This window comes from Phoenix dactylifera, chromosome 3, assembly GCF_051530095.1.
Source record: "Phoenix dactylifera cultivar Ajwa chromosome 3, Ajwa_hap1_PhDact_Kaust_v1.1, whole genome shotgun sequence".
Classification (NCBI taxonomy): Eukaryota; Viridiplantae; Streptophyta; class Magnoliopsida; order Arecales; family Arecaceae; genus Phoenix; species Phoenix dactylifera.
In genome coordinates this window covers 43,394,273-43,465,043 of record NC_143192.1, presented here as the reverse complement: position 1 = coordinate 43,465,043, position 70,771 = coordinate 43,394,273, and the positions used below count along the sequence as shown (strand labels likewise).

The window sequence follows — 70,771 nt, the reverse complement described above, 5'->3', positions numbered from 1 at the left end:
GTCAGGTCAGGTTGCATTCAGCATTCAACCCCACTTATATCTAGATCAAATTTCTCCAACCTGACTCGACTGGTGGGCTGCAAATCTTGTCCATACCTGACCCAAATGGGAGGGGAAAGGAGAGGAGGAGGAAATGTGGATAATGGAGTAATCAGGGTGACTGAAAACAGCAAGGCTGGCGGTCTAGCTGGATGATCAACACAGCAGCAGAGCGAAGGGATTATGGATGACTTTGTTCTTACCATGTACATAAAATTATATTTTTCTAGGGAAGGTGATGCAAAGGATCAGTATACTCTGTTCGATCTTGAGCTAAGTCAAGCTCGACTGAGTCATACTTGACCCATGAAGATAATGGGTCAAGTCAGGCAGGTCAAGAATGGGTTAGGCCGGTTTGAGTGGATGGGGGGGATCGAGTAAAAATTGCCACCACTGCTTGAATTGGTATATAGTTTGGGAGCTCATCAGAAGGAGCGGAGTGTGGCGATCAGAAAGGAAGGGGTTAAGACCCCCACTCTACTGATACAGCGCCCAGGCTTGTTTTTGTTTCTTGAAAGCTCCCACCCTTCAGTCATCTTAAGATGAACTTCGATGGTAGTACTATCGGTGATGGAGACAAAGCAAATGTGAGTTTTGCCATCATGGGTTATGACTCACAGATGATTGCTGCGGGTAGGCAAAGCATCGATGGGTTGACATCTATAGGAGCGGAGCTCAAGGCAGCATGAAAATGTATCTCCTACGCAAGACAGAGGCTGAGGACAAAGGGCATTATCCTCGAGGAAGACTCAGACACGGTGATCGACTAGATACGAAAGAAGGAATGACGGAGGGATGAGAGTCATCTATTCTACGACATTCGTCGGATGATAAGAGACTACAACGCCTTTCAGGCAAAGCATGTATATCGAGAGACGAACAGGGCCGCAGACTGGGTCACTTCCTATGCTGCATAGCACTCCGGAGAGGTCCTCTGAACACACCAGGGGGTCCCTTTTTCACCGTTGTCCCAGATTATCGCTCTTGATTCTACTGGCTGCATCTACACTAGAGTAGGATGAGCTGCCGTTGTACCAAAAAAAAAAAAAAAATGCAAATATAGACTAAGATGTAAACCCTAGCTTGTATGGGAGGTTTGGTAGCTGAAGAAAGGAAGGGGTAAAAAGAAAATGGTATCTATTGAATGTGAGATTATGTTTTATTGCCTATAGTTTTACAATTTTTATCTTGTTTACAACACCCTAGAGTAGCACAATCGATCATTACTTGGCACGCTTGCTCCTGTTCCTTACTTTATGAGCATTATACAGAGTTTTATTACAAAATTAGAGCGGAAATTCTATCAGACTGTCAGTTAAATATTCAAGGTTAGTTTTCTTTGGGAAATGTGGTGGGAATGCCACCATCTTAGTTGGAACCCAGGATGTCTCCCCTGCCAAAGCACTGAGTGCTAGCCAACCGATCCAAATGTGAACCTTAGAAGTTAATATCTTGTGCTTTATGAACAAGTGTGGGAATTGAGTGGATACCTTTCGGTTAGAGCTTTGGAGCTAGAGGATGGGGACTTCAGTTTCACTCTTGTGTTCTTGAGCATAAGATTAAATACCTCGTCACATTTTCAACTTGCAAACGTGTTTGTTGACATTTAGATGTCCAATAACCCATGTTTTCTTGAATATAATGGCGCAGATACGAACCTTTCTTTGCTATAATATAGAAGATTTGAAAGATCAGCTCTAGTTAATGCTGTTTCTATTATACAAAAAAAATGTTGCACTATTGTGTCTATTCTTGAGTTGGGCCTACCCATTGGTTGCTTGACCCAGACCACATTGTAGATTAGTTTAAACAACCTGACCAGCATCAGTGCAGAGTGGGCTCAGAGCAGCCAGTTCTATGTTATGTAGTGAGGCCCAGCTAAAGCAGACTTCTTGTACATTGTATGTACTGCATGCTATGTGGGTGAACAATGGCTATTCCCATAGACATTAGTTTATTTGGTTGCTTAGGTCATTTTTCAAGATTAAAACTAATATTTGGCAATGAATACCATCCAGGTAACTAGCTGGGCAAAATTTAGGCACAAAATGGGATGAAAGCAATTAGCTGGACTTCTGAAATGCTTGTTGTTTGGGCAGCCTGCCAGCCAGGTCATTCTCCTCCTCCTCCTCTCCTGTTTTTTTTGTTTTTGTTTGATTCGTTTCCTCTTTTTTTGCCAGACTCTTTTCATCATATTTTTCAATAACTTAAACAAGGATGTTGTGCAGCTTCTGCTCCCTTTTGCCCCTCTCTGGTTCTTCACTTCTTCCAACCTATACGTCGATACCTCAAGGATCGATATTGTGCACCTGTCAAGCACTAGGCATGCACATCTCCATCCAAAAGCTTCATATGATTCTCTTTTCCTTGTAGGGGCTTCGACATTGGGCATGTGCCATGGCATGACTTATCTGAAGGAAAGAGGATTAGATGCATGCATGGATGTTCTCTTATATTATCAAGGACATCTTTTTCCCCTTCAGAGAAAGATTGCTTGAGCTGGCCATGGTAGCCCAACAGATTTAAAATGCTAGCATTAAGACAGTATACATACGATATTTTGACACAGAGAGAGATCTATCTTTTATTTTAATTATCTACTAGATCCAAATATTTGGAGATGCGCAGCTCAGGACTCCAGCCAAGAACATGAGATCATTAGGTGGAATTGTGTGACCATTAAGGTAGTGCATGCTCTACCAGACTACCAGTACATGCCCTACGTAATCAAAGACTTATGATGGAATGATGTTTAGTTCTCAGATTGCTAGTTGGCCAATCTCTTCTTAGCACCCGCATTGGGGAGAAGTTTGGTGTTTGACCCTGAGCTCCAAATACCTTTAGAGAAGTGGATTAGTTTTGGTTTTCTGTGACACAAACATTTCCATGCATGTCGGACGGATGTCCGAAGCAAACAATCTAGCTACGCTTAACAAGGGCGCCTGTTTTGTTTCTCTTTTCTTATAAAAAAAAAAAGTGGACTATGATCCGTACTTTGTTTCCAGCCCAAAAATCTACTTTTCTTTTTGATAACACGAGGGATCAAATTGTATTCGTTGGCCTCGCCAAGAAAGTCTTTTTTTTTTTTTTTTTTTTGATGATGATGAAGTGGGAGGTAAAAGCCACCCGGTTTTTATTAGAAAAGAAGAGTTTACATAAACTATTTATACAGGATTTGCAACCTCACCAAGGAAGTCAACGCTCTCAAGATTTATTCATCGTGGACAGCTAAGCGGATTCACAATTGCATTAAAATAAGTATTCTCCTAACGCTTGAACATATGGATTGTTGGATCTCTGTCCCTTAACAAACTTTTCTGAACACTGAGATCTCTCATTTGGCAAGCTATTATCCACCCAGATCTCTCTCTCTCTCTCTCTCTCTCTCTCTCTCTCTCTCTCTCTCTCTCTCTCTCTCTTCAGTTGTTAAATTCTCATTTGTTTATTTCCATGATCACCTACCTACATCTCTTCATCTGAAGATTTTCTAATAGGGAATCATAATCTTTGTATGAGTTTTAGGTGCAATAGAAAGTATTGAGATTGACCATTCTAGGGGAATCTTTGCTCAATTGGCTTTTGTATAATTGCTTTGGTACGTAGTGGGTCCATTGGGCCATCATGTTTGCTAATCATGCGCCTATTGAAGGACGGACATGTCTTGGACGCCAACCTTGGATGCAACACCCTCCCCCAGCTGAGGCATCATTCGCTAGCTGAGTTCTTGCCTGGCCAGGAGATGGTTCTTGTTTCTCAGCTTACTCGAGTTGACTCCAAAACTAAATCAGATCTTAGCAGATATGTTGAACTATAGATCCACTGAATGAGCCTTTTTTTGGATGCAAATGAATAAACATAATTAAAAAATACATGTGCGCAGAATTTGAACAAAACAAAAGCTTTAGATCAAATTTGTTAGCTAACTTAGCAAGTGAACCAATGCTCAGACCGAGCTATAGACATCTCAGTTTATACCTATTTGAGGCAATCAACTTAACAGTCGCAGCAACAAAAGAAAAAAAAGAAAGAAATTAAGGAAGGAAAAACTGAAGCAAAAGAACTTCAACAATTAATCGGGATGAGTCGGTTAGGTTTCGAGTTTGGAGTTGGTTCTCAGATACTGTATGATAATGTATCTACTAATTGATTTGTCCTGAAGTGTAATGGACCATGCTCATGGCCAGTAGAGCTTTCTGGATTATGATATGATATGGCAAAAAGTTATATGCCCACAAGCGTCCACAAGATGTGGACAAATGTTCTCAACCTCTCTAGATTGATAACCAAAAAATGTGAAAAACAAAGAGCTTTATGCATCCTCTCATATATTACTTTCAGTTGTAGGGGGAGTGTAAGGGTCCGTGCAGACGTGTGTTTAGTTCCATTTTGATTATTCGTCAAAGACATCTTGAGTACTTATACAGGATTAAAGAATCCAAAAAATACCTTCCGGTTAGCCATTTTGAGTGAGGTCTTAGCTAGCTAGGTTGTTATATATGGTATTTAGAGTGAATTTAGCCCATAGCCTACGTGGATTGGGAGATACTGCAGCACGAGTTTATGAAGGCTGACCACGGGCCAATCATAGTGCTTGTGATTAGATTTGAACCCTTAGCCTGATGAGAATGTCAGTGCTTGAAGGGAGGGAGTATGTGAGGACCGTGTAGGCATATGTTTAGTGTTATTCGCCGAAAGATCTTAGGTACTTATATAGGACTAAAGAATCAAAAAAATACCTTTCGGCTAGTCTTTTTAAATATTTTGGATTATTATGAAAAATAACCGAGAACAATAAGAAGAAAGGAGTGTAGGAAATATCCATCCATCAGCCACGAACCTCACTCCTTCCATGTGCTTCACTTACCCTCCTCAATTAGGATTAGGATATTCCAGTAGGGGCCTCATCATAGAAACCAAAGAAATGTCTTTCATGGTCTCTTTTTTTTTTCTTCTTTGAAAGACGACATGGAAGGTTACTCCATCATCAAACCGATTCATTGTGATGCCATTGTCATCATCTTGTGCATTGTTTGTTTTCTTTCAGATCTTAAATAAATAGATGTTGAGACATCTTTATACATTTCTCCAAACACTTGTCACGTTAAATATTATGTTAATGAAACCATTTGACTTTTTTTAAGCTGGCTAGAAATAAAAAAGAGGTTAGCTACGTTAGGTTGGAAAAAGCGCATCATCGCTGTGACTTTATGTGAGCCCTCCACCGTCCACATCAACGACGTGCATCAACTTGCTCTCAAGTTTAATGGCATCCGTTTCTGTAGGGTGCCCTCTCTTTCAGTGAAACGCTAGTCCTTTAAGTTGAACAAATCATAACTGGCTTAAAAGTTGGACAACTTATAAAAGAAGCAACGCTTGAAAGCTTCCATTGCTGCGGCTTACTAAACATCATTTTGCCTCGTAATCCTAATTAGCCATGATTAAAGTGTAGTCCTTATAGTTGAAACTTGAAAGAGCTTAACCACCTACATATCTATACTCGAATGGTTTAATTTATCTAATTTACCACGAAAAAAAAAGATACTTGCATAGAAAGGTTAAACTATTTTTATTCATTGCAAATACTTCTGATCCATCCTCATGATACCTGCTCACTTGGAGATCAGATGGCATCCCAAAATGACAAGAAAAGCGGGGGAAAAGGAGAGAGAAGAAAAAAAAGAGGACTTGGCAGGATCTCAGTTTATTCAGTTTGCAGTCACTAGGTGCTTCATTCAAGCTCAAGTACCTGTTCATAAAAAAAAAAAAAAAAAGAAGAAGATAAGTATGAGTGAAAGGAATGCATACAAGGGATACTACTAAGAAGACCTAATAGGAGATGAAGGGAGGTCATTACTGCAAGTGACTGGAGGGAGCTTGCAGCTGCTCGGCAAGCGAGAGATGATGTTCAGTGTGTTGCAGAGGCAGGTGTGGTCGAGTCCTCGAAGAGCAGCACAGCACTGGTCATCTGGAGAACCTTGGTTCGTACCAGGAAGGACATAGGGAGCGCAACTAGTGAGCTGAGCAAGCCCAGCCGAGCAGTTCTGAGACTCGGCCACTTGGGACTGGGCAGCCAGAGCCACAAGCAGGAGAACAAAGATAGCTCGAGCGGCGAGCGACATGGAAGGAAGGGAGATGAATGACTTAGCTGCTGCCATTGCTTTTAATTCTCGGTTGCAGGCATCCTCTGAGGCACCCATTCCCATTATGTAGACAGCGCATGAGGGAGCGAACATTGCATGACTCAACTGAACTTTAAGCCCCAGTTAAAGATTTCAGGTTTCATCGCTGATGCATGAATCACCAACGCTCCTTGTAAGAGCAACCTAACGGCCTCCAGAATTTGTAAAATAAAGCAATAAGTAGAACTTCTATAGAGAGAAAAATAAAGATATACGGACATAATGCAAGGCTGATGATGGCTGCGAAAAGAATGTGCATCTAATGAAACATCACCGTCTTGTGGGAAACCACTACAAGAGACTTAAGAAGATAATGGGGATTAAGGTTGACAAATTTAATTAGAAGGCTGGTAAAAAAGTTCTAGCTGTATATGGTGTTTGATCGAAGCAATATATCCTTCCTCGACACCAAAACCGGCTAGAATTTGTGGTATCCCAATAGGTGTCTTATAGCAGTTGATCGTTGATTCTTTGTTTCATCTCCCAATAGGTGTCTTATAGCAGTTGATCGTTGATTCTTTGTTTCATCTCCTCGCTAGGTGAACGGCCATTCAATGAGTTGTATTTTGATTATCTTTGACAATGTAATTAGTTAATCACTAAGCATTGTTATCAAAATTTTCTTTTGGTAATAGTTATTCACTTCTTGATCTGTAAGCAGGGAATCCAATATAAATTAAAAAAAGAACGAACATAAAACAGTCGGGTGGATGAACAGCAATAGATTGTCACTTCTGAATGGTTTGTTACAAAATCTTTGCAGTCGATATCTCATAACGGAGCCACCCCGCAAAACAAATCCAAACAATCGTTTGGGACCACAGACTGATCCGAATTTGCTTCCTCTATGCTCCCCCCCCCCCCCCCCCCCCCCCACCTTTTTTTTTTTATCTTTTCCACTTTATCAGAGCAATGAGAGAGCAAGGAAGCACCAATGAATTGTGACTGAATAAACCATAGAAATTAAAATGAAACCAGACAATACGATAGCCGAATCCAACGCTTCTAAAGCACCTTCTGCTATGCAGCTCCATTTTGCTGCTCTTGTTTTTGGTCGGACGCCGTCCAATAATCCTTGACTGCCAATAGAATCTTCTCCCTTCGGAGGGGGCCATCTTCATGGTCAGCAATCTGGCTTTTCCATCTCATTCCATCCGTAATGCTCTTGATCTTCACCAAAACATCCACGTCGTCTCTAAATATCACCGTGCTCTCAGGCCTCAGGATTCTATCCATCTCCAACAGAATGTCTTCCATTTCACATCTGAAATCATTGATGGCATCATCTCAAACTGGATCCATACATGGAGCTAAGGAGGCAGAAAGAGGAGAAAGGAATTCCATACTACCTGTCCTTGTAAAGAGTGAAAACCGAATCGGCATGAATGAGGTCGTAAGTCCTCGGGTATGTAGACATTGCCTCGCACCTGCAGCGAAAGAAATCAGTGTTAGAAATCGAAGGAAAGAGCTACAGGCAACCAGGGTGCCCGTTATTTCTGAACTTAGAACTCACTCACCAGTCCTGATAGGTTCCAATCAAGCCACGCTCATAGATGACACCAAGCGTGTTCGCATTCGCCGCCGTCGGCACCACATTCATGACCCAGACGGATTCATCAGCCAAGGCAGCTGCGAATCCACCGAACCGAGCGTTCATGTCGAGCAGGTTGCGGTATCTGCCCTTCTGTCCTAAGTTGACCAATTTCTTGTAGTGCTCCACCCTCTTCTTCCATAGCTCGCTGTCCTGCAAGAACATCTCACTGGTAACCCCATCAAGGCTTCCACTAGCAATCCTTGGTGGCACCGCCATCAGTCTCCCGGGCCATTTCTTCAATTCCCCGCCGGCAACGTCTCGAATTGAATCCGCTTCAGGCAGGGGAGTGATGCAAGCCTCCATCTCTGTATACCTACGTTAGCAATTCAAGGAGGTTGTTGGCAAGAGTATTCATTCAATCCAAGAACTCAAGAACTAAAAGCTTTTAGTGCAGGATTTTTACCAAGCAGCATCGGGATTTCGAGCTGCGCAGAACTGCGGAGACCGGATGATTTTCCGACTAGCTTTGCAGTGAATGTGGTTGGTTGGCTTCTGCCAGATTGCGATGTCTCCTACCTCCTTTAGTTTCTTCCAGCAGAGGCTCTTCGCGACGGCTTCGATGGCCGACTGCTCTGCACTTAGATCCTCCCGTGTTCTCTGCCACCCTTTCCAGTGGCGCTTCCAGTTGATTGGAGGACCCGACAGGATCCAGTACCCACCCGGTCTCAGGATGCGGTCGATCTCGATCAAGTAGAGCCCATCTGTTCGTAGAAATGAGCACAATTAGGCGGTCAAGAATAGCAAGATTCGCCATCTCGGCATCGGATTCCATATCAGTATATCCTTTTATAGTATAAGAAACTGCGTATTCGTTTGATATTAGTATAGCACGGTATGCTTGGTATGGTATGGTACCGATTAGTACGGCAAATCTAGAAGCATAGGTAATGAAAGGATAGAAGAATTACCGTTCTGATGCCAAGGAATGAGGCAACGAGAGCAGTGGGCCATGTCGAAGGCCCTTGATGGATACGGCAAGCGCTTGGAGGCGAGGATTCCGATCATGGCCGGCACACCTCGCTCGAGCGCAAATTGGACCTGCGCCTCATGTGAGTCCCTCGGTGCAATCGACATTGTTAGGATGTCCCGTGAGAGAAGGTAACTTCCCCAGCTTGCCACCTACAATCACCATTGTTGAATCCAGTATTAATCAGGATGAACTAAATGAACTCGGTGGTCTAGAAGAAGATTAACGAGGCTATTCGCTATTCTCCACTTGGAGCGAACCGAGTAACTCGGTTGACTCCGTGAACTGGCTTTCCTGATATTGACCGTCGACTTTGACCGTATCAAGTCATGTGCTGAACGATATTTATCCGATTTACAAAAAAAAAAAAGGAAAAATGATAAGTAAATCTAATTTACTCCAATGTTCTGACACTAACCCGGAATATATAGAAAGAAAATCCCGACTATAACGCGTTGCAATATAGCTTAATTAAGCAACACTAAATTGCCTAATTAACCACAAAAACTGAAAAGATAATTTAATCCGATTCCCTGGCAATGAGTTACTAACCCAAAACCACATATACAGTTGTTTTCTTTTTTTTAAAAAAAAAATCTTCTTGGTGATTTCTTTCTTCTGTGAATAAGATACTGAATTCTAAGTATATAGATTGATCGTTAATTATCAAATTTACACCTGTAATAATATTGGGCGAAAGACAACCTGTGCTTCCAAAAATAAATTATAGAATCCTAAGCGAAGCTACCAAGATCCCAAAGTCCGATCTTGTCGCCGGAACCGGGCAACTTCGCCGGCGAACCGGCCGAAACGCCGCCACAAAGACAAGAACAGAGGAGAGAGAGAATAACTCACCCCACAACCGGTGTCGATGGCGGTCCGGATGGACCCATCGTGGAGGTTGATGAGCCGGCCGATGTCGTCGATATAGGCGTCGGCGCCGTTGGGGAACATGGTCCCGCCACCGGGGAACCGGAACTTGTCGCCGTCGACCCGAATCCAGTTCTGGACCGCCTTCTCCACCGTGAGCTCCTTGTGGGGCACGTTGGCGAACCAGGCCACCTCGCGGCTCGCCGGCCACGGGAACGGGTTCCGGTAACCCGCCGGCGCCGGGATCAAGCACCGGAGCTCCTCCCCCTTCCCCGGGCAGTGCCGCTCCCGGAAGATGAGCCGGTCCCGGGGGAACTTGAGGGACCGCTTCACGTCCTCGCACGGCGTGTACTCCGAGTACTTAGCGTCGCACGCCGGGAATCCCCGCCGCGCCGGGAGGGCGTCGACGGCGGAGACGTCGGCGGCGTGGTGGGTGTCGAAGTCGAGAGTCGTGACGGCGGTCGATGAGGGGGAGTTGTTGCTATGGTTGCAGGAGACGGTGGCGACGATGGTGGAGGAGGAGGCGAGAGAGGTGGCACCGCCGCCGCCATGCTGCCACATGCCGAGAAGGTAGGAGGCGGAGCAGAGGAGGGCGATGACGGCGATGGAAATGAGATTGAGCTGCTTCCAATAAGGCTTCCAGAGCTTCAATATACCGGAATACGGCGTTGAACCGCCGGCCATACCGTTAGAATCGTATCACGCCACCCGGCCTCTGCTTAGAGATTTAGAAACAGAGGAGAAAGCGAAGAGAAGAGGGAGGGCGATGGGGTAATATATAGCTCGGCAGCGTGTTATAAATATCTTTCTTTATTCTTCTTTTTTCGTAAAAGCCTAAGAGGAAAGCCTCGCGCAGCCGGACTCAGCCCTCGCATGGCCAGGGTTCCCGCTTCGCCTCAAGCCTACCCCCAAAACGCCTTTGCCATGGTCTTGTTTTCCGATATGCGCTGACTCTATTTGAGGTGGAAGTTTGTAATTTTTTTTTTTCTCATACGCATCTCAAGAGTTAAATATAGTTGTGTGGATAGTACGTAAGATATAATTGTGTTATGGGGAATAGGTGACAGAGGTGGGCTTGGATGCATGTGGGGAAGGGGATTAGAAGAAGGATGAGGATATTATTATATTAAGGTGGTGTCATCCTTTGGGAATGCATTCGAGTGGGATTTAGTGAAGGAGTGATCGTTACGCTGTCTTAATTATTTCGGTAATATTTTGTGAAATAAAGGTTTGGATGGTGCGAGGAGGATATTTCACCGATGGGACGCCACCGGCAGGGGTCTAAAAAATGGTGTCTTGCCGCGCGGCTTCGGTTTGGGTTGGGCCTGACTCGGCTAAGGACACATGTAAGCATGCATGCTGCCTTTGGAGTTTGGATGGAAGCCACGCTGCCCGCTTTTGGATGGATTTTTGGCCAGGTTTTGATTTCTTGTGCAGAGAACTGAGAAAAGGAAGGTTCTATTTTGTACTACCAGCCTGCATCAACTCATCCCACAAAAAAAAAAAAAAGGAAGTTCAAAATGAGGGTGGTCATTTGTGTACACTAACAATGCTGTTCTGCACATGAATACATGTGATCCAAGAGAAGGAAAAAATTGATTTAGTAAGCACGTTTTTTTTTTCAACAAGAATGTATAAAGTAAAGGTTTCATCTAGGTCAATTTATTTTTTTTTAAAGAAATATAGGGAAGAAAACTATCCACATTATGATCATCCAAGTCTAGATATTTTGAAGACACAAAATCTAAATTCCTTAGTTGCTAAGGCCAAGATCATAGTTTTTGTAGAGGATGTGGGATGCCAATTTATATTTGCATTAGGCTCTAATTGTTAATGTATCAATTATTTCAATGAATATGAATCGATAAATCCACGATATAGATCAATAAAATATCAATATTAAATATATCAATATTTCCAATCTTCTACTTGCTCATTTGAATAGATGGCTTAACCAATAAAAATCAAAACTAATGCCTCAAAACAATTATTAGTTTTGTATTTATTATATCGGTCGATATTTTGATATCTTGCCTCAAAATATAAGTCAAGATCTCAAAAGACCTCGACATTTCAAAATTTCCAACATTCCACCTCAACCAAAAAATAAAAAAAAGATCACTATTAATCCAGGCATTGCTCATCTTGGGAGATGGTCGGACTTTTAACTTTTAATAATTTTCACTTTGAAAGATGTATTTGTTAGAATAAAGATGTAAATCTCAGCAAGATTGAAAGGAATGCACACATCCGATCCGACCGTAACTATTTTATGGGGACTTAATACTGGCACTGCATGCAAGTGGGTAAGAAAAGATAGGCAATAGATATGTATGAGCTCCATTCTTGTAGCCTGTAAATGAGTTGATGTTAAATCTGCTCGTGATAGCTTATGATTATGTAACAATTGACCCATGCTTTTACTTAAGAGTCTGGCCCGGCACAAGTCTAGTTGATAAGCATCCTAAGCTTGAGCAGTTGACTAGAATGATCTTGATTTTAATTGATATCACATGGCATCCATTAAGTGACCTTTCCCGTATGCCATAGCTTTAGGAAAGAAAAGAAGCACAATACTTGATTAGGTATACTTGTTTTGATGTAATTGACTTGGTCTCTTATAGGAGACAACTAGTTATGTTTGTTTGATGAAAAATCTTGATGTATACAGAAGAATTTCCTTGATTATTGCTTGGTTATATATTAGATTTGATTTATTAATAACAATAATTTCAAATTTTAAGCTTTACATACTAGATTTTTTTTTTTTAGTAGATGCTCGTAACCAGTTGGCTACACGATGTGGATAGCCCTCTCCCAATTACCTCTAATTCAATAAAACTTGATGAAAGTGGAATTTGAACTTAAGTCATTTAGTACAACATCCAAACAATTTATTTGTTTATAATCACAAAAATATTCCAATATAATAAAACCAGTTCTCACCCAACATAACAAAACAAAAATTCTAGTTGATCATTTTTCAAAGTCTGGTCATATTTAATATACAAATACTATGTGTTTAATCAATATCAATAAGATTGTGTTATCTCATTAGCTGAGTTAGGCCTAGATTGGTCTGCACCTTCTCCTTGAGTGGCATTCGATCATTTTAATTGTATGCATAAAATAAGAATATATTAAGATTTAAATCATATACGGGTCCATGATAGATGTGATCTTCCTTACAAATGCATCACATCTAGTTTGGATTTTATGGTTTTTATACATAACTGGTGTCACCAAAAAGGATTATGAAGTCTGCTTCTTGTTTCGCGTTTTTGTTCTATATATATAAAAAAAAAAAGAGTTCAAATACCATCATTTTTTCCTTTACAATATTAGTAGAACAAATTAAGCTATACACATCTCTCTCTATGCGTCTGCATGCCAAAGAACTCTTCAATATACTGTAACATGTAATTTTGCAGTGGAAAGATTGATAGTCCATGCATAGCTATTGCTGTGGAAATAATAAAACTTGCTCTAACACTATCATTACTTAAAAAAAGAAAAAAGATTTTCAACTCTATTAATTCTACTGAAGCTGTCGGCTGCTGTTTAGCAATATCATGAATAATTTATTCATCAATCAATTACCATGTCAAACCTCCTTTTGAAAACTTGAATGTCCCAAAGTTCCAACCTACCCGGCTTTCATATATATAGCAACAAGCCTGGTTAGATATATTGACAAAGACTTCGAAATCTAGAAAGTAATTAAAGAAACAAAGTAGAAGTTCTAACCTTTTGGTATAACTCTTCACCATGATAAGATCATAAGAGCATCCATGGTTTCGAGTTCTAGAAGAACGGCTGCTGCAGGTCCCGCACGAAATCCGTGAGGCGGCGGTGCCGCCGGGGCCGCTACTTGGCTCGAATCCCAACACCACCGTCTTCGTCAATGCTTCGGCATTCTAAAGAATCTTGGTAACTCGGTGAATCAATCGCCGTATTCCTAGAAAATAAATGTAAGAAATTGGATCATCAGCGTAACGATGCCACTTGTTATTACTTTTATCTTTTAGCCTCGCAGGGAGACAGATCCGACCCAGATATCACCGCGCTCCTCTCTATTGGTCAACGGTCAGACGCTTGCTCACCGCTCGCCACTTGATGGATTCGGACGGTCCCCCATGTTGGACCTAGGTCCAGATCCATTATTGCTAATAATTTAAATTAAATTAATACATGGTCGATGAAGAGCGTAGTGAGCCCCTAATGCTACAATGCTCGTGCGTGCACATGGTTTTGTGACTCTGGTCTGGTTCATGAGAAGCATCCATTTAATTTAGCAGCAACCACCCAGTTTTGGCTTAGGGTTTAGTACTGTATATGTTTAGTGCTGATCTCACCACCCACCAATCATATAGTAGCTTAGGGTAGCATCATGCAACTAAATACATGTAGTTAAAGAGACCAATCAAATTTTGTCCAAAATAAAGAAGAGGAGACCAACCAAAGCCCACCATGTGCCTGGCTAATGCCTGTAGTTAATTTATTCCCCTCCCCACCACCCATCAAATCCAAAACCTTTTTGTCTACTTCCTTGCTATTTTATAAATCGTTTTACTTGGGTGGCATACGCCATATGATAGCAATTGTGATGAGAATGAAATTAGCACTCCAGGCTTAAAGATAGAAAATGATAAAAATTCTTCTTTTAAAAAACTGTTTGCTGGATTCAAATTGATACCCTTCGGAGAGGATGTTAAAATGAAGCAAAATGAGATTACAATGGAAGCATTCATGTGGCTTAAAGTGGAGCTGAGATGACAGGTAGTTCCTAATTAAGAAATATACTTTGCAAAGATTTAATAGCTGTTATTTAGTGGGTTCCATGTGGATATGATGAAGCTTTTATCTAAAAAGAAGAAGAAGAAGAAAAAAAGAATAGCTTTAGGAGTAGATCGAAAATAAGCAATGCTTTTAAAACTAAAGTAAATAGGGAACTGGCAAGCCGTCCAGTTTCTAGATCAACTAGTTTGACTGGTCTGACTAGTGGTCTGGTCGACTTTTGAACGCAAGTCTGAAGTGAAAGTGCATCGTGGAGGATAAGTATGTCTTCAAAGTTGAGCCCCTTTCTCGTGACCATGTGCTTGATGAGCTCGACATCAGAAGAGTCGAGCGCGTAGTGCCTGTGGCAGATCTTGTGGTGGTGGTCCTCGAACTCGGCGGTGGACGAGGAGAGGCCGATGCCAGTGGTGGTGATGCTGAAAGGGCGGTGGTGGGCCATGGAGGAGGAAAGGCGAAACATGGAGGATTTGAGATGGAGTGTGAGTGGAGGAGATCTTACTGGTGCTAGCGTTCTAAGAGTGTGTAGAGCAATGAATTTGAGTCATTAATCTTTGTCATCTTCTTCTCCTCTCCTTTTAGTTCCTGTCCTGCAGCCAGAGCTTGGGATTAGGGTTTGCCTTCTCTAACAGCGAGCCGAGAGATAGAGGATTGGAATTAAGGATTAGGGATTGGGTCGAGATAAACAGGTCTAGGTTAGGGATTGGTTTCAAAAAGTACAATTTGATGAAAAATAGAAAGAAATCAATGAATACTAGTTAATATTGTTCAAAGGAAGCAATGGAACAGTAGGAAAGAAAGGTTTTGATTGAATTTTGATTATTTTTAAATTATCCTATGAACTGAACTGAGTAGACGACCGGTTTCCAGTTAAATCGATCAAACCGATCAATCCAATCTGGTTTTAAAAGTATTGAAAAAGGAGTTCAAAAGAAGGTAGATGGAACTATACAGAAACAAGATAAGCGCATAGATTGGGTGGAGTTAAAAGATACAGGTGGAGATCTGTGGATCCCATCACCAATAGCTGGCATCATATATAATGATGAATTTATTTTGCGCTAATATCTAGCGTGTGTATATGTCATCAAAATAAGAGAAGGAAGCGTTATTTGGAAACGGCATGACGTGACAATAGGGAAAAGAAATTTCAAACAAGTTGAGGTGGGTGTGGGGATAGAACTGAAGTGGAGACGTGTGGATCTCCAATGCGAAGTTGATGTTACATAATAATAGAAGGGATCGATAAAATTTTTTCCAGATACTCCTGTCGATTCTTGGTCAGCTTCTTGTTAAATTTCTCTCATGTATAGTTCCACTTGGAGTGTGATGCAGTGCACGAAAGGTTGCATGGATGTGACGTCGGGATTAAGTTACTGATCATTAGGCTTCACGTTGGAGGGAAGATAGAGCGGGGCAGGGGGGTGATGGTAGCAGTTTTCTTTTCGTACTCCATTCCAATGTATATATATATATATATATATATATATATATATCCACCATGCCTTTCCCTTGGTTAGTTCTCACGAGGTTGGCAATTCCTTCGCTGCCCATGGGGACACTGTGAGGGAATTCCTTGGATAATCCAAGTCTTCTGCGGAGGAGACACAAGTGTTTCTGCAACAGATCACACAACATACCATTCAACATATATATCTATGAGAGGCCGACTGCATTCCTACTAGTTAGCTAACAGGACAATATGCCGGGGGACCAAGACTATAAGACTGAAGCTTTTCCTTTTGATCTTGCACAGTTAACGTATAGTAGTGATCATAACGTGGCGACTCCTATGAAGCGCTATTGATAGTGTTTGTAATAACTTTATCAACTTCTTAAGAGCCCACGTACCCTAGCCTAAATTTGAGCATGCGGGTGTGTTGGAGAAAAAAAGACAAACATTTTCCCCGCAGGATTCATGATGAGAGGGTGTTGGATTGGTACGGTCAGTCTACGAGTCCAACGGAAAATTTAGTTCGAGTAGCCTCTAAAAGGAAAAGACTCCCTTGCAGCCGGTGGAGGGCTCCCAAAAAGAAGAGTGGGATCTCTACTCCTCTCTCTCCACCGATACCCGAGCCTTGAGGTACTTTCTACGAAAACTCCAGATGTAATAACTTTTTATCAAATCAAAAAGAAAAAAAAAATCTCCTTCGCAACCGACGAAGGTATCCCAGCCAGAAGTGAGAAATTATTATGTGAAACAAATCCCCCACGAACCTATAGCAACAAGCGCTAGGATTATAATTTATCCTAGCTTCATGATGGATCTATAGTTCATCTAATAATTTCTAAGAGAAGTGGGATCTTTACTCTCTCCACCGGTTCTCGGGCCTCTGGTTTCCCATCGAGATCCCAACCGGAAGAGCGCCGTGTGCGCTGCACGGAAGTCAAAGCGGCATGGGTCTTTTAAAACCGTCTCCTATCCCAATTCCCACGAGCCCAGCTTTGCTATTCCCACCTTCGTTCCTTATTCCAGCAATCCTCTTTCGCTTCGTTTCCTGGTCCTCGTGGAACCTAACATGCCGAAAGGGGAAGGACCGACAGAAGGACCGCGCGACTCGTGCCACGTGGCGATGACGAGAGCAGTTGAGGTGTCTATCCGTCGTATACTCGTATCCGAGGTGGATCCCACTGCCTTTGGTTTTATTCCGGAGTGGACAAAGCCGGGCAGATCAGGGTCAAAATCCATCGCCCGCCGCGTTAATTGTTTTGGAAGTCAAGCCCACCCTACCTTACCATAGGTTAGACTCGGGCTACATATGGGCGGGCCCAAGTTCGACAAAGGCAAGTGAATCCGTTTAATCTTTGTTCTCCTTTGGGCCCACATAATTTCTGCCCATGTCGACATGATGAGTTGTTACGTGGGTCTGAAACAATCCTTTTCTTTTCTTCTTTTCTTTTTCTCTTTTTTTTTGGTACATCAGAGGGTGAAAACCCAATTAAAAAAAAAAAAAATATATGGTGAGATGGTTAATGGATCCTCTAATGATCTTTCCGGATCTCTCCAATGGTGCAAACATTACTCCTACCTCGCAATCTTTTGGCATTAGGCAGCCCATCATATCACTTGTTTCTGGTGCATGACAAAATAGAAGAAAAGCTGAAACATTTCCTTAAAAAACAAAAGAAATCGGAGGTTGCAATCTTAGAGTCTCTCTTTCATACATGCTAGGAAATAATGAAGGCGAGGGAAACAAGTCTCCATCTAAGAGTATCCACCAATCTCTCTGTCAAGTTCATAGTAAAGTTCTCCAATCACTGATTCATTGCTGTAAGAATAATGTCGGTAGTTGCAACATGAAGATCCTGTAAAAAGTTTCTCCAAAAAAAAATCTTATAAAAAAAAGGTTAGTAATCTACATTAGATTGAGGGTTTATTTGGTAAAAGATGAAAATTTCACCAGGAATATCAGTGGGATGGATGTAATTAAAGCATATAAGACGTTGAAGAGGCTCGACCTAATAATCGTAAATAATATGTTTAGGCTCATTGATCAACCAGTTGACATTTTTCAATAGATGGTAGAAAAGAGTATTCCTGAACCATTCAAACAACAGAGGGCTGGGTCATGAAATATGCAATGGGTAAATCGACCTGCCTTGTTGGTTGGAGTTTAAGTGAAGAAGTAATCTTCCAACCTTCTACTCAGTGTTGAAGGAGTCTAAGATCAATTGGAATGATGATAAACTTATGTAGGAAATTTTCTTGTCCCTCAAGCTGAAATAATAAGCCATAGAGTTAATGTAAAGCTCAGTTCTATATGTTTAGAACACTAAGCAATAGTTAAGTTGATTACATTATATAGGAAACTTCGAATAGTCGTTATACAACTTTCTAGCAAAGTATCAAAAATATAATACACTAAACGAGCCATTATTAATTAAAAAATTGTCATCATAATCATCATTATCATCATCTAAGATTATAAGGGTTGATCTCTAACATTTACTTTGTATCTACACACCTGTTTGAGGAATTATCTCCAACTAGATTTGAATCCTTGTCCCCTAGCAAGGGGTATCACCATACGAGCAAGTGAAGTGCTTGATAATATTAGGATTTTTTTAGTTAGAGCCAGGTATGGATTAAATTTTCTAGCCTAAACTTTAAATGGGTCGAGTATGAACTACAAGTTTATCCCCAAGTTACGAGGGTGAAGTTCTATTTAGGTTAAAATAATTTAAATAAGCTTATTATGATATTGAATAAAAATTCAAATAATTAGTATTTTTATTAATATTAGTCATTTAATTTTTAAAAATTAGCCGATATTAATTTTAGAAATTAGATTTGAGAGGTTAGATTAGGTCTATTAGGGACAGGTCTTGAAAATATATTAGATTAGACTCAGAATGGGTGACTCGAAATGGCCTATCGGTAGGTATGGATCGAGATGCATTGAATCGATCTCAGGTTAGGGTGGGTGTGAGTAATATTTCGATGTTGTTTGGTATTATATCAAGCCAATACAATACTAAATAAACCATCCTAGTGACCGTTATATCCTCCTCTATTAAGATAATGAAGGGTGCCACGGAACTATAAATTTGGTCCGCGGACCGGACTTAATCTGGAAGCCGACCTTGGACCGGCCCAATATCCGGCCCAATGATTCCCTCGATGTATACCCACAGAAGGAGGTGGTCGATCCGGCTCTCTTGAGGGTTTCTTTCCCCGGAGTTCGACAATAGGGAGGAGAGAAGAGGAGGAAAGGGTGCTTTCGCTTCAAGAATGGCGGACGATGACTACAACGACATGGACTTCGGGGGGTCTGTCCTTCCCCACCTCTCTCTCCCCACCTCTCTCCCCGTTCCCTGAATTCGTTTCTTTGATCGTTCTCTTCTTTTTATCGTTCTCTGTCAATAAGTTCCAGCGAGGATTCTGTTGGGAAAGATTGTGTTTAGATAGAATTTGTTCCAGTTTGGACGTGAGTAATCTGCATTCTTGATTCACTTCTTGTATGGCGATCTTTAGTTGATATTTCTCCGATAAGATTTGTTCAAGTTTAGGTATTATCGGTTAATCTACGTTATTGATTTCTCTAGTTGGGGCGACGTTTGGTTCATATTTCTTATGATAAAATTTGTTCATGTTTAGGTATAGATTACCCTGTATTCTTGATTTCATTTCTTTGTGCGGTGATCTTTTTTGATATCTCTGATTAATTTGTGATGGTGGAATATTGGTTTCTGATTGCTCTTTCTTTTTGTTTGTGGTATAAGCATGTGATGGTTGTAACTGATCTATGTTAAGTGGTTCTACAAGTGGCTTTAGGGCATTGTGTAATTTTCTTGGGTGGACATCGCGCGGGGCCCCGGGGGGGGGGGGGGGGGGGGGCGGGGGGGTTGCCAATGGTATTGAAGAAGTTGATGATTATCTTTATTATCCTCCAGAATTTTCTTTTTCCTTTTCGTTTCTTTTTAATAAAACTTTTTTGGTCGAATTCCACCTTTTGTAATAAAACATTTTGAGAATTATTTTGAAAGGAAATATTCTGCATCGGAAAGCATGTATTATTTGAAATGAAATATGGTATATAATTTGTTTGATGTTTCCAGGAGAATGTGAAGTAGGAAAAAGGCTTGTTATTTGAGGATATATTAGCATAATTATACTGAATTTTAGGCATAAGTACAAGCACATATATATGTATATGTATATGTATATGAATATAATACATTTCATACCTGTGTCTACATTTAGCTCCATCTGTGTTTTTCCCCAATATGGCATTGTACACTATATAAAGTATGCATGCTTTGGATCAACCAATATAGACATGACACTCAAACCTATAATAGTTTTTTAAATTTGATGGATTATAAGAGAGTTAAAAACGTAACTCATAGTTTGTGGTCTTGGTAAGGGGTCTAATTTCTTAGGTAGTTGGGCAAGTTGCTGAACAAGGGTTTCTATGTATAAGTTGAAAATTATGTTGAGGATTCCTGACTTTGTAAACCTCTTCCTATCAGGTTGTTTAACTTAAAGATGAGAGAAGGATCAATGTCCAAGAATTGATTCAAAGTTCTTGGTCAAGGACATTTGACAAGAGAGGGCTTTGTCATGAAATATGGGATTCTAGGCAATGGGTAAAAAGACCTGCATTATTGTGAAGGAGTAATTCTCCAACTTTTTCCTAGGTCTAGAAGGAGTTAAAATGAAGTGAAATGATAAATTTCATATAGCAAATTTTCTTGTCCCTCAAGATAAGCCATAGAATGTAAAACTTGATTCCATATATTGAGAACACTAATTACTAATTAAGTTGATTATGTTAGCCCAGGCAACTACATGGTCGATTTTTTCTTTGCACAGCATAAGTAGGTTATAGATTGGAAAGAGAAAGAGCATAGAAAATAGGATACAGGAGTCTCTCTATTACACAATATGTAGTTATGCAGTCAATTAAAAGATTTAAAAGAAAAAAAAATATTTTTTCCAGTTAAATCTCGATAGTTTAATATGATTAGATAATCTGGGGGAGAACAATTTTGATGTGAACCCTTTGATGGAACTTAATGGATTCAAAAATGAAAAGCCTCAATAAGTGATAAATGCTTCTTTATGAAGCACCAAGATACATAGTGTGCTGGGTACTAAGAATTCTGTATCTTTGTGGTATACTTTGAAGTTCAGATTGCCAAAAGCATTCATGGAGTTCACCCAAATATTGAAGTTGGTAATGGTGAGATATTTGAGTCATGATTGATATACAAGAAGGGCTCTCAGAGACCATACATCTCCTTGTATTTGTGGTAGATAAAATTGATTTTAGATGTGGTCATTGCTGATGGTATAATATCATCTTAACGAGACAAGATTAAGGTTAAATGCTCAAGTAGCATGATAAGAAAGCTTTGTTTATAAGGTCTGAATTTAGCAGGAAAGCTAAATGTATGGTATTTTATTAGCATTTATTCATATGTATATGGAAACTTTTAACTTGACAAGTTAGTTGTTGAGTATATAGCTAAACATACCATGTTTGTTAGCATTAATTCCTATATTTTCTGAAACGAGCTGTTACAAATTGAAGGGAAATAAAAAGATTTGTGAGGCATAAAGACAGGTTCTATAAATAGCTAACAATCCCTACATATCAACCTTCTCTTTGAGAAGCAATGACAGTTACTAGTCCCTTGGCTGAGTAGAAGAAATTTGACCTGATCTTCATCAAAGTATTCAGCCAACAGTAGAGCGGTAGCATCACCCTTCCTTTACATCTACCCAAAAAATGTGGATCTGAAACAAGGCTCGCACCATTTGCAGGGACCTTGAGACAAATCAGAGCCCTTTGTAAATGCACTTAGTGTTTTGCAATAATGAGACTTCGAAGGAGTGGGAGGGTTGGATAGGGTAGGGTAGGGGAGAGGCAAAGGTTTGGTTTATCCTTCCTGCTCATCAGACTGAGGGCATTTATCATTGTATCAAACCACAGCCAGATCCAAGGTTTGATCCTTAATTTAGAGGAGGGAAAGGAAGAGTGCTCCCCCTTTTATGGGGTTTGGTCCGTAATGCAAACTATGATTCCTATTGGAATTATGAATCTTGTCAATTTTCAGGTCTTTTATGCAAGCTTCCTTTTTCAAAAGCATAACTTGAGTCATACATTTCCATTTGAGGCATGAGAGCACTTGTTTCGAAACTAACTTTGAGTTCTAAAAGTTATTATTATTAGTCATTGCTAGTTCGATCATTATGACTTATGAGGGTCAAACATTGGTTTGAAGTTTTATAACAGTATTAATCTCGAGTCATTTTAGGGAAGTTTTTATGCATTTTTTGGTTGAATTAGAAGTCCGAAATGGTACAGTATTGGGTGGGAAGTGTTTTACAGACATCTTAGTTGATGTAGGAATTGTTTTGATGGCTTTTTATAGCTAGGGGAATCCATACCTATGAATAAACAACTTATTTTCTTGATTTTTGTATAAAATTTCTTTCTTGTGGCAGATTCCTTGAAGTCCTAAGGGTCAGGCAGGTAGACATGTTTTCAAATATGTTGTACTTTTATTGCCTATAAGAAAACTTTGGATGCAAGTAATGCAGGATTCGTTTATTTGAAGAAGTTCTGTCTATATGGAGTTACTGAGAGTTTAAACTAGTTGCTTTGGGATGCTAGAAGTTGGAGTTGCTGAGACTAGATGCTATTGGTAAAATCCCCATGATCTTGAACTTCCTTGTGAGGAACCATATGGATCAGAGCGTTGATTTTTGTATACTTCTTATCAGATGTACTTCATTTGTGCAACATGATCATTGATGTGCAAAATTTCACCAATTTCGGATTGTGAGATATGGTCAGCAAGCTAAACATAAGATCTCGTCGATTGCAATATATTGTGAGATATGGTTTTTTTCTTCATCATGATTTATGTGCATGATCAACAAAACCTATGTGTGGTTGAGGTGCATCGAGATATTCTTACCAAATCTTTTAATCATGGTTAAAAGAAAGATTGATGTATAGTAAGATTAGATTCTCGATTTTATCGATGTATTTTTTGTTGAGTATAAGGTTTTAGGAAGTTTAGAGAAGGCCTTGAACTCGTGGATGAATTCTTTCCAAGAAGAGATTGATGAAAACAAGTTATCACATTGGATTTACAGATTATGTCAATATGCTGGTCTTTCTAGTGAGATGCCTATATGAAAGCATAACTTGATTTATACATCTCGTTTTGGGGTGTCAAGTTCTGTTTGGTGTTTTCTTTGCATGAAAGCTTCTCCTAAGATCTTTTTTCCCCTTGTAGAAGCAATTTTAGATATTGTTACCAAAACTTCTTTAGAAAGCACTTTCTTGCTTTAGAAGTTAAAGTACTTTTCTTAAGCAACTCCAAACATGCCCTAATATTACATGTTTTGGACTTGACCTAAAGTCTTACAAGTTTCTTATGATGAGTTTTTGTTTATTCTGTTATGAGGGTTAAAATTTGGCTTGAAGTTTTAGATTATGACTAGTTTTGAGTTTGAGACATTTTAAGAAAGCTTTTCCATGGCTTTTGGGTAGGATTGAAAGTCCTAGATGGCATGGTGTTGGTTGGTAGTTATTTTACAGGGGTCCTAGTTGATTTAGAAGTTGTTTTGGTTGCTTTATAAACAGTGAAAGATGGGCCTACGAATAAACGGTGTACTTTCTGAGTTGTAATTAATGTTTCTTTCTCTTGGTGGGTTCCATGAAGTTGGGTGACCTCTTAGTCCTAGTTTTGTATGGACATAGACATGAGAATTGGATTGGACACATGTCCAAGTGTCTGACTCCACAAGAGGAAAGAAAAGGAAGACACAGGGATACGAGAAAATAATTTTAGGGGATATATAATATTGATAAAATAAACAGTAAAAGATATCATCTATTAAGGTCTTTCAGTGTACACGGTTCTCATTCAAACTTCCCAATAAGCATAAGGATTTAAAGAAAATGATATTTTGCAAAGTTATTTTAGTTCTTTATTCTTGACTAGTCACTAAAAGGAACAAAATATCACTTTTGACGTTATTATATTGGGTTAAACTAATTATTAGAGGAGTCTAGCAATCTACTAATTTCTGAAAGTTGCAACAAAATATACCGTAAGTATCAAAGTGTTTGATACATATCTGATTTGTATATGTATCTGACATGGATTCTAGGATCTGGAAATGTTCAAGTCAAACATCACAACTGTAGTCTTTGATTGAAATAAGGAAGCATATAGGATGTGTAATAATTCATAAATTTTGATGGATTGCATGACACTTGTACTCCTAAAAGCAAACTCAAGGGATCCCTTTTTTGTCAAGCACTGATTAGTAACCACCAGCCCCTCTATACCAACACTAGTCCTCGTATTGAGACCTATTGATATCAATGTTATTGCATCAAGTTCTCTTAGATTGCATTTTCTGTTGTTAACATTGGACTATTCAAGAATATGTCTTTATTTAGTTGCACACTTCTAATTCATGGCACATTACGGCCAATCTGTTGCTAGAAGCAACTACTAACCTTTTCAGTTATCGGCCAATAATGATTATCACTTAGCAAAAACAATTGTGAAGACTTTCCTTAGTTGACCACTAATAAAACATAGCATGCAAACCTATTCCAATACTAAAAACAAGTGTGTCAAGCCTTTACTAACTAGCCAGTAATAATGCATAGCAAATAAACACTGGTTCGTTACAGGAAACAATTGCTAAACGATTCCTTATGTGGCCACTAAGTGCATAGCAACTAATCGTTATTACGCCAAAAAGCATCTTAATTAGATGCATTCAAGGCTAAACTCCCATTACCACAAAAAAACTTTCATTCTGTTAAACCTCTTTGGCCAAGTTATTAAGTTAGCAAAGTCTTGGTGATCACTGTTGCTTAAAGAGAAGAATGGCGAAGCAGAGGAGGATGGACATGACTTTGACTAAGATTAGTGGATTCCCTGCAAGGAATATAATAGAGATTTTGCTGGAATCACATAAATGGTCTCCCCAAAGCATTCATTTGGTGTTCTCTGTCAAGCTCAATGCTCTTGAGAGTGATGGTTTGCTCAACAATACCCTTTGCTCTACTTGGTCTCACTATTTCCCTGATGATGTCCAATAATGACAAGCAAGGCCACTTTTAGCATGGATGAAGTGCAAGGTTGCTTTGGAATAATGTGTAGTGTCTGCATACCTTGTGACTGGGGGGTAATTAAATATGATGACAACAACATCTTGCGAAGTTCTATGGCTTACAGTTTTGGACTAGGTGAGTGCACATATGATCCACATTAGTGAAACAAAATGGTGGTGTGTGGTAAAGCCAACAAGAAGGGGTTGAAAGTTAGTTTCTATATTAGAGGAAGCATAGGAATTGCACTCGATGAGAATAAATTGGAGATTCTGTTAGATGGTATTAGCATGTTAAATGAAGATCCATGTAACACAACCTAAAATGGATGGAAGTGGAGCAGCTGGTGCTATGGTTGATCTTAGATAGTTGGTATTATTGTTGTTGGTTATGGTTACTCGTTGGTAGATCTTTCTGTTCTGTCATTCTTGTTGAACAATAGGTCCCATTTCTCTTGCTAGTGTCTCTTATCAATTTATCCTCTCAAAATCTCTAACTTTTTTATTTATCAGTTGTGATACCTTCAGATACTAAAAAGAATCGTCATCGTTGGTGGTTGTGGCATACAATGTGACCTTTTTAAGAATCGTCATCATTCTAGCCAGTGGTCACTCTCGAGACATTTTCTTTAGCCTGTAGTTGCTATTCGGATCATTTTAAATAAACCCATAATCTTGTTCTTGCTAGCTGTCATAATGTTTTTGCTGAAGTTTTACTTTGAGGAAGCTTTATTGGGAATTAATTTATTTTTTTGAACTATTATTTGATTATTATACTGGTTTACTTTTTATTTATTGTTTTTTCAGATTGCTTAATGGTGATCACATGTTATCAGACATGGTTGTTGTCCACTAATTCCATTTCAAGTAGTTTGTACCTTTTTTTTTTTTGTTTTCGAGGAAGTTTCTACTGTTTTGTGTGGGCTATATCCCATACTGTCCAGGAACATCCAAATTCGGTTCTTCTGTTTCTGTTTCAACAGCTTATGGAGCTGTTATAAAATTGTCAAGGAGTTTAGTCTTTTAGTGACATTCCAGCAGGCCATGACTGACCATAGCATCTAGATTTAATAGTCATAGTTTTAACTTCTTCTTTATCATGCTTTGCTTAATCTTACATTTTATGAAGACAGTATATTTTTATGGTAAAGGCTGATTGCTGGATGCCAAGAGTTGATTGAATTCACTTGAAATGAGTCCACACATGCGACAGTAGAATGACATATTATGATCCATTCTAGAAATCATATTTTTCCTCTAGTTTTTAGCCAACATTTGTACAACTGCGACTAATACTACAAAAGTTTATGCATATCCTTATGGTAGTGTTGCTCATGCTTTTGTGATATCTAATGACTTGCTCCAAATTAGACTATTCTTCAGTTATATCATGGTTATCACCATTATGCTGCCATTGTTATATTTTCCCTAAATTCTCTGATCATTCTTGTTCAATATAATCTTATGTCTATTAAAATCTTAACTTATTTCTTTTGAAGCTGTTATAGACTTAAGGTTCACAAGTTACTCCATGTTGACATCTGAATTGTTTATGCAGGTATGAAGATGAGCCTCCAGAACCTGAGATGGAGGTATGAGCTAACCGTTTTTCAATTCAATTTATGCAATTCTACCCCTTCAAATGATTTGGTTTTGGGCAGGAAGGAACAGAAGTGGAGCCAGAAAACAACAATGAAGATGTTCCAGATGATGTCGTGGGTGCAGAAGGTGAAGAAAAGGAGCAACAACCTGTCGAACGGCCTCGGAAAACATCAAAATACATGACAAAATATGAACGTGCTAGAATCCTAGGCACACGAGCTTTGCAAATTAGGTTTGTGCTTCAACATTTTAGATTTCAAAACTGTTCATGCAATTTCATTTTCTATTAACTCTTTTCTATTTTTTGACTCTGATTGAACAGTATGAATGCACCAGTGATGGTTGAGCTAGAGGGCGAGACTGATCCTTTGGAGGTAAGATTGTGCCATACAAGTAAGATCTTCTCAGATTGATTAAGAACAAAAATTCTGCTGTGTTTTTTCCTAAGTTTTATTTTATGATCTTAGATAAGAATTTGATATTTAGTTTTTCATTGATAAGCACCTACATTCATGATATGTTATAATGAAGAGTTCAGATTGTTAATTAAATATAATTTGATGGGTAGCTCGGGATTATTTCATATGATGTGAGTAAATTTGCTGATGGTTGTAAACAAGGTTGCCTACGTGGGTTTAATGAAATTTTGTCAATTGCTTTAGAAGAATATGCTCAAGGTTCACCGAACTTATACTAAGGGTCGTATTGGCCGGGTACCGGTTTGCTTTGGTAAGGTATGCACTGTATCAAGCCGAGGTGTACCAAAGCCAAAGGATCATGAGAAGAGGAGGGGAGAGAGGGAGAAAACACTAATCCTAATCCTAGGAGGAGGAGAATTGTGGGTGGGGAGAGAAGATGAAGGGGTGAGTGGGGAGAGAAGATGAAGGTGTGAGTGGGGAGAGGGAGGGGGAGAGAGAGAGATGTACGGTGCGTTGGTGTCGATTGAGAGCATTGGGATTGATGTCATCATAAGCATTGATGTTGGCGTCAGCATCATCATCAGGTACTGGTAGAGCCTCCGGCGACGGTGTGGTGGAGTTTCGAAGACCCGGTTCATGGTGGAAAGGGATTAAGAGAGAGTTAGAGAATGAAGCCACAAAGGGATTGAGGGGGGGGGGAGGTATCAAGGGGTTTTGAAGGTTGAATCATCTAGTTCTTGGCCGGTTTAGTACGGCCCGAACGTTGGTTCGAGACAATTTGCAAACCCTGGATATGCTATTTTTTTAATGCATATCTTTTTGGAATAAGTATAGAAAATTATTGGTGAATTAGGACTTCTTTATTAACCAATTCATCTAATGAGATGAAGATGCTAAACTGTTGAAGAGTTGTAGCGATTTTGATTTATAAGAATATAGGTCAAAAATTTAACTAGATGTCGATGAACCAAAGCTATGAGTCAGCGTAGGATTATATAGGAGATAATGGCGGGGAAAAGATTTAGACAGGCAACTGGTATACCAGCAAGCCAATTTGGCTTTTATGAATGAGAAAGTAAATGAGGAAATGTTTTTTTTTATTGCTTATATAGTTGGTAGAAAGATTTCAGGGGTCATGATCAAAGGCTACTGATGGATGCTTTATCAAATGGTTATCATATTTAATGTGAAGATAAGGCTAGAATGATTTGTTTGACTCATGGATAGACTTCCCAACACAAAAACTTTTTTGGATGAGAATTTGCATGAGGGCCTGTTTGGTTGGAGGTAAGTCAAAAATAGTTTAAAAGTTCGGTACAGAGAAGTGGTTTATCAAGAATCTGCAGATCACTTAAACCTGTTTGTCTGTATGAATGAAAGTCTACTTTTTTATACTTTCAATATTTGTTCTGTAGTAAGTTACATGGTATTGAATTATTAATGAAGCATAATTATCCAGAAGTGCAACTTCCACGCCATTTGGTTGGAAGTCAAAATCTTAACAATTGGGGTGCCTGGGAAGCTTACTTTATAACCAAATGCTAGAAGTGCCCAATTTCACTTGACGTCTCCTATGCACACTTACCAACAAGCAAACAGGCCCTAAGAGGAACTTGTGCAAGTCGTCAATGGAGATCACTTGACAGCAGAGTATGTTTTGGTACCAATGTTATCAATGGTTGATTAGCCACGGAACACATGCTGTCTTCTTGAATTGACTAGCTAAATTGGCTTTAGATGCCTTGTTGTTCTTGAAGAAGTTTTGATGTGAGCGTAATATGGGTCGGTAATGTGCCTTTGGCTACTTTTAGGTTTCTTTAGTCAGTTAAGATAAGGATAGATGATAACTAGTTCATGGGCCTAGATCTGCTGGTTGGTATATGAGGGGCATATTGTGGTTGTGACATTGAGTTAATTTTTATGGAAGATATTTTGGTGGATTTTTCCCGTATACCAGTTACGATTAAAGAGTTCTACATATTTCTTCCCTCCCTCTTTTTCTCCATTCTACCTCCTAATATCTTTTTCTCCTTCCCTTTTACTCTTTTCAGAATTCTCTATTCTGATGCCAAACTAGGGTTGTGAAGGGAACCGTTAGAGCACAAGGGTCTAACAATCATTTGAGTGAAAAGCAGATTATATAGAATGCGGATATAATGGAAAATAAAGTGAAAAATGAAGCATCTAACATAATCAATGGATAAGATATGCTGCAAAGTGACTATTTTCATTATAGTCAGCTGTGGTACAAATGGTTGGGAAATAGATTTGGCATTATGAAAGGCTGAATAGAAGAGTTACTATGGTGTATTTTCATAGGCATTTTTTGGAGACTTGAGGGAAAAAGATTAAAAGAAACAATCATGTTCGAGATATAGCAGGTTCCATGCTGGCCAAAGTAAATGGATGTAGCAAGAGCATTAGAGAGAAAGCTACTTAGGTGGTAGTTCTTGAACCAGGAATATAAGATTTGAATAAGGTCTCAAAAAAAGCCTGAAATTTGTATAGGCAGAAGATAATGTTTTTGAACTTTGATCGAAGTGTTTTTATTGTCTACGATGGATATATGAGGTATCTTGAGGCAGGACATAGGTAGTGGTAGGAGCAAAGAGGGGAATACCTGAGATTACATGGACAAAAAGGCAGTGAAGAAGCATATAAAGGTGTTTTACCTTAGTAGCAAACTTAGCCTTTGGCAGGAACGGATGACTCAGAAGAATCTCGATATCTGATTCCAACTAGTTGGCATCAGAGATGCAAGTGGGTTGAGTAGACCTACCTCTGACTATTACCTCTACTTTATTTGCACCTACCTGTAGGCTGTAGCGTAGACACATCACCTATGGATTGTGAATGGATCCAAAATTAAGAATTGAATTCCAATGGGGTTGGAACTGATTTGTAGTTGACTACAATGAAATGGAATTGATTATCATAGCCCTTCAAATTGAGACCTGACCTGAGATTAAACTGAAAAGGGACTGGACCTGCAGCAGGCCCTCAGCATGCCTAGTGCATATGTTGTTTAGGTCCACATTTTACTCTGGAGCTTACTGAGGTTCCTTCAAGGTAAGTGGTATCCAGATTCAGCCTAATCCACTTACACCCCTGTTTCTTCCATACCTGCCAGCTGCTAGAATCATTGGAATTACCTGCAGGAGGGTTGATATTAGGTTGACAGGCATCATCTGTGCTCAGTCCTATAGATCATCCTCCTATATTTTGCAATGAATCCCATCTTTTGGTGACATGGATTTATGGCAAAGATGATGATTGATGCTCATGTCATGACAATGTTTTCCCTCTGGGTATATGGAACTAATTTTTTTTTAATATTTTTCATGGTCTGTTTTAGATACATCTCTAACCATTCATAAAAAATCGGTTTGGCATGCTCGCACATTTTCCTGAGCAATTCAGGTATTAGATTTTGGTCGTTCAGAACTGGTCTGATTTTATGACTCCTTGTGCCATTTTAGATTGCAATGAAGGAACTTCGAGAGCGTAAGATACCATTCACAATCCGGCGGTATCTGCCAGATGGAAGGTGTGCAAATCAGTTAGTTCAACTAGTAATTTTTTTTTCGAAGTAATTTTATCATCAAGCATGCTGATGTTGACTTCATTGTGACAGTTATGAGGACTGGGGAGTCGATGAACTTATAGTGGAAGACTCTTGGAAGAGGCAAGTTGGCGGGGACTGAGTTATTGCCTTCATCACTTTGTCATTTAGATGCTCTGAAATTTGGACATTTTCTGTCTCTGTGTGTTTTATATTTTCGTATCATCTAGTTTCTAGCGATGCTTAGAGCTGTCAGCCTGTTACCCAAGCTTCCGTTGGTGTACTACCCTTGGACTTGCTGTTTAATGGTTAAATCAGGTGCAGTTTACTTGCTTCTGAACCATTTTTCTGGGGAGGCGTTTTATAATGCTACCAAGTGTTTGCTTGCAAACTCGTGAAGGTAAACTTGCAGCTTGCTTGCTTCTAAACTGTGGGTGCACATCAGAAGCATGGTTATTGTTCAGAGAAGCAAAATTGAACTCATAGGGGGCTTTCTAGTTTCTAGTAGAATCCCATGCTTTTCATTCAAATTTATTTCCATCTGTCTTGAGTTTTCATTACTTATTTTCTGGATATCTGTAACTGAACGTGATCACTGTCTCCCCAAACCCTTGTAGGGCCACTTTTGGGTTGTTTTTTTTTGTTGTTGTTGTTTTTCGTTTTTAATCCAATTCTTGTCAAGATCCTCTTGCATTTATCTGGAAACTCAATTGTTCCAAGAAACTTATGCTTCCCCAGATACATTGTTGGAATTACATTATTGGTATGGCCTGGATGTGGAATCTTAGCAAGTTTCTTGCTGTTAGGGAATGGTCTGATGGCGGCCCAATGTTCCTGTCATGATATTACAGTTTTCAAAAATATACTGGCATTTCTTTATGGCCGTTCCTATCTTGCGGTGGAAAGTAGTGTAGATGCCAAGAATATATAACGCCAGGATCGCTTGTATCACTGCCGGAAGGGGGTTTGCAAACCTTCGGCTACAGCCAGGCAAGGTTGTTCCTGTCATGATCTGATGAGAGGTATATTAACCGAAGTAATTGGTCTGATATGCTCCAAGATATCAACGGATGTAATATTGATAAATTGGTCATTGATATTTAACCATTTTTCTTATGAGTTTTTAATTACCAAAACTACATACTACGCGAAAGAATCGGGTGCTATATGGCCTGATTTGGTAAAATCTCTGGAGACATGGTGCAAGACTTGTATATATTCCTTGGGGTTTCAAACGCAGCGTAGCCTGTCAATCCGACAAATGGGAATTACAGATAAAAAAAGAGGACAATTATTGTATTTTGCTTGCCCATATTTTTTTTTTGTATCTGTTCAGTATTTTCCTCCATGATGCATTATCGTTTTAGATGTATCTATCAGTAATTGGGCAAGTGTAAGGGATCGGGAGTTTATGAAAGGAGCCTGATCAATAAACATATTTTTTAATACTGGTCAAAAGTGTATGTGCAGATGCACCTGGTATAAGGGAAAATGTAATTAAGGCTTATAACTGATCATTTACTTAATAATAGAAAATCAAAGCTATGCATTTAAACATGACCGTTTGTTCATATCTGGAGTCATTCTTTCTTACGACTCCAAAATGTGATCATATTGCTAGCAGCAAGAGATAGAATGTCCTTATTGCCATTTTTAGCATGCGATCACATTTCATAAAAAAAAATTAAAACTCTACAAAAGTCTAGGAACAAAAATTAGTAAGGCTGTAAAGCAAGAATTTTTTTTATTTTTTATTTTTATTTTACATCGAGAACTTACATAACGGGTGTAAGTGCTGCCCAAAGAGGCCGTAAAGCAAAATTGAGAGGAGCTTAATTGACTGTGAAATTTCTCCTAATTAAATAACAAGATGCCAGCTCCAATTATTATCGCAATACAATACGCTATGCTCCAATTAGACTCCAGATGTTATGTGGTATGTCAAGCATGCTGGTTGGTGCGGTTAGAGTAGGAGGTTCAATCAAAATATAAAGGAGTCGTGGAGACCTTACAGTCTCCTCTATTTATCTGGTAGTCTTCAAAAGCTTGAACAGAAATACTGGGAGTCTTGAACAAGGGCATCAATCTCTTGTAGGAGTCCACTGGGAGCCTCGAAAAGACTCTTGAAGTAGCCAAGTAGTATAAGAGCCATCAAGTGGGTACTCTATTGAACCTACATTAGAGTCTTAGTGGGACTATGCAGTTTGAAAGAATGCTTACTTTGATGGCTATGATGTTTCAAACTAAATTTAAAAGTTAAGAATGCTTACTAGAGCTTTCATAATATTCCTCAACATATCATTTAACTAGGACTACTTTTTGTTTGCCATTCTTTTACTTGCAATAACAAGGGTCTGAATCCAAGCTCATGTTCAATATCATATTCTCACTATCTTTTTTGATAAATAATCCTAATGTTTTGAGCATATCATATTCTTACTACCATGTGATAATATTTTTCTAGCAAGCATCTTAACTTTTTGAGAAATTTATCAGAAATCCTACGAATTGCTAATCATTATAACCTTTTTTTTTTTTTTTTTTGAATGATGAGGGAGGTTAAATATAACGACACAGCCTGTATTGCAAAAAGAAGGGAACTATTTACATCGAGAGAGAAGGTAGGAGTTCAGAGAAATTGTCCGGGATGCAGAGGTGAACAACTCCAGGCAAAAACTAATTGAAAGCTGAAAAGAGAAGGTAGGTTTAAGAGAAGGTGTCCGAGATACAGAGGTGAACAACTCCAGGCAAACACTAACTGAAAGCGGAAACGAGGTATATGAGAAGTTATAAGCTAAATTCGAGGGGCGGCCCAGAAGAGAGAAGTGACCTTATTAGATCCTACGCACCTGAGCCTTCGAGCAGGAAAAGGGAGACCACCAACCAGAGTTTTCGGAGGATTCCAACTCATAGAAAACTTTACTATTCTATGGTAAGCAAATTGCACTTGTCTTCTCCACATCCCTGGATCATTCGCAAGAAACCACCAACCCCATTTTGCCACCTTCCACTTTTCCAAGACACAGTCTTCCAATTTGCCTGACAGCTTGAGGAACCTTTCCAAAGAAAAGACTCTTTGAGTTTGTCAAGTGCTTATTATATTTCTTTTTGGCTTGAGCAAATACAAGGGTATCATTTGCATATTGGAGTATTTCATTCACCCACATATAGCTATAGCAGCATTATTGAACACCTACATATTGGCTCAACAGCAATAATAAAAGATAGTTAAGGATGATTTTTTTCAAAAGCTTTAGAGAAGTCCAATTTACATATGACCCCAATTTGATTAACCCTTCTTGAATGGGACAAAATTTCATTTGCACAAAAGATATTATCCATGATAGACCTTTCCTTAATATAAGTTGTTTGGGCCGGATCACTAAGATCATTCATGATAGGTTGAAGCCTTAGTAGGGTTCAAGGATATCTTATAATAATAAGAATATAATAAAAGAAAAGAAGATAAAAAATAACAAATAGTTAATACAATTTTTTTTTCTTCTGAATTTTGGAGATGGCTCTAACTTTTTCGTTTAATAAGTATAGAGATGGACAACACCAAAACATGAGGAAAAGAAAACATAAACTTATATAGAATTATCAAAAAAAAAATTAATCGAAAAGTTACAAACCTCCATATGCTTAATCGCTTTGGAGGCGTTTGGTATGGGGTGATCGTCCCAGGATCAAGGGTAATGTGGGTGGAGGTGATGGGATCACCGCATTTGGTTCACCACAGTGATCCTACGTGGCGATAATCCTGTATTACCTCCACTCCTCAAATTACCGTCCAACTCGATGATGGGATACCCGTCCTTGAGGTTGGAAATCCAAGATCACCCCATGGCAGTGATCCTGGGTTGAAAGTTAAAGACAAAAATATCCCTCAATTTAGCAGAAAAATTGATATATCAATATACCATCAATATATTATGTCAATGTTATATATATATAATATTATGTTGATATTATATATTATATTAATGATATATATTATAATATAATATATTACTAATCATATTATTATCCTATTATTATTGAAGGATAATTTTAAATTATAGGAGAAATATATTATTATATTTATATTTATGTAATGAAAATATTTAATATATTACTCCTATTTACCTTATTTTCCTAATCAAAATAATTATTAGTATTAAAAATCTATTATAAGTATAAATAAAAATATTAATTCTATAATAAAAAATAACATATTTTTATAAGATTAATAATTTATAGGAGTAATAAATATATTTATATATAATATATTAATAATTAATATATTGATAAATATATTAATATTTTATTATAATATATTTTATATGATTAATAAATATATGATAAGGGCTACTAAAAGTTGAATATGTGACAAAATTATGGAGCTATTATAAGAATTAGACTTATATTTTTGATTCATGAAAATTAAAAATACATAAAAAAATCCATCTAAGATATATCAGGGGTATTTGTAATATTATGTGGTCAGTGATCTTGGATCTTCATACAATACCAAACAAGTTACTCATGAATACTCTGGAGATTTTTAATCACTAGAGCTTGACCTACCAAACATATTGATCTTAAATCACTAGGAATCAAATCACCCCAGCGTTTGGATTATCGGAGATCTTAGATCACCGTGGTGATCTTGTTGGGGTTACCAAATGCCCCCTTTAGGTATGCACCTAACAAATGAACTCCAATTTGTTGATATATTGTCCTTTCAATGATTACAAAAACTATCGAAGGAATAGTTACATAAGCTACCAAGTTTCATTAATTTTCCTTTTTCAATCATTACATAAGCTACCGAATGAATCACGCTTATCAAATCCAAGCATGGAGATTCATCCAAAAATGATCAAGACTTGAGGTAGGAGTCCTTCCAGGAAATGAACGGTTTGAAGGTAAAAGTCTTCCTTGGGAGCAAAAGAGTTGACGCCGCGGGAGTAAATACGCTTGTATCGCTCCGTTCCCTCCGAGAAATTATTACATGGGCCAGACCGGATCAGTGAATCGATCCAAATCGTAAAGCGTATGCACGGTGGATGATAGGCACCCAAATTTAATTTTGAATTATTTAAATATGGGAGGTTAATTTGGTGAGAGACTATTGGACTGGTCCACCACGTCTAATCCATGAATTAGAATTTAGACGTTGCCTCCGCGTTCTTTTTCTCTTTGTTTGCATGCTGGGAACTGGTCCACCGTTGAGATGGTGGACCTGGTCCAACCGATAATTTCTCCGCTTATAGACTGATCTCCAGGACATCACAGACCCCAAGGGTAGTGGGCGAGAGACCAGAAGCCCCTCCGCAGGTGAGATTATAGTTCCTCCTCCTCCTCCTAGATTTGCTTCTATTATATTGTTTTCTTGTGAAAATTTCGTTTATTTCTTCATAATTTGGTGCGAAGATGGTTTCTTGGGTCAGTGATGAAAGGAATTTGTGAAAGTGTTGAGCTTTCAGCTTTTATTTTGATGGCTGCCATTGGATTCACAGTTTTAGCTGGTGTCTTCTAAAATTTTCGTACCAATTAAGGGAATTTACTGCGTTTGCTGCAAGAAAAAAGGGATCTTGCTACTTGCCGCTAGGATTTCTTGACCCGATTGGGAAAATGAAGGATCTTTAGGTGTGTGATGCTCGTGACTTTTGGGATTCGTTTCTGGGACTTTCTTTATGGTGCTGGACTTTGTTTCTTTCGTGCTTATATTGTGATCTTTCCGCTATGATCAGAGAGGAAGCTGTCGGTGGTTAATTATTATTCGGTTTATGATCTTTAAACATGTGGCCTTTATTATGTTGAGACATAAATATTTCTCATAAAGAAAATTCTTTCCATAATTAAGTGTAGTTAATTGTGTTATGAAAACTACGGGACCAAATAAAGAAATAAATTGGATTAATCTTCAATGCAAGAGGTCACTCTGATAAGCAAGGATTGCATTGTAAGAGTACCTTGATAGAAGATGGTGCCCCCTGTGTCGGAGGTTGACTCAATAGTTTGTTATTTAAGGCACCAAGATCAGGGCCCCTAATTCATCACTTGGATTTGATTTAATGAGGAGAAAACGTTCAGAAATTACAAAGATTTGGCAAAATTTTCTACAAATTTGGAAAGTATCTGGGAACATAAAAAACTAAGAGCAAAATGTATATGTATTATACGATAATCCCTCATTCAATGCCTTTTTAGCCCGTTTTAATAACATCTAGTCTTCCCATTTCCTGCTTTTCTTCTGATGCCAGTGATTGTAGCCGTCTTGTCAAGAGGAGCGGGTGTCTTGTCTTTCGCATGGTGAAAGCTCCAGTGGTCCAAGGTTCCTTCAGTCTTGAAACTTCGAAACTCAAACCCCAACCTAGAAAAGGATGCTACAATGTTCGAAATTCTCAACTTAACACGCCCCTTACTTCGCGACCTCCCACTACTTCCTCTACGCCTTTGGAATCGAACTTCACTGCATCCTTTTATCTGATTCAGCCTTACTAGTGACGACTCCTTCCACCTTACCACTACCCGCTGCTTTTATTAACATAAATCTTGCTTGATCTCGTACAACAGTTCTTCCATACCAACTTAGCTGCCCGGCGCTGCTATTGGCATAACACCAACCTCACGGGGGGCTAAGTCCTTCTCCAAAGAGCTGCCCAAACCTGGCTAGGTATGGGACAGACTGATTGCACCTACCAGGCACAGGACTTGTGCTCTGCTTTGTGGCGTGCTCTCTTCAGTGGGCGTGCTCCCATAAGTACTGAAGGTATGCCATGGTGCAAGAATGGGTGGTATGTTCTGTACTACTTCACCATACCCATACAGGAGCCTTTAAGATTCATATCCCAGTGAGGTGAGAAAGCACTAAAAAATCAACAGCTTATCGTTCGACACTGTGTTAACTGATCCAATTACTTTTTCCATAGACAACAATAAAACCCATTCTCTGTATGTTAAGTTGACTTAATCACTGTGAATATTTTGTGTTGTGATATAACCATGTTTATCTCATGTTGCCCTCCTTGTTTTTTATTGAGTATTTATCAAACATTTCTGTTCTGTGGTATGCTTTCTGAGAAGCATCAGACAGTACAGATTAAAATTGTATTGCTTTTTGGAAGGAGAAAATAGTAACATTTTAGATCCAATTAGAAAAATTGGAGTTTTATCTGTAAATTTGGTTTTATTTCATTCTTCTTTGTTTATATTTAGCTTTATGAAAATTTTGAAACTTTGCATATGAAGTTGCACTTTGCCATTTCAATTGCTTAAATCTTTGTCCTTTTCTACTTTACTATTTACAATGTCTGGTCACAAGTATGCAGCGATAATCATCCTTAAATTTCCTACAAAACAGGAGGACTAACGTTCCAAATCTACTTTTTTATATTTAGTAATAAATTCGATGTCATATGTGTGTCTATGTGCATTCTGGATGATTTCCAGTAGTATTCAGCATTTGGAGTTTTTTTTTTCCAAATTAGGTGGCCATCATGGGAATGGAATTTGAGATGAAGGGAAAGCAGCAATCAAATGTTTATTACGTAAATGCCCCGGTCCCTTGTGTGGTGGAAGAGAATTATGGAGGATATTTCAATGATCATGATGTTTCTGCACTGGCAGAAGATCTTCAATCTCAGGTGGGCTTGAATCGAATTTTTTTTGTTGTTGTTTTTTAAAGATTTTGGTGATATAGTTACAACTTGGCAATTTTGAGCTTATTCTTTCTAAAATTATTTATATCAATTGTGGTTCCAAGAATTGCCAAATGACTAGATATTTTCAGATCATGATTGAGAAAATTATCGTTGTTCTCAAACTGATATGTTACTTTGTTTTGTCCGCTAACATAAAGGCAAAATGGTAGATAATATTGGCGACTATTTCATTTCAGCTACAACTCAGCTACAACTGTGGTGATCATTTGAGAAAGTGAACTCAAAGTGGCCAATAAAATGATGTCTTTTAAACAAATTAGAGTGAGCTGGTGCTTTTACTGAAGGAAAGGGAGCTGCATTCTCTTCCTGCTCTTAATTGTGGTGACTCCAGGATTTCATGCAGAAAGAACTTTTACAAGGGGACAGCCACTGGAATAAAAGAATAGTGAATGGAGTGTGAGTCACTTGCATTTGAGGATAGACTCACGGGAGGCCATTTCGTAAATTTTGCCAAAACTTTGGTTTATCACAGGACTTCATTTTGCATACAAAAAACTAGTGGCTATAGGCTCAATATGGAAGATGTAACTCCTGCTATCCAATTAAATTCTATGAAAACCTCTTCTATGGTGTTCTGCAAGGTATTTTTGTGAGCTTTCTTGAGTGTTTTTCTTGTAACAAGTGGAGTGAGAATACACCAGGAAGTGCACTCGGCACTTTGTTCTTAATCAGTGAAACCTCTCCCTTATTCTTCTTATGGACATAACCTCCCCTTTCATTTTTCCTGTCATTTTTGTTGTGCATTTCTCATGCTCCTGGAGAGATCCATCTAGTACATTGCAGGGAGAAACATACTCATTCCCTCTTGTCCTCTCAAGACTGGTGCTGTATATATGTTCCTTAGAAAATTATAACCCTTTTAAAATTCCAATTATATTCAAATATTGAACTTACAATTAGTTAAATGATGTTTTTATTCTCAAATAGAATGTGGCAAAATGGGCTGCAGCAGCAGTGCCTTCATCAAATTTGTATTTTTTCAAAGGTCCAATTGCCTTGTATTTTTTTCATGCAGATATGCATCCAATAAGCTTGTTATATGGCTCTCAGGGAACTGACTCTGATGATCTTACTATTTTAAATTCTTTGGTTCCATAAATATGCACTCGAATAATTTAATCAGTCAATCACATGGATTCTCTAAATCACATAGTAATCATAAAAAATGAAAAAGGAAAAAACCTTGACTCATCAGATAGAAAGGTTTAGAGATCAATCTAAGTACAACTTAACTGGTAGTATCATTTAGTTTGACTCTCTTACAAGAACAACTGCTTGTGTCACCAAAGATGTTACTTCATCAGTCTCACTTGAGAACTAGAGTGGAACGTCATCATGGTTCCATGTGAATGTTTAAACCATACCTATATGTTTGTAGTGTAGGTATTGACAAAGTATATATTAGCACATATTGCAACTTTTTCGAAAAAAATTAGGGCTTGTTTGTATCATTGTTGTTTTTGTGTTTTTGTTTCTCTACAAGTTTGTGAAATACCTCATGCAAATTGATACTAGGGATAGCATTTGCATAAAACTTATGCTATTCCCTGCTTTTATTTTCGCCTTTTCCTGAAAGCAATATATCTTTGCTAGCAAAAGCTCTAAAGCATTTACAAACAATTTAACAAAATAAAATGGTTCTATCACATATGTTTTTGGTCTAGTTCGTTTTTCTTCTTGGGTTTTTGAAAACAAAAACAGAAAAGAAAAGCAATACCAAATGGGCCCTAAGCTAACTCCAGAATCAGTAGTCAGTTTTCATATCAGTAAACTCCTAATAATTGCAAAACTATTCTATAATGTTGTTTTATTATTTTGTGTAACCTCTCTGTGCAGGAAAGTGTATATGAATCCTTCCTAAGAAATGCTCCGAGTGATACAACAAGAGCTTCTTCAAGTAACAATTCTAGACACAATCATGATCATGTCTCGAAGGAAGCAGGAAGAAATTCTTTGACAACCGCAATAATTGAGTCACAACTATCTCGAGATGAAGCTCTAGCTAGAGAACTGCAAGAGTTGGAGAATCACCTTGCTAGTGCTTCCCTTGGTGGAATTACTGGAAGAGAGGCTGGTAAAGACAGTCTCCAAACAATTTTGTTTTTCTTGAAGTACTTATGGGAGCTAAGTTATTTGTCTGTTATGCTTGTATCATGATTATATTGTTCACTACATTGCTGCATGTTTATCATTTATTCCTCCATTTGGAGGACTGGGCCTTGGGTTGGTACAAGTGGCGAAGGATAACCCATCAAGCTGATACCAATTTGATGGGACATTGCTTGTCTCAGTTCATGTTTCTATCTATTACTTAGGCTTTATTGTTTATGTGAATCTCTTCTCTATTAATGAGATGAAGTTTGTAAAATGTAGCTTATGAAGATAAACTTTGATAACAAGTAATAATGTCTATTCAATGAACCAAAGAATCATTATAGATTTAATCTATTAACTGCTTTTACTGTATCAATGTTGCAGCAGTTATATCGAAATCATTAACTGTTGACTTTCTCAAAACAATGCTACTTCTTATATGTTGGAGTCAGTAATTTAGATGCAATATTCTAACTTCTCTTTCAATTAGACTTATAAGAGAAACTACTGAAATTGTAGCATTTATAATTCTTAGTCTGGTATTGACCATTTAATAGTTCTGGCACTAATGATATATTCTCTTGGCATAGTTCTTCAAGACACAGACCCCACACAATCTTCCTCTGCTAATCTTGAACTCAATTTTGCAAGCTCGCCTGTTCAGGTAATTTGCATTGTAGTTTATGATTCTCTGGAAATGCATCATTTCATACATCTGAAACTGAAGTTGTTTATGATTGGTTATACACAGGTTGCGCAGGAAGATGGTATCGACCCAGATAACATGACTTATGAGGTGTGTTTGTCAATACCTGTTTTTTCAATACACACATGTATACATTGACACACGCACACGCACACACGCGCGCACACAAACACATATGTACGCATATGATTATGTATATGCATATTATAAAGGAACTGCAAGCTCAGTTATGCTTACATCTTTCAAGATACTATTCCATCTCTTGGAAGAGAAAGAAGCAAGATGTCAATCTTTCTCTAGAGCTAATACTTCATATGTACTAGCTCTTATCTCCACTTAGGTCATCTGGCTTTGTGCCTGAGTGTCACAAGCCTTGTTGTTTAACTCGTCTAACTGATGATTGGAGTGCTCTCCATATAAATATAATTCAAACTTTTTACATTATAACTCAGTGCCACTGCACCCACCAGATCTGCATACTCTTGCTTCCTCATATCCTTGTCCTCAGTCTGGTGAGTATCTTGTAGACTTATGTGATTTGTCACAAACTACAGCTTTTCGATATCTATTGAGCAAACTTGGTCTATTACTTGTGCTAAATTTATGGATTTTATACAATTCTACAAAGGATGCACGTCCATAATAATTCATTGTAGAGATATTTATTTTAAGTGCATTTTAACTGAGGCTTTGACAAAATTTTCCATATGTATTGGTCTTTTGCCTTCCATTAGTAGATTCTTGCTCCATTGCACCATTGAGTGGTTGGATCTTCATATGGAAATTTGATTGTTTTGCTAACCTTTGATAGGTCTAGTCGTTGAGTATTATGTCGCTTTCTGTCTTTGACACTGGTGTAGGGAGAACTTAGCTATTTATACAGAAAGGAATGAATGCTACAATGTTGCTTACAAAGTCGTACATGCCTACCACATGACATAATGCTGAATAATAATTTGAGTATTGGGATTCTTGTATCACATAACCAGTGGGTCTTAGTACATGCCCTTTAAGTAAACGGATTAGTAGCAGCCAATAGTCATGAGCTTTATAAGCACATCGTACAAATATATATATATATATATATATATATATATATATATATATATATATATATATATAGAGAGAGAGAGAGAGAGAGAGAGAGAGAGAGAGAGAGAGAGAGAGTACAATCAAAGATATGCATCTTTGATACACATAATATGTAAAAGAGTAAGAAGACAAGGATCTTAAAAGGTTTTGGTTGGGTTTGGGTTGCATAGAATAAGAGATAGGCTCGAAATTTCTTGTAAGTTGACTCAAGAAAGGAATCTGGATGCTAAATTGTTACAGAAAGTAGGTGAATCCTGAGATTTGAGGATCAAGGTTGGAATCTGAGGGTTTTACAAAGAAAAAAATTAAATCAGTAGAATATGGTTGTAGAAAGTTTAACATAGCCATAATATTGGTGACTGCCAAAGGTAGCAGAAAATCTTCCACTTTACAAGGAATTAATGTCTCAAGGATTATAAAGATTCTGACAACACTGATTTACTGGTTCTGTAAGATGTCTTATTCAGTGAATTTAGGCTTTCAGTGTACTCCAACTTTATAATATATCTTAGAGCCAAGAAGCAGCAGGAGGAACTAATGGAATATTAAGTCACGATTTTTCATAGCAAGGGAATTGGTGAGCAGAGGACATCTTTTTGGTTTCAAAAAAAAGAGGAGATCATTATTTGGGAACAGGACTGGCACCAGAGTTCAGTAATCCCAGCTTCTGAGAATTACATGGGCTTAAAATGATTCGACCTCAAAAGATACATGAATCTTCATATTAGAACTCTCAAACACCATAGATTATTAAACTTCGATGCTCTTGATGCTTTTGCATTGCATAAGTATGGGTGATGCATCATGATGGCAAATCATTCTTTGAGTTTCATGAGTTGACATCACCGAATTACTGCACCCAGTTTTTTCTTCAGATGTAGATTGAAATTAGGCACCATTATTAACAACTGTAACTTATGTTGCACTTTTGACATGAGAAGTACATTCCTGTTATTCATTGTTCTTATTTAATGATTTGTGAGACTACTTCTCCTTGTTTTCAGTTATCGACATCGCAACTGAAATTTTGAGTTTCATAATTTCAGGAATTGCAACAGTTAGGTGAAGCTATAGGTACTGAAAGCAAAGGACTATCCGATGAGCTTATATCCTTCTTGCCAACTTCAACGTACAGAATTGGGTTATTCTCAAAGAAAGAAAAACATGAGGAGTATGTTTTGGTTTAGTTCTTTATTTACTATTATATGTATTTGCTTTTCATCAAAGTACTTTAATATTTGGTAGGCCATGATTATGCTTTTGTGAAATACTGACCAAGCCCAAAAACATGAGTATGTGTTGGTTCATTTCTTTTCTTACTATTATATGTATTTGCTTTTCATCAATGTACTTTAATTGGTAGACCAAATTTATGCTTTTGTGAAATCTTGACCAAGCCTGCTATGAAACTCTACTTCTATATTATTTCTAGATGTCCCGTCATCATAGTATATCTTGTTCTATCCTTTATGGAGAACTAGAACAAGAAGTAGATGGTTTTTGACAGGAGCAACTGAATAACAAATCAGCCAGGCATTATGATCCTGAGCATTAGTTTACAGGAAGTCAGCTTAATTGAAAAGCAAATTACTGAAGGAAATTTTTGAATGCTCAAAATATTTGATATGATATGAGTTGCTTATGTGAGTTGCAGGAGCTCATGTTGTACGTTTGCCTTTCACCAATGGTTTTGTTACATGCAGATGTGTGATATGTTATATGGCTTATAAGAACCGAGATAAGTTGATGACGTTGCCTTGCAAACATCAATATCACAAAACTTGTGTCACGAAATGGTTAAAGATCAACAAGGTAATTTCTTTTTCAATATCATTTCACAACTTATCCATGTTAATTTAGTTTTCTGACAACCAGTCTTATTATAATCTTGGATGTAAATGTTTTTAGTCAGCTTTTCTTTTTTGTATCTGATGCACCTTGATTCTTCAAAGCAAGGTTCGCCGTACTGGTGTGTACCACCCCATATCGGGCATATTATACCATGCTGGTACTGAACCGAGATTTAGTACAAAGGGGTTACCAAGTCTTGGTACGCTGAACTGATCCCTATACCGCGTTCCAGCAGTTTATCAGCATGGTACAAATACAGGGTCCAGTCCGAGATTGCGAACCTTGCTTCAAAGGGTTGTACATGGTTAGGCTATCCCTATCCAGATGAATTCGATATTGGACATGAATGCGGGGACATTTGTAGTTGATGGAAAACCTGACAAGGAGAAATCAGCTTACAAAGAACATATTACAGGTGCCTAAAAGAAAAAAAAAGAAATACTTCTGATAACCAGAAAGTTACTATTTGGAAACTTCTTAGTCAAAAATAGGAAACAGATTATCAACAATCATATTGCAATTTTTATTTGGTTTGTAACAGCCATCAATAATTTGACTGCTCAATCTGTAGTTTAAGAACATGTTGAAATTACATAGCCAAACTGAAGCTACTTTGTATTTATTGGCTTAGTAAACTCCTACTATATATTCATAAATTCTGAATGTCTTTCTTATTTCGTAGGTCATATATTTTGAGATAACCTTAAGATGAGCAAAAACTTGAAGCCTAAAGCTTTGTTTGTATGGTCTTCTTTGCAACAGAAACCCCAAAACCTTATCCATGCAACTGATGATTGCTTAAATTCCATGTCTCCACGTCTCACGTAGTTCATTAGACACATCTTGATCTGCAGCAGCGAGCAAACCTTGAAGGTGTTTCGATGTTTCTAGTCATGGTCGATAACCTTTTAAAGTGATTTCTTCTTCTGCCTCTTCTCTTGAAAGATGGTTTAGCCTTTCTGTAACCTAAACATAATAGGTTTATTTAGTAATATTATAAGAAAAACTGGACATCACTATATTCTTAAAATATGGAATGAACAGCTGTCAAATTGCTGTATACTAACAAATAATTGGAGAAACATGTTTGATAGGAGACCAAATGTTGTGGTTCTTGGAAAACATGCATCGCATTCAGTTAATAAGCTAGTTTTAATTCTTGGACATGGCTCTAGTCCAGCAGTCAAGTGGATTCGTAGTTCTGAGTCTTAGTTTTGCCATCTATAAACATTTTGACCAGGAGATACAATATGGTGAAAAACAAAACATAATACGACCATTAGATTAATGAGTCAATTTCAGTACTTGTAAAAGAAACTCAAATGGTTTCCATCCCTCTGTTCTTGTATTAGATTAGAGTTTCATTTCTTTTCATCTTCAGCATTACTGTATCTTTTAGATTTCTGCTTGCTTGGATCTTCTCCCAAAACAAAGGCTTTGTTTTATATTAATGTCTCAAATTTCCTGGGCACTTTCTCATGTTTATATCTTATCGTTCACAAGTAGATTTTAAGTAATTTGGTTAAACTCATTAATTTATTAGTACAAATGAGATTGATTCCACCCATTCAATTTCTGTATCAGGCGTGCCCAGTATGCAATGTGGAGGTTTTTGGTTCTTAATGAACGCATCAAAGCTGCAAGTGGTTGTGTATGTTGCATGAAGTATCTCTATCCTTTTGGATGTCTCTTGAACCAGATCGTGGTTGTGCAGCTTGTATATTAATGCTAGCTAATGTAGAAACATATCTTGACATCGTAAATTTTACACTGAGATGGGAAGTGTGGATCAAAGAACTGATATTTAGATGGGAAAGATGTTTTCATGCCATTCTGATGCAATGCCTTTATTTGCTGCATTATATATCATTATGTGACTAATGTTTGACTAGTATATAACTTTAATTATAGGCCATCAAAGCTTATGCCTTTCATAAATTGTCCACAGGATGGTTGTGAAGAAACTTCTTAGCACTAGATAGCAAGGTTCATTGAATTGGTACCACAGGGTGTAGGATATAATTTCTCCTCCATGGGCAGCAATACTCTTTTCTTTAGTCTTTTATACCCTGCATGCGGTGCTCGAGCAACTAGAGAAATTAGTGTGCAGTAGAGAAGCCAAACAGGAGAGATATCGAGCATAAGGAGATTTTTCTTAAGGATGGCTTGGATCAGAGCAATGTGCCTTGCTCTGTCTTGATATGGCCGATTTCAAGCTTCGGCCATGTTTGGTTGCGGGACGATTTAGCGAACTGAAATGGCTTTAGAGCTAGCAAAAATCGAATCTATCCGGAACAAATTTGTTTCACTTTTTCGGTGGAGTAACTTTATCCAAGTTAAATAGTTTAGTAGGAGCAAAGTAGGCGTTTACAGCTTTAGTAGCTTTAACAGAAATAGGAGGCTATTCCACCCTATTTTCCGTGGCAACCCTCAAGCAAACAAGAGTTTAATGTGGAAATGAAAATTTTCCCAGTTCACAGTAGAGTTATTCCATACCCATAAAAAAAACAAAAGGATCCATCTTGTGACACATTTCACTCGAACGTTTCACTACCTTCCTCTCCTAACGGGAATGATCCTTGAGCCACAATTAGTTGAGGTCCGCTGACAAAAAGGCAGAAGGTGTAGTGTACTACCGGTGAACAATATCAGAGTTCATACTTTGTACTGCTTCATTCTTAATATTTTCAGTGTTTGGCTGGCATACAGTGGCTAGCTCACGATACAGCAACCTATATGATAGGTGGCTGGCACTTTTGAGTAGGGGTGGCAATAGGACCAGGCGGGGTCGATACGAGTCGAATCGGATATATGATAAAACAAAAATTTCTCGACTCAAATTTGATCTATTTATGAAATAGGTCAAAAATTTATATCTAAATTTGACCATTTTATTAAATGGTTAATCCAGCTCAATCTACGATGGATTGAAATAAGTTCAATGGATTAAACGGTCGAGCATTGGCGCTGTTCTCCAATCTAAAGTATTCGAAACTCCCGTGCTGTGTTTATACACATATCAGTATTTAAGCACAAAAAATATTGGTGCTTTCTATGATATCTTGGTTACGGCACGTAACCAGTACACGAGCTCACGAATATTGACACTGATTGCTCCAGTTGCATGATTTGGCCCAACACAACCGTGGAAGCTTCAACACCAATCCTTCTTGTTTACAGCCTGGGTCTCTGGAAAGAAAGATCTCTCGCTCACCAAGCATCATTATATATTTTTGTAGGCATTCTGTCCCACTGTATGGTTAGCATCTCGCGAACAGCCAGACGCCACTCATTCTCATGTAACATATCCTCGAGCATTGCTAAATATAACAAACTTTTTCTTCAGAAAATCTACTAAACAATATGGTATCAAGCTGGGAAGTAGTGGTCTCCATCATGACTTAACAAAATCATTGGAGTAGGTGCCAAAAATTGGGCACTTAGAAAGAGAGGCACATGTCTAACTTGTTTTGAGTTAGAATGGTTCTGTCAAAACTTACGGTCTTATTCAAAAAAATTAGCCGAAAGGTACTATTTGAATTCATTGATCATATATAAATGTCCAAGATCTATCCAACCAATAATCGATATAGGACTAAACACACGCGAGGGGCCCGGGTTCTTACATATTCTCTCCGTTTAAGCCCTGACATTCTTATTAGGCTAAGAGTTCAAATCCATTCAAATCTAATCACAAGTACCACGATCGATCTATGGTCAATCTCAATAGATTCGTGTTGCAGTATCCCCTAGTCCACATAGATTATGGATCGAATCCGCTTTGATAGCATTTGTTACAACTTAAGACTTCACCCAAAAAGGCTAGGCAGAAAATATTATTTGGATTCTTTGGTCTGATATAAGTATCCAAGATTTATCCAGCGAATAACCAATATGGGACTAAAGGCACGCCCGCATGAATTTGTTGGCCTCTTGATTCGCTCTTTCCCATTAACCTAACTTATGCATTGCAAAACGCGACAATTGTTTTATTCGTGCAAATTGGGGTGCTCTTGTTTTTTCCATTAACCTCAATCACTCGACCCTATTTTTCCAAATTCTTTCGTGCGTACAACTAATTGAGCTTGACCTTTTATTGTAGGCCCTTTTAATTACTTTAGTATTAAAGTTGGAAGTATTAGGTTGATTGATTAATGTGCCATAGCATGTGCTTGCGTGTCAGCGGACCCATCAAATGGTTTGAAGCCCTACCTACTAGACACAGACACAAAAAATTGTGCAAAAACCTGCTAATGTTTAGGCTAAATTGGTAAAAAACAGAAAAGAAAGAGATTTGTTGCAGCTCTAATTATCAAGAATATATAATTACATCAGAGAAGTTGATCTTAATGACTACCACATTAGCACTCGAGTCATCCACATGGCTCGCATGTTTGGGTGGTGGGGCCCCTTGATGCTAGGTTTTCCTTTGGGGAGCTAAATGCTGTATTTTTCTCAATATGGACTTCAGATCTAAATCATTCACATTTTAACAGGTCTTGGATCTCTCATCTCCTTCCCCAATATGCTTGATTAGGATCTCATCCATTGCTTGTTTGCTCTCTGATTGATGCTATTGGAGATTTTACATACATACATACATACATACATACATATATATATATATATATATATATATATATATATATATATATATATATATGTAGGTATGCATGCATGCATGTATATATGACTTAGCTCGTTCTTATTAATGGCATGTATGACAAAGTACCTTCAGAAATGCCTAAATAGAAGGAGAAAGAATATCCTTTTCAAAGAATCTCCGGTCGCAGTCCAGCTAGAATCGACCCAAATAGTATTGGTTTTCTTGGTCACGTCGTCGACCGTTGGTGCTCTGGACTAACACTAACCCTAGCTGATAACAGGTGTATGCATGCAGAGGTTTTTTTTTGTGTGCGCGCTAAAACCGATAGTATCATACATAACATGTATGGATACAACTAAAAAAATCAAAAAGTAGTACATCACATGCGGAGGCTTTCACAAGCCACTGGTCCAAGAACAAATTATTGCCACGCTACCCATCACACTCAGAATTTTTAAGATTTTGTGATCTTGTTCCAACAGATGAGCCCACCATAGTGGCTCTGGTGGTCTCTTCCCCACCAAAACCACATCATAAAGCGACTCTTTTCGTCATCAGACTTTTTGACAATGCTCACTACCAGAAAACACGCGTATAGTGACGGAAAACTAGTGACAGACCGTTATCAGTCACTATTTGTGACAGATTAGTGACAAACAGAAATTTGGTCACCATGGTGTGAATTTAGTGACAGATTAGTGACAGACCGGTCACGGAATACGCGGATAGGATGGGCGCCAAAACTTAGTGACCACCGTAGTGACGGGGTATCTGTCACAAAACTGGTAATCGAAATTGCAACCAAACAGTGACAAATTCAGCCGTCATAAATATCGTAACCCAAGTGTTTGTAAATTTTTAAAAGATTATTTTTGGCAGTGACGGGTTATTGACAAAAATCTCCGTCACCAAATTTAATTTTTAATTCCAAAAATATTAAAAATATTATTTTTGAGTAATTATAAATTTAAAAAAAATAAAAAGAGGGAGATCCAAAATGAAACTAAGTGTGCCCGCCGCCCCGCCTAAATTCCTTCGATAGCCCAAATCCCAATCGCTCTCTAGAAAATCCAAATCCCTTCTTCTCATTCCCAAATCCCATGGCGCCAGCTACAAACGATGACCCATTTGCACCCCTAGTGATTAATGGCAGTAAATTATTTGGAATGCTCCACTTAAGACTGAAAATGGGTCGGATTTTATCTGACCATATTCGTTTCCGTATTTGATTTGGGTTGGATTCGAATACTGTTTTCTTCATCCGATCGGATCCGAATGCAGATTTGGATGGTTGTTCAAAAATATTTCGGATATGGATATGAATAGATCTATTTTTTTGGATTCGAATTCGAATATCTGATTAAATAAATAATCAACGAGGGTCTTTTGGGATTTAGAACGGTCCATCAGTAATCCTACCAACGAGTCCATGACCCATCGTGGCAAAAAATAGAACACAACGCATGCCTCTTCGGTACAAAAGGCGGCAACGCGGGCACAGCCTCCTTCGCATTGTTTGCACTCCAGCGGCAGACCAAACCCTCCCTGATCTGTTCACGAGGGGAGAGAGCGAGCGGAGCGACCGAGGAAGAGACATCAAAGAGAAGAGAAGGAGCGGGCGAGAACGGGAAAAGTGGCCGTTTTTCTCTCCTTTCGGGCATCGCCACAGCGTCGTCTCCCCTCGATTCCGAGCAAGTTCAGGTATTTCCCCCGTCTCCCCTCTCTGCCCCCGCCCCTCTTTCTTGATGTTGGTACTCGACATCAGGAAGAGCCCTAGGGCTTCTTTCTCTTCAGTTTTAGGGGGATGAGCCATGTTCAAAGCGTTGTGGCCCAATTTTGTTAATTTTTCTTTAGAATCCGGTGATTACTGTATCCAAGCATTCGATTGTCAGTTTGCTAGGGTTTTTCAAAACCTCGTATAATTCGTTGTAGGCTTCAAATTATATCAAGAGGCTTGTTTTCTAATGCCCTCAGGCATCAAGATTGGAGCCTTTTGCTTGCAAGATCCCTAATAGCATATGTGATTCGTGAGTAGGGAGGGTCAAAGAGGGTTTAGGCTTTCCCCCTCTCCTATTTTAAATTTCCACCTTTGTTTAGGGTTTAGGGGTTGAGTAGAGAGGGTCAGATAGGGTTTTGGTTTTCCCCCTTCCCTATTTTAAATTTTCACCTTTGTTTAGGGTTTAAGGCTTTTATTGATCTTGCATCGAAGTTGGAACTTTGCATTTGTCTCCTGCTGTATCAGGGCAAAACCAACATTTCCCTCAGAACATTTCTATCTACAGAATCCATGAATGGCAGTGCCTTTCTCTAGGTGAAGGTTAAGCTCTTTCCCTCAACCTCTTGTTTATTTGCATGGACTTGGGAGTATTGGATTCTGATTTTTAACTTGAACTTCTATCTCTCTGTATGAAAAAATTGTACGATCCATGTCTTATTTTGTTCTTATAGTCATACATATCAGTGCTGATATTAAACTAGTTATCTAGCCAACCTTAACCATCCGGCCATGACTTAAAAAAGTATTATGATGGAATGAACATTTTTTATTTTAGTTTTGGCATCAAAATCTGATATAATAACCCCAAGTGGTTATTCCTTTAAAATTGTCTTTTGGATTATCAGAGCATCGGGCTTTGTGGGCTAATGCAGTATTCATCAACAAGACCATCAGGGTTATTTTAAGTCAGCTGCTGCCTTGTTTGCTTTGCAAGGCTAGAAGTTTATTGAAGAACAGAGAATTATCTTTACATTGCAGGTGCATCTATCTACACATATAAACTAGTGCGCTATTTATAATGAACATAATGTGCAAGGCTATTCTAAATTTTTTGGCATATTAAGTCGTCTTTAGTTGGGTAAATTTTTTAGCTGCATCATGAATCACGAATGCATTTATAGTCTTCCTGAAAGATCCTTGTCTCCATTTTCTAAGGACTGTAGGAGACAAGCCTCTTAAATCGTGTTTGTTCCCTAAGAGGGATTTTTGTATCCTATATTTTTTTAATATTCATCCCTGTTACCTACTTATCTTATCAGATATAGGGACATAGATCTCCTGCTGTCCTTTACTATAATGGTATCTGCATTGCTTCTTCTGCAATAGCAATACACATAATTATTTTGTTGAATGGTGTAATGATGTTGAATGACAATGTCATTAGTTTGTTATCATTTAGACGTGCTTGGGTAAATATCACATGAACAATTACATTATAGTGAATATTTTTGGGGTCCTTTTAAACAACATTTTTTCCCAGAATTGAGGTTTTATGTGATGAGATAGTATATACTGGTTAAGTATTTCTTTTTGACAGAGATTATTTGGGTGGCATGTAAGAAGGTTGAGTAGGGAGGGTTTATTCGTATTTTTCCCAAAATGGCAAGCTTATTTCACTGACAGATGCTGCCCCAGATGCATTTATTTGTATTTTTTTACAGATTTTGAAAGTTTGTCAGGGTCCTCAGAGATTTGGATCCTTTAGTGCCTTTTCATTTTAATCCAATCCAATTATTCGTATCTACTATTGATGTTAGTCTTACCGCTGCTGCTTAAATCTCTATTGGGAATGGCCAGCAATCCGCAGTCTTCTGGGGCACAGGTAGCATATATAACTCTACAACATCCTTTTGCCATTTTATGGTGTACTGTCCTGTTAATCTGAATGAATTTGTTTGATTTTTCTTTGTTGTTCTTTTTGCCATTGCTTGAATATAATGTGTTTTTTTTTTATAAAAGCCCCTTAGGCCTGCACTGGTGGAGTCCACAGGTCCACCTCAAAATTTTGGTCCACCAATGGGAGGATATGTGGATAAAAGAAGTGAAGCTGTCATTGGTAAGAGGAGGTGCAAAAGAGGAATGTATGAAAATATCACTTTCTTATATCACTAATTTGAATTTATGTGTTTGTTGCATTTAAAGTATTTAATTTATTTTCTAATGAATATTTTTTAAATTGCAGGTTTCTTGATTATGAGGTCAGTCACAAAGCTGTTGCTATCATGCGCCAATTTTTTAATGGTCCGTGGTTGTCATGGAGGGAGGTCCCTACACATGCTAAAGTTGGAATGTGGAACAAATTTGAGGTGATGTAATTAATTTATATTTCTTATCATTAACTTTTGCCCTTAACAAATAGTAAGTCTGATTACTTGCGATCTATATATTGTTAGGAGATACACACAATTCTTCCAGGACAATTGCATCATGTGCATGGAGTTTGGAACAAGCATTGTCAGCGACGATTGACAACCTCATTAGGGAAGGTCAGAAGCCAAAAGCTTCTGGAAGCAAAAGGAGATTTAAACAAAGCCCGTGATAAACCCCCTAATTGGATCTCTAGAGAAAATTGGAATAAGCTAATTGATATTTGGATCTCCCCAAAATGGAAGAAGAAATCAGAAGCCAACAAAAATAATAGAAACACCATGAAGAACGGTAGCATCTCTAAACACTGTGGAGGATCAATCACATTTGTCAATCATGACGAACGATTGGTACATATCTTTATTCAATTAGATTTCTATAATAATTTTTATATTATTGTTCAGTCATCTTAAATTAGCCCATTATATGTTAATGAATTTTTTCTTTTCTCTTTTGTAGAAATTAAAGTTAGGCAGGGAGCCAACAATAGTTGAATCTTTTAATCGGACGCATAAGACAAAGCAAGGCATGGGAGGATATGTAGATAAGAGAAGTGAAGCTGTCATGGTAAGTATAATTTTTTTATGATTCATAAATATTATTGAGCTTGCTCATGTTTATCTCTTGTTTGATCCACCATAATATTTTTCTCTTCTTTTAAATCAGCTGGCAGGCAAAGTATTCAGCTGAATACTCCAAAAAATATGGTGATGCCTCCACCTCAGATGCTCCTCCACGTGATTATGACTTGTGGTTTGAGGCAACTGGTGTCCCAACTCATGGCCATGTCTATGGCTTTAGTCCCCTAGAGGATCTCACTGGAATTATTGGGCAATCATCATCTGCTTCCACCTCTACAAGTCAAGCTCCAGAGCTGTACACTCATGAAGACCTTCTACGTATTCTTGAGCAGGAAAAGAAAAAATGGCAAGAGGAGGTTCTTCAAAAGATGAGAGAAGAGATTGGCTTTGGACCAAGGCATGCAGATCGGGGGAGTAATGGTGATTCTGGTTCTGCTGATCATGCTTCATTATAATTGTTTTTGCCTTAGATGATAGGTCTTTGCATTCCTAGGAGGAATGAAATCTCTGTTGATCTTTATGACATATTTTTAGACTTTGATTTTGATGGATTCAGGACATGTTGATGCCAATTTTGAATGACATTTAAAATGACTTTTGCGTAATGTTGAATGCCTTTGCTATTAATGATATTATTGTTATTATTATTATGTGCCAATCAATGTACCAAATGTACCAGGTTATTAGATTGTGATCGGTGACCAAATTTTGGTTACTAAATTGTTTACCAACTATTGTGACGAGCAGTCATAAACTTAGTGACAGGATTTTGGTCAATAAAAATTGATTTTGCTCAACGCGTTTGTAACCAATTAGTGACCGTAAACTTATCACTAGGTCAGTGACGGGATTAATGACAAATGTAGTGACAAAATGTGTGACCATGTCTGTGACGACTAAATCTGTCACTAAAGGTCGTGACAGATTAGTGACCAAACTTGTGACCGCATTCTGTGACAAAATCAGTGACCAAGTTGCCTTCGTCACTAACTCCGCAACTGGATAGTGACGGGAAATACATAATTTCTTAAATATTTAATTCTTGAATTTGTAACGGCTTAGTGACGGCGGTTCTGTCACGGAGGTTAGTGACGGGAATCGCCGCCGTCACGGAGAATTTAGCGACGCGTGTTTTTGTAACGAAGTCAGTGACGGGAGCTCCGGTCACAAATTCCATATTAGTAACCGGAAACACGGTATAGTGACGGGAATCTCCGTCACTATACGCGTGTTTTCTGGTAGTGGCTTAAACTGAGCTATCTATATGTGCACTGAATCTAGGCCACCCGGAATTGGTTCTTTCCCTAATCCTTCTAAGGGTCACCAATTACTTAGTGGAAGAATCACTCATTGTGCCGGTGCCACATCTTAGAAAAGCTTCCCTCAGAAACAAGTGCAGGGGAGACTTTCTGCCAAGAAATTGTGAAAGCTGACATGCCTAACCATTGGAACTATCGAGAGACCACCGCCCCTGGGTATCGATACCATAGATCAACTAGAGCATGATCTATTAGAAATTGAACACCATTATTATTTTAAAATTTATTTTATATTCACTAGGCTAAAGTTTACCAATTCAGCCCAGTGACTTTGGTATAGTTGTTGCTACTTCTTGTTGTTGTTTGTTTTAAAAATTGCAGGACGATGACTTTTTCAATATTATGAGATCATCGAGTGTTAGCACATCTCCTAATTTGAGGAGACTTGATGTGGCCCACTTGATCAAGTTTACCCGTATCAAAATAAACACAACCTTGATTAAATGGTGACTTAATCCAATCTGATTAAAGGTTATTCAGAATTGGATGGAAACTAATTAGAGATAAATCTTAAATATAAGGATCCGGATCTCTAATCTAGCACTATAAATAAGCATGTGGATCCATCACTTAAGACACTCAAGTCCTGCATAGGTTAGAAGCTCCGGATCTCCTTCTCTCTCTTGCTGGTTTCTTCTTTCTCTTCTCTCTTGTGTGGGCGCTTGATCAGAGATGGGTGGTTGGTACTTAATCAAAAGTATTTAATCTCAAGAGTACTTAAACAATGCTGGAGGCCAGTAAAAATCTTTGTTTAATTTATTATTTTGCTATGCGTATTTGCTTACATCGGGGCTTCTATGTTCTTGTGTCGGCATCACTTTTTCAATGTCAAATTAATAAATCAGCAACTTAGTAGCCACATGAACAAATTTCTTCCAATATTTATTATCCAACTTGATGCAACAACCGTAGAATTAGGCAACACAATAGGCCGAAAAATATGGACACTAGCCCGTCAATTTTCCCATGCAACCACGGTACTGACTCTGATATATCAACTTCATATTAACCTATTAGATCACTTTATCATGCAGCTAATTCACAAATAACACCTAAACTAGGATATATTGATTGATTAATTAAAACCAAGTGCATGCCTCCCATTTCCGTCCAATCTGCCCCTCCGAGCGTGCGCGACGTGGAGGGAGATAGGCCACAAGCCGCAATATCTAAGTTGCAGACTTTTACCCTCGCTGTTGGGCCCACCATTGGATATCTCCAATATGCCTACCGTTGTTAGTGCTATTGAGCGGTCCCACGCGATAAGACACCACAAATGGGCCATTTTGTATGACCGTTGCTTTGCGTAGAAAATTATGTGGCGGGCCTTCGGCGTCAAGTCTGAAAAGACTACACCCCTAGGTCGCTATTTAAGTACATGGATAGAGAAATTATTAGGTTAAAAAAATACTAATATTCTCGTAAACATCCTTCCAAATTAATATATATATATATATATATTCGTATAAATTACTTCTTTTGTTATTTTTTTTATTTTTGCATACATATCCACACCGTCTAATGCCATTAAAAAATTAATAATTTTAAATTAAAATGATTAAAATATTTTTAACGGTGAATGTGCAAAAAAAATATTTATAAAACGACCGCGATGAAGAAAAAAATAATTTAAATTTTTTATTTTTAATTAAAATAAATTATGATTTTTATTAATGATATTAGAAAAAAAAATATTAGGAGAATTTGCGCAAAAACAGTATTTTATGATAATAAAAAATAAATATAAATTTTAAGAGAGGATCTACGCAAATTTAAATTTTTAAAAAGATATCCATTTAAAAATAAAGAATTATTTTAGACTCAAGCAAAAAGACTTATATGCCACTAAGGTGGTAGCCTGGTGGTAAGAGGGCGATAATTCTATCCGAGTTGTTCGGGTTCGAAATGTGCGGGCGTCGATTAAATTCGGAGACCGGATACCTCATGCCCGGACGGCTTGTTGGCGGTTATGCTTTCCTTCCAATTATTCTTGGATGGTGCCAGGTGTGACGTACTCACCTTCGGAAGGGAAGAGTATGAGTAAAACGGAGTCTATCCGCATCGAACATTTTTCTGACGGAGCGGGGGCCCAGTGGAGGCTGTTATGCGGGGGTGGGCTGGTCCCTTCCTCCCCCTACCCCTTTTCCTAAGCAGCAAAAAAAAAAAAAGAAAAAAAAAAAGAGACTTATATGAATATTTTGTTTGCTTCATCCTTTGCATTCGCGTGCGGTTTTATCTCAGCCGGATAAGACTTATGCTTTTTTTTTTCATAAATGCCCTCAATTAGATAATCACAAAGTTGATTGAAAGTTAGTTGCTAAAATGTTTTTTAGCAGGTGTATGGGGCTTAATGGAGTACTTGAGAAATAAATTTAGAAGAGAAGAGTAAAAAGAAGCAACCTACATATCCTTTTCCTTCTCTTCTAGTCAAATACACAACCCCAAAACCAGATATCTGGATCAAGAAAATAAAAAAGAAATCCAAGAAATTTCTTTGATTTTATTCCATAAAAAAGGAACAGTCTCTTGGTATTTCATTTTTATCTGATCCCCTCTGATCTGTGTCATAGTCTTGTTGTTCGTTCCTACTAACCTCAAGCCAGTTTGTACTAGCATATTCTTATTCATTTCCTTGATAAATTCGGATTGGGGGTCCATTCCGGTTAAGGTTTTAGTTGTGGCAGCAATTGAATGTTATGTATATCCCAATAACTGCTTGGTTGATGGCTCCAACAAACTGATGAGGATTCAAAGTAAAACTTGGCAAAAAAATGTGAAAATTTAATTGCAGAAACATCCTTTGAATTGTTTTTTTTTAATTATTTATCTAGCGCAAGACATTACTACTCTCTTTTCTACTCAAACATATGTTAGCATGTCCATGTGACTGATTTATTTGCTTCAGATGCATAGTAGAGTTCAGGTGACTTTATGGGAATAGAAAAAGAAAAATATCAGGATGGTTCCCTCTTGAAGAAAAGCCACTCAAACTCAAAATGTTTATATAACATCCCTTGGTTTGTTAATTCAATGGATTAATCTGGGGAGCACTCATATATTCCTGGCTTCTCTTCTCCTACGTTCTTTTTATTTTCTCTCCATGGAGTAAAATCTCTAACACTTTTTGCGTCTTCATCAAGATATTCTAATCATGCGATCTAACAAGATATCATATTCGAGACCATGAGGCTTCTAGTCAAATGCATAATCGTTAGTTTCTAGCCCTATTACCATATTATTTGATGGATTAATATAGTTTTCTGGGATAATTGAAAAAAGAACCTATATTTAGGTCTACATCATTGATTACCTATCGATGACATGGTCTAACAAGATCGGTATGACAATTTCTGAATAAGTATTTTGATTAGTTTAGGTCTATTGTTGTTGTAGCAAAAGGCTAAGCCTAAAATTGATGAGGTCCATCGGAATCATTTCGTCTGGCTAAAACTAGCCATAAATTGTCTATTTATTATTTAAAATATTTGTCTATCTATTATTTGAGTTATTTTGCAGGTTTATTTGTGAATTATCTTGATGTTCAGTTATGACATTGTTAATCATGGTTTTAGGAATTGGCAAGCGGCCAATTCAAATATTAAAAAGTTGGAATATTTTAAAATTTATGTGCATGATTGGATTATTTTTAAATCGGTTCGTATTTATAGCTCGACTGGTTGTCGCCTTGAGGCCATACTCTGGTCTCTGGGTGCGAGCGATGGGTTGTGGCATTCCTTGACGCGTGCCTTGGGGACCAAAGCGGCGACAATGGCTAGGGAGCACAAACTGGTGGTCCTAAGATACTGAAACATCTAATATTAAAATAAGCCTTTGATTATTTCTATTTTAGCATAAAATCTTAACCAAATACGTAAGGAAGAAGGTAGAGTACATATGAAAGAATATATTTAAGTTTTTTTATTATACAAATCAATGAGGGTACATTTGCTTGGCATGCATAAGTAGATCGCATGATGTCATAAGAATGGTTGCTTAAATTATATGTATTTTAAGATGGGGATTGAAGCATGAATGCGAGGAGCCATGCTTAAGAAAAATTCAAGATATAAAATATCCCAAAATATATCATAATAAAATATAGGAAATTGCTGACCTTTTATTCTTTAAGAAAATATATTATGTTTTAAATTGTGATGTTGTCCCCCCCCCCCCCCCCCCAAAAAAAAAAAACACCAGCCTAAAGTCAAATTGGTGAATCCTCTCTCTCTCTCTCTCTCTCTCTCTCTCTCTCTCTCTCTCTTCTCTCTTAAGGATAGGCAAATCATAAATATCTAGTACGGATGCATTCAACAAAATCAGAAAATAAAATATTCTGAAGCAGAAGGGGAATAGATAGTGCATTAGTCTATGGAATCTCAATCGAGTTCCAAGCTACATAAGAAGCAATCCAGTTTGCTGTCTTATTAACTTCTCTATAGATGTTTACACTTCTTGGCACTATTCGAGATAGGGGCTCTTAGATGATAAATATCATTTGATAGCTACAGAAGTCGAAAGAAAGCTCCACATGTCCCACGCTGTCACAGTCTCTCTAGCAATAGAATGATGGATAATCTCAGCCCCTATCAAGACCCTCAAAGACGATCGCAATCCTAATGTCTTAGGCCTTAAAGGTCGCAGTGGTCCTGTCCTACAGGAAATCAAGAAAGCTCGAGATAGCCTCATATCTGTATAGGGCTGGAAGTGGGCCGGGCCGGGTCGGGCCAAACCCCTACCCAAGCCCGGCCCGAATTTTTTTTTTCGGGCTTCGGGACGGGCCGGGGCCCGAAAAATTTTTAAGGAACAAGGCCCGAGCCCGGCCCGAGCCCATTTGGGCCCTAACCTGGGCCGGCTCATTTGGGCCAGCCCGATCCCGAGCCCGGCCCGATCCCCAGCCCGGCCTGATCCCGAGCCCGGCCAGCCCGTTTGGGCCAGCTCGTTTGCTGCAATTCACATGCTAATTTTATCAGTTCCATATATTATTTATGCTTGTCTTACATGCTTTCTCCATTCGAATTACAGGTCGGCGTCATGTTTCAAAAGCTGGTATCTGATGATCATACTCTAAAAGTGACAGATATTTTGATAAAAGAAGAAGGAAAGGGATTACTTCCAAATAGAGAGAGCATTAGAGTCTAGAGACTATTCTTATATAGCAGAAAAATGATTATTGTGCTCTGGTTCAAGAAAGTGTAGACATTGTACATCTCAGCACAAGCATAAATAATGTGTGGAGGCGTGGATACACATGCTTCGACAAATGTGTAGTAGTATTGTAGTAAGGAGCCCGTACCTTTGGATTACATTGCTGAGGTAAAGTTAATACGCTCAAATGACAGATCACCTGCACGGCTGCACAGAGGACAATTTCACAGAGGTGTATGTGCAAATACAAGTACATGAAAACATACAAGCAAAAATGTCGACAAGCAAACAACCTATTCAACTTAAATCAAATATAAGATGGACCAAGTAGGCAATCAGACAGATCATTAACAAAATAGCATCTGATGGTTTGAAGATAACTTGCAAAAAAATTCATTCCATGCAACCAACTGCAACGATACAATCATACAATTGAAACCAAACAAAAGGATTCCATCAAAAACAGGAGGATAAAAAAAATCATCGGCCTGAAGTCGTTGTTCCCTGCACAATAATATATTCATCATATCCATGTAATAGAGAAACCCCCTGAAGTCAGCTTCAGGCCTGCAGTTAAAAAACATACAACTCTCATAAAATTTTGCAACAAATAACCATGATCCACATGAAAATACTCCATCAACAAACATACTTCATACTTGATACTTTAGGTATGAACTAGATCTGATGAGGGTATCGTCATTCAGTTCTCCCAAATTGCCCACTCCAGGAGTCCAGGGTGTCGTCATCTACATTCAACGTTACAGAACTCGAGCAATTTGCAACTGTTAACACACAAATCAATCATAAATGTTTAAATTATAAGTACAATAAGCAAATAAAAAATATTAGATAAATTTAAAAGATTTATATACCTTCATCATATTGTTCACGAAGCCAATCTTGGGTACACACTAAGGCTTCTACGGTAGAAGGGCTCAAAGAGCTTCGATACTGATCCACAACTCTACCACCAGTGCTGAATGCTGACTCAGATGAAACAGTGGAGACTGGAATAGCTAGAACATCTCGAGCCATTCTTAATAGTATAGGATAGACTGCTGCATTGCTCTTCCGCCAAGCCAAGATGTCAAACTCTTTATTCTCCAAATCAGGAAGTACATCATCATCCAAATAACTATCCAACTCGGATCTCTTAGGGCGTTTTGAAGAACTCTGACTTCTAAATTGAGCAAAATCCATACCAAATTTTTTTTTGGAAGAAACTGAACTTATATCACCTTGTCCACCAAAATTAGATGTTCGCTCACTTGAACTCATAGAGAGATGCATTCTTGTTGCATCTACATACTCATTATACAATTGAAAAAGACAAGCACGAATATCATCAATCTTTTTCTTGCACTCCTCCAACTCAAATGCCTTTTGATAACAAAATTCTACAAATATCAACTTTGATCTGGGATCCAAAATAGAAGCAATTACCAACAAATTATTGCACTGAGACCAATATTTGTTAAACTTCTTTAGCATCTCATTTGTTAATTGCTTCACTGTTTCATCAATATCGATACTTTCATCCATCAACAAAGCCCTAATTCCCCAAACTTCTTTTAGGTATAAATTGGATGTGGGATACTTACAACCAGAAAAATACTTTAGTGGCATCAAGAAAGGCTTCTAAAAATTTAAGAATTATAGAAGCCTTTTTCCATTCATCATTGGTGGGGCATACACATGAATGCTCAGTTGCATATCTAATAAGAGCATCTTTATAACCAAGTGCATCATGCAACATTTCATAAGTAGAATTCCATCTTGTAGGAACATCCAAAGTGAGTCCTTTTCTAGCAGGAAGTCTCATATGCTGTAGAATTTCATTAAATGCTTGCATTCGAGATGGGGATGCAGAGACATATCTAACAATTTCTCTTATACATTCAATAGCTTCATGAATGATTTTCATTCCATCCTGAACCATAATATTTAATATATGTGCACAACATCTAATATGACTGTACTCCCCACTAAACAACATTGAATAACAAAAGTGATCTCGGAGCCTTCTCATTACAGCATCATTTGTGCTGCAATTATCCAAAGTAATAGCACATATTTTATAATCCAATTCTCATTCGACAAGACATTTTTTTACAGCATCTTCAATTGCAAAGCTGGTGTGAGGGTATGGAAGTTTCTTGAAACTAATGATCTTCTTACGCAGAGTAAAGTCAGAATCAATATAATGTGCTGTGACAGAAATGTAACCGATTTTCTGATTTGATGTCCAAATATCAGTAGTGAAACTAACTCGAGAACTTAGGTTCTTGAATACATCATGCAATTTTTTCCTCTCTTCTTGATACAAAGCCATACAATCATGTTTTACAGTCTTACGACCCATAATTTTGAATAATGGCTGAAGAGATCTCATAAAATCCAGAAAAACAGTGTGCTCAACAATACGAAATGGAAGCTCAGCACATATGATAAATTTTGCAAGAATTTTTCTACTTTCTTCTTGATTGAATTTGAAACACTTTATCGGATCTTTTGAACTTGGTAGTAAGAGCAACTGATTAGTCGAATTCTTTTGATACTTCTTGCAAACATTTTCAAGATGGCGTTTTAGATGACTCGTTCCTCCTTTAGTGCTCCCACTTAAAACTTTTTTACAATATCTGCACTTAGCTATTGACCCTTTAGAATTTTTTCCTCGATAAAGTGATTCCATACCCAAGATCTTTTTCTAGAAGAATTGTCACAAATATTTTCAGCAGTATCTTCATTTCTATCATCCTCATTCTTTAAATCTTCAACAGTCTCATTTTCACCCACTTTAGAATGAGACATTAGTAAAAATAATCTGCCCAAATAACAAAATAAATATCACAAATTGCAACTATTGTAACAATTCTCCTCAGCAGGCATCATAATTAAAAGCATGAAAACTTCCAGTTGCTATAACATAACAAAGATGATCAACTTGCCAGTTCAACTAAAAATTTACTAACTCATTTGAAAATTGAACCCATAAATAAATAAACAAATAAATAATAACAAATCACTATCTTGTCATGCACTTATGTTAAAAAAATAATTTATAATATAAATAATTAAATAAGATATTTTGCATCACGGTCAAGATACCACAATATAGGACTATATTGTTATCTTAGCCAAGATATCGAGAAAGAAAATTGAGGAACTATTTTTTAAAAAATTATCTGCCAATATGAAAAAGTATAGGCATCAATATTTCGGTTCAATCTCAGTTGATATTTTTGGTGACATAGCAGAATATCTCGCGCAATATGTTCATACCATCTCAACAGATATATCAGATTATCAATTTATGATGCTCTAGATTTTTGGCACTGATGCTATTAATGTCTTGCATGGGAAAGTGCCCAGAACTAATTCAAACTGTGATCTTTGCCAAAACAAGAACCTTGCTGGCTTGCTGCTGCTCTGGAAAGACAGATTATTAGTTCAGCCAGTTGCCAAAAAGCAAAATTAAATTTATCCAATCAAAGCCTCCAAAAGCCGTTTAACTTGATTTAACTTAAAATCAAGTGGGATCAGCAGCCACTTTTATCTGTAAGAAAGAGGTAGGTTGAGGTCCCTTAAAATTTGTTAAAAACCATACTCCTTTGATGCTCACAACTAAAACCCTGCTAGGCTGCTACCGAGCATAATTATAAAGCATAAAGAGAAATCATCAAACAGTAGTGCAAGGAGATTAGGAGAAGCCGGAAGCGGAGAAACCGGAAGGAGAAGCCGACAAGGAGAAGCCGGAAGCGGAGAAACCCTAGGTCCCTAGCTCCACGCCTCCGCCGCTCATCCACTCTGCGCCTCGGCAAATCCCAACCAAAACGAAGAAGATCCCAACCAAAACGAAGAAGATCCCAGCCAAAATGAAGAAATCGTACCTCAAAATCTAGCTTCGCCGACGATAGGGTGGCCGGGACGGTCGACGACGACGACGACGACGACGACGACGACCGGAGAAATGGAAGAGTGGACGAGCGGACCACGCCTCGTCGCCTGCACCGCTCCACGCGCCGCGCCTCGTCGCCTCCACCGCTCGTCCGCGCCGCCTCTGCAAATCCCTCGGGTCGAAAATGGTGACGAGCGACGGCCGACGGAGCGAGTCGCGATTCAACTTTCAAGCCTTTAGGTTTTCCTTTCAACTATCAGTGATACGGGCTCGGGCTTGGACGGGCCGCGTCGGGCTGAGTATGGGCGCGGGCTTGGGTCGGGCCCGGGCCGGGCCAATGAGATACCCGAGCCCGGCCCGAAATAGAAATGGGCTTAATTATTCAGCCCGAGCCCGGCCCGAAATGCATTGGCCCTAGCCCATAGCCCGGCCCGTGGGCGGCCCGACCCATGGGCGGCCCGACCCGATGGGCTTCGGGCCGGTCCGAGCCCACTTCCAGCCCTATATCTCTATGAAAGACCCGTCCGTTGGGGCAAGCCCGCCCCCCCCCCCCCCCCCCCCCCCCCCAAAAATAAGAGCGTATAGTCAACTCATTAGAGTTAAAACTGAAAACTTTGAAATCTTAAATTAATTATTGCACGAATAATGATAATCTGGTTGTCAGTCCGAGCCAGTACGCGATCTTTTCAAGCCACGTCCGGAGCTGACGGTTTCCACCCTGCGGGTGGGGCCATTCCGGGCCGTCCAGAAAGTTCCGACTGTCGACGCCCACGCGCCATGGTCTCGTTTCAACAAACAGCGAGGGGCATTTCTGGAACTCTCCCTTTCCCTCTTTGCCCACGCCCATTTTCATGAAAGTCCCAGCTCCCCCCACCCTATTGCCTTCGCTGTCTATATTCTATCCTCCACGCCTGGAAAATCTCTCCCCCCCTCTCTCTCCATTCTATCCGCGTGCCAACTACGCTTCCTTCTCCCCCCTTTCCTCTTTTCTAGAGCTCAAGAGAAGAAGGAAGAAGAAGAGATCAGAGAGCGAAGCGGCGATCGATCGATCGTAAATCGGAGCGGCCATTGGTGGCCTCCTCCTCGTCCTCTTTTTCAGTGAAACCCTATTTTTTTTTTTGGAAGTTTTTTAGGTTGAATTGGAGCTGGTACGGTGAATGTGAGGTTTGAGAGCAGGTAATTGGTGGGATTAGGGTTTTGGTAAGGGGGGATGGGGGCGGGGGTGTCGAGCATCATGGGGCCAGAGGGGGACGGAGGAGGACACGAGACGGGGCTGGGGGACCTGCCGGAGAGCTGCGTGGCGGCGGTGCTGCTGCACCTCGACCCGCCGGAGATCTGCCGGCTGGCGCGGCTCGGCCGGGCGTTTCGAGGGGCGGCATCGGCGGACTTCGTGTGGGAGACGAAGCTCCCCAGGAATTATCGTTGTCTGATGGGGCTGGTGGAGAATGAGAAGAGCAAGAAGAGGCATCTTAGCAAGAAGGAAATCTTCGCCCGGCTGTGCCGGCCAAATCCCTTCGACGGGGGAACCAAGGTATGTGTTCTTTTCTTTTCTTTTGTTTTTGATTGCACGCGAATATGGATGAGTCGTATAGATGAATTAGGGTGAAGTATATGTGATGGATATTAGGTTCTGGTTGGGGTTTGGGAGTCTGACTTCTTGGTTTTGAGGGAAAAGGTGGAAGCTTTGTGTTTCGAAAAAGAATTGGAAAGGGGATTGGTGCTGGATTTTTGTCACTAGAGGTCAGATATATGCCTATTGGAAGAATTTTTTTTTTCCTTTTCCACTTTCTTCTTTGGGTTTCTAACTGTAGAGTTCTTATGTTCTGGGTTGTAGGAATTCTGGCTGGAGAAGTGTAGGGGTGGTCTTTGCATGTCGATTTCTTCAAAGGCTCTGTTGATTACGGGGATCGATGATCGGAGATACTGGAATTACATTCCCACGGAGGAATCCAGGTATTAATTTTTTCTGTTTTTTATTAATATATGAATCTATAATATACCTTGCCCTTCTAATAACGTGACCTGTGAGAATTAATAGGTAATAGTATTGCCTGATGAATTGGAGTTTGAAGTTATCAGTATTTTTACCTCAATCAGTACTCCAAACAATATCTTAGCTAAATCTGTTTTCTTCATAGGGCCCTTGTTTGGAGCTTAAGTTCCCACAACTGTGAAGATCCATTAACTAGCAAGCGTTCTTCAACCTACAGATGTTGTTTTGCCTCATTTAAAGAATATTTTTCTCCATACCTTATCCTTGTGTAACTTTACCTTTGGTTTCTGGAAAACTCTAGGATGTCCATATCCTTTTCATTACTCAGCTCAGCAGATCTTGTCTTTATGCCTTCAGATGCTTCTCACGGAATTTTGTCCTGATATTAACTTGTTGATGTGTTGTCACCACAATAGAAAATCGTGCACTTCTTGTGTATCTGTATGCAGCTGTTGTATCTGTTTTCTTCACCATGTACGACAAGGTTTCTATCTTTAAACACGTAGCTGTTTGCATTTTAGGGAAAAGCCAGATGGTTTTGTGTCAGGCCCAGCAGTATGGGGTTCCATACTCTGCATTGCTTTCCTTCTCCTTCAGGTCTCATGCTTGTCTAGAAATGTTAGATCCAGCTTAGTAGGCTTTTTCTTTTTTAACTTTTTTATCACCTTGCTAAGGCTGTTAGTAGTTTAATGGATTAGATATGCAAGTACATCAGGGGAAACTGTTGTATTGGAGCTGTCATTGCTATCGTCTTGCCTCTGTACTTTTGGCTTGTAGAGAAGTTTTGAAGCATTTATGAATCTCTTTGACCAATGTTGATGATTTAATTCTTAAAATGCTAGTTTCTGCCCTTTTTCTTCTCTTGTTGGCAATTCCTAAATTTGTTGCTGAACCCTTTGCGTGAAATTTCTTTTCCATTATGGATCTGTGTTCTCTCGTCAGGTTCATTCTCTGGATCTAAAGTCCATTTTTGTGCAATAACATTCTTTCTGGAAGATGAAAAGCGAGTCTAACTTCCCCTTTGCACGGGCTTTATGGGGAAAATGTTCTTGTGCTAATTAATGTTCTACTTTAGCATTGTTTTGGTGCCCCCTCTATATTTGCCTGTTGCAGGAAGATTATGTGTTTCATCGCCGGGCCAATTTTTTTAATAACCAAGCATCAATATTTGCTTGACTTAAGACAGAATATCTTTGACATAGACTTACCATTTTTTTCTAGGATGAAGTCACCTGTGAATATTTCTTTTTTCATGTAAGTGCGCAATAGCGTTACCTCATTCAATTGGATCTACTCTATGAAGCAGGCATTTGTTCTTCTTTCAAGCATCAATTTCTCTTTGTTGTAAGACATGGAATACCTTTGACACAAATGTTAACATGCTGGTATGACAATGAAGTGATACAACATGATATAGGATTTAATATGGGACCATGTAAGCATTCGTGAATTAGAAATAACAGACCGATAGTGGAAGGTCAGATAAATCAATCTTATTTCCATTCTATAGTATCAAATACTTGACGTTGTATTGGATTAGAAATTCTAACTTTTTGCTTGTGTTCTTTTCACATTGAATTCTATATCTGACTATGTTGCTCTGAAGTCCTGTACACCTCCATGTGCCACCATGTCCTAGTTTTAAATAGTGGACCGGAGTGACTGGTTCTTGGTCTTGATGAGTATCTTTATCCAGTTTTTGAGTTTATGAAGTTAGCTTTGAACACAAGTACCTGGGCTAGCATGTCTTAATCTTTTGAAATTTACTGCATTGCCCATATTTGTTTTTTTTCGGTCTTTTACCAAATAATGCACAAGTACGTTTTGTCTGCCACCAACTGGCTCTCCATATATTGATGCAAAACCCTCTTCTTTTTTTTTTTAGCTAGAACAAACCCTCTCTTTTCCATAGCTACTATATAGCCCAGAATTTGTACTGACTCGCAAAGGCTTATGTCATGAAAAAGGGTCAAATACTTGATGAATCATAAAATCTCATCCTTTGCTAATTAGGGCTTGTGAAACAAATTGCTTACAATGAAATAAATTCTGTGGTGAATTGTCGAAATATTTACATTATAAGGTGATTGTTAATTAGTCAGATGGATTTAACCAATGTTGAATTGCAAACTAAATAGTTGTATGTCTAACTAACTGGAATAATCTTTGCATCATCGTTTTCATCTATCATGGCATGTTGATTATGAGGTCAGAAAAGTTGCTGCCACATTAGAAAACATTTTCAATGGGATTTGCTAATTTTCCTCTCCCTATCCCTCACTTTGACCTGCAAATGTAGATTGTCGCCAGTTGTCTTTTTGCAACAGCTTGGACAACCACTCGTGTCTGTATTGTCCCAACTTGAATTTTTGCAGGTGTTGATTGGATTATTAAGAAAGGAAACACAATATATTTTCCCGTTACAGAATCATTACACATGTCGATAAAAAGGAAGAATAGCTTCACAAATCTATTATCAAAAAAATAATTTGTGAGGCTTTGGCCTATGTTTTTTTAGGACTTGGAATAATTGCTGTTATATACAGAGCCAGTGTGTTGTGGGTTGGCATTTACCAGATATATTATTTGACACGGTTTGGTTGATTTCTGTTCTCATGGGAATGTCAACTCCTTTTACATAACTATATACTGCAGGTTACATCTCCAGTAAGGTTGTCAGTTCATTTGGCAGGAGGAAGGTCACTTACTATTCTAAGTTATAAAATGTTTGCAGGAATGTTCTATTACATGAATATTCATTAGAAGTTCTAATCACACTTTACATTCTGAATTTCTGGTAATAGTCATCTAATTTGCAACATAACAATCATCGAGCAAAAGGTTTCCGATGTTCGGAAGAATGGAGATCTATCATAATTTGGATTTTGTACAGTCAAAGCATTTGCCATGCATTTGCTTTATACTTGTAATATTCGCTCATTATAGCTTTATATCATAATCCAATGGAACATAAGTGTATCCTTTTGTATTGAATCAGCATTTTTGTGATACAATTGACCAAGGAATAAATACTGGTATCAGTAAAGTTGATGACGAAAAAAGGGTGTTTACATGTGGTCTAGTCCAACCGTTGCATTCTGAAGTTATGGTTCCAGTGTTTCATTTCCAGATAATGCTATGCTTATGAACATAGAGGGATGTTGAGCAAAGGGATTAACAAGTGCTCAAATGTTTTGCTTACAGATTCCAAGCAGTTGCATATCTTCAGCAAATCTGGTGGTTTGAAGTGGATGGGGAAATCGACTTCTGCTTCCCAGCTGGTACGTACAGTCTTTTCTTCCGGCTCCATCTAGGCCGGCCCTCCAAGCGACTTGGCCGTAGAATATGTAGTTCCGAGCACGTCCATGGGTGGGATATAAAACCTGTGCGGTTTCAGCTGTCAACGTCAAATGGCCAGCATGCTCTATCCCAGTGTTATTTAGACGAGCCTGGGAGTTGGATCCTTTACCATGTAGGAGATTTTGTTGTAGAGAACTCCGGCATACCTACCAAACTCAAATTCTCAATGACACAAATTGATTGTACACATACAAAAGGTGGTCTTTGTGTTGACTCTGTCTTGATATATCCCAGGGGACTTAGGCAGAAAAAGATTTTTACCACCCGTATGTAACCCTGCAGAACGAGATGTAGTCCGTAGAACAACAAATCATATATGAGCAATAGATGGTTCTTTTTTTACTCTCTGAACATTCGGAATTCGAGGCAATGTGTATAACATATAGTGAATGTAAGGACCTTTTGGTTCGTTTTCTTTTTTGTGGCCTCTAAAGTATTTCAAAAATAATTTTTTGCATCTACGCATTTGAACGTATGTTGTAGTTCCACATACCTGACTTTGTGAAACTTGCCCATGTGTTGGCATCTGCCCTGTATATTCTGAAGCACAAGCTAAAAAGGTTTGTTACGTGGATTTAAGTTGCATTATGCATGAAACTTTTATAGTTATCATATGCAAAGGGCTACGGCACCAAAAAGCACGATAAGTTGATTCCTGGGAGAATTTATTAAGCTTCTTTTTGTGAATGCAAGGATAACGGGACCATCCCTGATGATGGAAGCTCATGAATTTATCAATTTAGAAGGAGATGCATTGTATTTCTTATCATTGTCATCTTTCATTGTCATCATGAGCTATATCTTTGTAAGAAAAACATCAAACCACAAAACTGCTGTTATGCTGCGGCATAGGAGAACGATATCCACTCATAACATGACATCGTTCCTGTTTGAACTTTTCTGTTGTTATGTGCGTGGGGACGATTCTAGTCATCATCATAATTGTTGTTATGATCATGGGATAAAACTTTGTAAGGAAAACATCAAACTACAAAATTACTATCATGCTATGGATTGGAAGATCCACTGATGATATGACGGTGATTCTTGTTTGAAGATTCTGTTCCTATCAACATCTTGACAACATTCTACTTGTTGAAGAATGAAGGATGTCCTCAGTTCTGATGTAAAAGCTTGACCCATAACGAAAGGTTTGATTTCGTAGATAGGGGCCCATGATAAAACAAGTAGCAGGGGCATATTCAATAAAACAATAGTTTCTTTTGTTGAGATACAAGCAGGTCTTTTCTGAGAATAATGTTTCGAGTTTTATCAATCTTTCCATAGAGATTATGGAAGAATTTCTCATATTGCAGTTTCTAGGCTTGAGTTTTCTTTGCAACCGATAAACAAAAGTCCATTAGGATCTCTTAAACGTAAGATATGTGAGGTAGTACTAAACAAACACCTTATGGACAGACATATTGTTCAAATGTTAGAGCAGAGATATCTCCAATGGGATTATTCCTCTCTACTAATGACGAACGGCAAAAAATTTTAGCTTGTAGGGTGAGAGCGAGCGAGGGTGAGAGCGGGTGCGCCCAAAGTCATGCGCCCGGTGTGGCATTTCCCCAAACAGCTGGGAGGGGTGGAGTATGGACACTAGGGGGGGAAAAGGCAAGGGGAAGGAGACGGAGGGATCGAAGACCC

At 38.4% G+C, this 70,771-nt stretch overlaps 5 protein-coding genes across 10 annotated transcripts; 4 read left to right on the top strand and 1 right to left on the bottom strand.

Annotated features, from left to right (window-relative positions):
* Positions 1–6,925: 6,925 nt before the first annotated feature.
* LOC103714143 (putative methyltransferase PMT15) lies at positions 6,926–10,613 on the bottom strand. Its single transcript, XM_008801299.5, has 6 exons — positions 9,635–10,613; positions 8,721–8,931; positions 8,216–8,513; positions 7,736–8,125; positions 7,568–7,645; positions 6,926–7,482 (listed from the first exon to the last, which is right to left on the bottom strand). Exons 1-6 carry the CDS (start codon positions 10,331–10,333, stop codon positions 7,239–7,241), a joined length of 1,920 nt encoding a protein of 639 aa, XP_008799521.2. The 5' UTR covers positions 10,334–10,613; the 3' UTR covers positions 6,926–7,238.
* An 8,460-nt stretch (positions 10,614–19,073) lies between these two features.
* LOC120109125 (DNA-directed RNA polymerases II, IV and V subunit 6A-like) lies at positions 19,074–30,960 on the top strand. The gene is made up of 6 exons (XM_039122876.2): positions 19,074–19,213; positions 26,593–26,626; positions 26,696–26,868; positions 26,959–27,010; positions 30,535–30,602; positions 30,690–30,960. The coding sequence occupies exons 1-6, from the start codon at positions 19,176–19,178 to the stop codon at positions 30,757–30,759; spliced, it is 435 nt and encodes a 144-aa protein (XP_038978804.2). The 5' UTR covers positions 19,074–19,175; the 3' UTR covers positions 30,760–30,960.
* A 4,841-nt stretch (positions 30,961–35,801) lies between these two features.
* On the top strand, positions 35,802–45,903 carry LOC120109121 (E3 ubiquitin-protein ligase BIG BROTHER-like). 4 transcript variants are annotated; one of them, XM_088718523.1, is made up of 9 exons: positions 35,907–35,939; positions 36,869–36,939; positions 38,096–38,251; positions 40,166–40,403; positions 41,014–41,087; positions 41,175–41,219; positions 43,268–43,392; positions 43,925–44,033; positions 45,657–45,903. In XM_088718523.1, exons 3-9 carry the CDS (start codon positions 38,105–38,107, stop codon positions 45,693–45,695), a joined length of 777 nt encoding a protein of 258 aa, XP_088574649.1. In that variant the 5' UTR covers positions 35,907–35,939; positions 36,869–36,939; positions 38,096–38,104; the 3' UTR covers positions 45,696–45,903. The 4 variants fall into 4 exon arrangements, with proteins under 4 accessions (XP_038978794.1, XP_088574649.1, XP_038978795.1 ...); XM_039122867.2 differs by having other exon boundaries at positions 35,908–35,939; positions 36,869–37,377; XM_039122866.2 differs by lacking the exon at positions 36,869–36,939 and having other exon boundaries at positions 35,802–35,939.
* Positions 45,904–50,113: 4,210 nt separating this feature from the next.
* Positions 50,114–54,008, top strand: LOC120112023 (uncharacterized). 3 transcript variants are annotated; one of them, XM_088718521.2, is made up of 8 exons: positions 50,114–50,379; positions 51,301–51,433; positions 52,253–52,277; positions 52,415–52,536; positions 52,638–52,761; positions 52,849–53,172; positions 53,282–53,389; positions 53,489–54,008. In XM_088718521.2, exons 1-8 carry the CDS (start codon positions 50,142–50,144, stop codon positions 53,510–53,512), a joined length of 1,098 nt encoding a protein of 365 aa, XP_088574647.1. In that variant the 5' UTR covers positions 50,114–50,141; the 3' UTR covers positions 53,513–54,008. The 3 variants fall into 3 exon arrangements, with proteins under 3 accessions (XP_088574647.1, XP_088574645.1, XP_088574648.1); XM_088718519.2 differs by having other exon boundaries at positions 50,119–50,379; positions 53,496–54,008; XM_088718522.1 differs by having other exon boundaries at positions 50,130–50,379; positions 52,213–52,277; positions 53,496–54,008.
* Positions 54,009–64,648: 10,640 nt separating this feature from the next.
* On the top strand, positions 64,649–69,596 carry LOC103698736 (F-box protein PP2-A13-like). The gene is made up of 3 exons (XM_008780785.5): positions 64,649–65,299; positions 65,603–65,721; positions 68,966–69,596. Exons 1-3 carry the CDS (start codon positions 64,979–64,981, stop codon positions 69,393–69,395), a joined length of 870 nt encoding a protein of 289 aa, XP_008779007.2. The 5' UTR covers positions 64,649–64,978; the 3' UTR covers positions 69,396–69,596.
* The last annotated feature ends 1,175 nt before the right edge of the window (positions 69,597–70,771 follow it).

What these genes read in the sequence shown, in the direction of transcription:
- LOC120109121 (XM_039122866.2), top strand. Translation starts at nt 38,105, where the DNA reads ATGGGAATGGAATTTGAGATGAAGGGAAAGCAGCAATCAAATGTTTAT. An exon ending in AAGAAAGAAAAACATGAGGA is followed by an intron (nt 43,393 to 43,924) that starts GTATGTTTTGGT and finishes TGTTACATGCAG; the next exon opens with ATGTGTGATATGTTATATGG. An exon ending in AATGGTTAAAGATCAACAAG is followed by an intron (nt 44,034 to 45,656) that starts GTAATTTCTTTT and finishes TTTCTGTATCAG; the next exon opens with GCGTGCCCAGTATGCAATGT.
- LOC120109125 (XM_039122876.2), top strand. Translation starts at nt 19,176, where the DNA reads ATGGCGGACGATGACTACAACGACATGGACTTCGGGGG. An exon ending in CTCCAGAACCTGAGATGGAG is followed by an intron (nt 26,627 to 26,695) that starts GTATGAGCTAAC and finishes GGTTTTGGGCAG; the next exon opens with GAAGGAACAGAAGTGGAGCC. An exon ending in ACACGAGCTTTGCAAATTAG is followed by an intron (nt 26,869 to 26,958) that starts GTTTGTGCTTCA and finishes CTGATTGAACAG; the next exon opens with TATGAATGCACCAGTGATGG.
- LOC120112023 (XM_088718519.2), top strand. Translation starts at nt 50,142, where the DNA reads ATGCCTCTTCGGTACAAAAGGCGGCAACGCGGGCACAGCCTCCTTCGC. An exon ending in TCAATCATGACGAACGATTG is followed by an intron (nt 53,173 to 53,281) that starts GTACATATCTTT and finishes TCTCTTTTGTAG; the next exon opens with AAATTAAAGTTAGGCAGGGA. An exon ending in AGAGAAGTGAAGCTGTCATG is followed by an intron (nt 53,390 to 53,495) that starts GTAAGTATAATT and finishes ATCAGCTGGCAG; the next exon opens with GCAAAGTATTCAGCTGAATA.
- LOC103714143 (XM_008801299.5), bottom strand. Translation starts at nt 10,333, where the DNA reads ATGGCCGGCGGTTCAACGCCGTATTCCGGTATATTGAAGCTCTGGAAG. An exon ending in CCATCGACACCGGTTGTGGG is followed by an intron (nt 8,932 to 9,634) that starts GTGAGTTATTCT and finishes TGGTGATTGTAG; the next exon opens with GTGGCAAGCTGGGGAAGTTA. An exon ending in CGAAATCCCGATGCTGCTTG is followed by an intron (nt 8,126 to 8,215) that starts GTAAAAATCCTG and finishes TTGCTAACGTAG; the next exon opens with GTATACAGAGATGGAGGCTT.
- LOC103698736 (XM_008780785.5), top strand. Translation starts at nt 64,979, where the DNA reads ATGGGGGCGGGGGTGTCGAGCATCATGGGGCCAGAGGGGGACGGAGGA. An exon ending in CCTTCGACGGGGGAACCAAG is followed by an intron (nt 65,300 to 65,602) that starts GTATGTGTTCTT and finishes TCTGGGTTGTAG; the next exon opens with GAATTCTGGCTGGAGAAGTG. An exon ending in ATTCCCACGGAGGAATCCAG is followed by an intron (nt 65,722 to 68,965) that starts GTATTAATTTTT and finishes TTTTGCTTACAG; the next exon opens with ATTCCAAGCAGTTGCATATC.